The sequence below is a fragment of the Lolium perenne genome, chromosome 4, assembly GCF_019359855.2.
Source record: "Lolium perenne isolate Kyuss_39 chromosome 4, Kyuss_2.0, whole genome shotgun sequence".
Lineage (NCBI taxonomy): Eukaryota > Viridiplantae > Streptophyta > Magnoliopsida > Poales > Poaceae > Lolium > Lolium perenne.
The window spans coordinates 182,982,441-183,054,529 of NC_067247.2; the positions used below are offsets into that span (position 1 = coordinate 182,982,441).

The 72,089-nt window shown below is 43.4% G+C and overlaps 1 protein-coding gene and 1 pseudogene across 1 annotated transcript; one reads left to right on the top strand and one right to left on the bottom strand.

The window, feature by feature from the left end:
* Positions 1–8,317: 8,317 nt before the first annotated feature.
* Positions 8,318–48,283, bottom strand: LOC127347374 (uncharacterized; annotated as a pseudogene).
* Positions 48,284–52,130: 3,847 nt separating this feature from the next.
* On the top strand, positions 52,131–53,845 carry LOC127294513 (alkylated DNA repair protein ALKBH8 homolog). The gene is made up of 4 exons (XM_051324343.2): positions 52,131–52,443; positions 52,602–52,630; positions 52,829–53,032; positions 53,260–53,845. Exons 1-4 carry the CDS (start codon positions 52,152–52,154, stop codon positions 53,581–53,583), a joined length of 849 nt encoding a protein of 282 aa, XP_051180303.1. The 5' UTR covers positions 52,131–52,151; the 3' UTR covers positions 53,584–53,845.
* The last annotated feature ends 18,244 nt before the right edge of the window (positions 53,846–72,089 follow it).

Here is a 72,089-nt window from a genome sequence, read left to right on the forward strand (position 1 = left end):
TAAAGGTGACAGTGTGTGCACCGTGTGGGTCTCTTAGGCTATATTTCACAGAATACTTATTCACTGTTATGAATGGCATAGTGAAGTGCTTATTTATATCTCTTTATGATTGCAATGTGTTTTGTATCATAATTTATCTATGTGCTACTCTAGTGAAGTTATTAAAGTAGTTTATTCCTCCTGCACGGTGTAATGGTGATAGTGTGTGCATCCGTGTTAGTACTTGGCGTAGGCTATGATTGTGATCTCTTGTAGATTATGAAGTTAACTATTGCTATGATGGTATTGATGTGATCTATGCCTCCTTTCGTAGCGTGAAGGTGACAGTGTGCATGCTACGTTAGTACTTGGTTTAGTTGTGTTGATCTGTCATGCACTCTAAGGTTATTTAAATATGAACGTTGAATTGTGGAGCTTGTTAACTCCGGCATTGAGGGTTCGTGTAATCCTACGCAATGGTGTTCATCATCCAACAAGAGAGTGTAGAGTATGCATTTATCTATTCTGTTATGTGATCAAAGTTGAGAGTGTCCACTAGTGAAAGTATGATCCCTAGGCCTTGTTCCTAAATACTGCTATCGCTGCTTGTTTACTGTTTTACTGTGTTTCTACTGCCTGCAATATTACCACCATCAACTACACGCCAGCAAGCACTTTTCTGGCACCGTTGCTACTACTTATTTATACCACCTGTATTTCACTATCTCTTCGCCGAACTAGTGCACCTATTAGGTGTGTTGGGGACACAAGAGACTTCTTGCTTTGTGGTTGCAGGGTTGCATGAGAGGGATATCTTTGACCTCTTCCTCCCTGAGTTCGATAAACCTTGGGTGATCCACTTAAGGGAAAACTTGCTGCTGTTCTACAAACCTCTGCTTTTGGAGGCCCAACACTGTCTACAGGAAAAGGAGGGGGGCGTAGACATCAATCCCCTATACTTGTGGGTTATCAGTTACTCATGTAAATTGGCAGATTTTTCTGAGTTACCTACATAAAATACTACTCAAATTCGTGACAACAAGAAATCTGTTTCTGCGCAGTAATCCAAATCTAGTATCAACCCTACTATCAAAGACTTCACTTGGCACAACAATGCAATAAAGTAAGATAAGGAGAGGTTGCTACAGTAGTAACAACTTCCAAGACTCAAATATAAAACAAAAGTTGCTGTAGTAAAATAAAAACATGGGTTATCTCCCAAGAAGTGCTTTCTTTATAGCCATTAAGATGGGCTCAGTAATTTTAATGATGCACTCCCAAGAAATAAGGGTTGAAGCAAAAGAGAGCATCAAGAAGCAAATTCAAAACACATTTAAGTCTAACCCACTTCCTATGAAAAGGAATCTTGTAAACAAACAAATTCATGAAGAACGAAATGACAAGCATAGGAAGATAAAACACGAGTAACTTCAAGATTCTCAACATAAAGAGGGGAAACTTAATATTATTAAGATGCATATAACCATGTTTCCCTCTCTCATAATAACTTTCAGTAGCATCATTGATGAAATCCACAATATACCCATCACTTAAAACATTCTTATCATCGTTCATATGCATAAAAGTATCATTAATTTTGGCATAAGAAGAGTTCTTCTTATTAATAGTAATTGGAGCAAGATTATTATCAAGAATTTGAACATGGTAAACAAGTTGCATACTAAGGGAATTGTTTTTGGCAATCCAATCATAACTATGACAAGTTTCATAAGGATAGTTATAACCTATATCATAGCATTCTTTATAATAATCATCAAAGGTCGGAGGCATAGTGTCATCATACGAAATAGAATAGTTATCTTTCACAGTATGTTCATCTGTGACCATACCATCACTGTTACTAGAAGGAGATGTATCAAACATATAATGATCAGTAGCAAAAGGATTTTCAAACACCTCATCCCCAAGCTTAGAACTTTCTATATCATTATGGGAGGAAGCATGGATAGTACTGATACTATGGCAATTATTAACATCATCATTTTCAGAATTATTTTCCCAGAGATTTGCAATATCAAAAGTAGTGTGCTCTTTCAAATCATGATCACTAATGTAGGTAAAGGGCATAGGAAGATCATTGTACTCAGATTCATTATCATAATAATCATTAGGAGCAACATACTTACAGTTACCTAGCGTTATCTAATACACTCGGGGATATGCCGTTACCTCTTTCTCTTTATCCCCTTCTTCTTCTTCTTCGTTCCCTTTTTCTTCTTCTTCTTCTTCTTCTTCTCTTCCTTCTCCTCGTTCCCTTCTTTAGGAGGAAGAGGCTTGAAGGGAGGCTTCGCCACAAAACCTGATTTATTTCCAGAAACAATAGAAGAAACTTGGGAGGATTCCTCCTTTTCATTAATAAGTTCAAAACACACAGCGGTCCTATCATATTTTGGCAAAGTGTCATCTTCTAAAATATTTTGTATGTAAGTATTTGTATGGCAATTATTAATGCAATAAGAAAAACACCCATGCAGGACATCATCAATATCAAGATCACTCATATGTAACAAAGAGATTTTTCTTGATAACTCTTCGCACCACAAAAATAAAGTAAGTTCATCATGCTGATTAGGAGTAATTTCATCATCACAATACAAATTTGCAGCACTTATGGGGTTCGAATTATCATTGGAGGAGCATTGAAAATTAAAATGACCCACTCTATGACAAAGTTCACAAATAAAAGGATAGATGGCACAAACTTTTTTACCAAGATCATCTAGAGCCCTAGACCACTTTCTAGTTTTCTCATTAATATGATGGATATAATATTCATCTTCAATTTGATTAATTCCACAAGGTCTATGCATTCCACAAAAATTAACATGCTTATAGGAAATAGCATTCTTAGGAGTTTGAGCATGTTTATTGCAATCATTAACAACAATTTCATCCTTCATGCAAGCATCTTTAAAAGGTTCATGATACTTATAAAAATTCTTCTTAGGCAATTCAAAATGAGAGGCAAAAGCTTTATAAAGATTTGCAGCAACTTGAGAGTCAAGACCATAGGTAGCACTCATATTTCGAAATTTACCAGTATCCATAAAAGTTTCAATGCATTCATAATCATAATTTATACCTGACTCTTTACCTTTGTTGTTCTCCCATCCTTTAGCGTTCTCCTCAATCCGGTCAAGAAGATCCCACCTAGCTTCAACCTCCTTGCTTGTGAAAGATCCCTCCAAACAGGCATCTAGATAGTCCTTGTGGTGTCCTGAAAGCCTTGCATAAAAATTATTAATAATAACATTACGGGGGAGCTCATGAATGGGACATTTGAGCATTAGTGACTTCAATCTCCCCCATGCTTGAGAAATACTCTCTCCATCACGAGGATAAAAGTTATAAATGTAATTTCTATCAATATGCACTTCATGAGGAGGAAAAAATTTAGAATAAAAGAGAGATACAATTTCCTCCCAACCAAGAGAATGACTATTCTTCAGCAATTTATACCAATGCGCCGCTTTACCAGACAGCGAAATAGTGAATAGTTTCTTCCTCACTTCATCCATAGAGATACCTGTACACTTGAATAACCCGCATAATTCATGCAAAAACAGTAAATGATCTCCAGGATGGACAGTTCCATCCCCTTCATAGCGGTTATCCATAACACGTTCAATAATTTTCATGGGTATCTTGAAAGCAGTACTTGCAGTAGGTGGATTTAAAATATCACAAGCACTATTAGAGTTATCGCACATGGGAGATAAAGTATTATCAGAGCAAAATTTCTCCCCTAAAGATGGGAAGCTAAAAAGATCATAAAAACTAGCTTCCCCAAGCTTAGACTTCCCCATAGCATTAGCAGTGATTGCGTTCATACTAATAACATTGCTACTAGCATGCAAATAAGGTTCCATAGGTTTTTTAATTTTCGCATCACACAATTCATGTCTTAACTTAGGAAATAAATTAAAAAGCTCACAGTTGTTTTCCATTATGCCTTACTAGTGTAAAACAAGAAACAAAAAGATGCAATTGCATGATCTAAAGGAAATAGCTTCGAGCACTTACAACGGCACCAGAAAATAACTTAGTTACCTGGGATCAGACTGTGAGTGCCTTTTACCTTTCCTCCCCGGCAACGGCGCCAGAAAATAGCTTGATGTCTACTCACGCTTCTGTTCTTGTAGACAGTGTTGGGCCTCCAAGAGCAGAGGTTTGTAGAACAGCAGCAAGTTTCCCTTAAGTGAATCACCCAAGGTTTATCGAACTCAGGGAGGAAGAGGTCAAAGATATCCCTCTCAAGCAACCCTGCAATCATGATACAAGAAGTCTCTTGTGTCCCCAACACACCCAATACACTTGTCAGATGTATAGGTGCACTAGTTTGGCGAAGAGATAGTGAAATACAAGTAATATGGATGTATATGAGTGGTAATAGCAATCTGAATAAAATATGGCAGCGAGTAATCATGCAACAGAACAGTAAATAAACGGAGATTCGATGTATGGAAACAAGGCCTAGGGATCCTACTTTCACTAGTGGACTCTCTCAACAATGATCACATAATAAAACCACTCTACACTCTCTTGTTGGATGACAAACACCATTAATTGTGTAGGGCTACAAGAGCACCTCAATGCTGGAGTTAACAAGCTCCACAACATTCGATGTTCATATTTAAATAACCTTAGAGTGCATGATAGACCAACGCAATTATACCGAGTACTAACATAGCATGCACACCGTCACCGACAGGCTATGAAAGGGGGAATAGATCACATCAATACCATCATAGTAATAGTTAACTTCATAATCTACAAGAGATCACAATCATAGCTTATACCAAGTACTACATGATGCACACACTGTCAACATTACATCATGGAGGAGGAATAGACTACTTTAATAGCATCACTAGAGTAGCACATAGATGATATTCAACTAGATCACAAAGAGAGAGATGAACCACATAGCTACGGTAGAGCCCTCAGCCTCGGGGGAGAACTACTCCCTCCTCATCATGGAGACAGCGATGGCGGTGAAGATGGCGGTGGAGATGGCGGTGGAGATGCCTTCCGGGGGCAGTTCCCCGTCCCGGCAGGGTGCCGGAACAGAGACTTCTGTCCCCCGAATTGGAGTTTCGCGATGGTGGCGGCTCTGGAAGGTTTTCTGGAGTTTCGTCAATCCGTGTCGATGTTTTAGGTCAGGAGGCAACTTATAGGTGAAGAGATGGAGTTGGAGGGCTGACGAGGCGGCCAGACAACAGGGGCGCCCCCCTGGGCCGCGCCGCCACCATGTGTGGTGGGCCTGTGGCTCTCCTCTGGCCCCTCTCCGGTGTTCTGGAAGCTTCGTGGAATTATAAGATACTGGGCGTTGATTTCGTCCAATTCCGAGAATATTTCCTTACTAGGATTTCTGAAACCAAAAACAGCAGAAAACAGGAACTGGCTCTTCGGCATCTCGTCAATAGGTTAGTTCCGGAAAACGCGTAAAATCATCATAAAGTGTGAACAAAACATGTAGGTATTGTCATAAAACAAGCATGGAACATCAGAAATTATAGATACGTTGGAGACGTATCAAAGCTCCAACACCAAACATAGCATTGGAAATAATGGTCCCTCAGACCCATGCTCAACTCAAAAAATGATGTCCCTAAGGAGCACAACCATCCAGTGGTCGCATAGATCTTGGATCCTTGGGAGCTGCTTTGAGTGGATGAAGGAGCTCTTCACCTTGATGACATGTTCAAGAAGGGAGCCCTACCCAAGAGCGTTGTCACGGGCTCTAGCCACCATCAAGATACAATGCCTTTACCTAGTTCAGTATCACAAAACCTTTTGGCATGTGCATCAATCAGGCCACCAGCAAACCCCTGGATCGACAAATCGAGCCCACCACAATGATGTCACTGCATAATGCATTTGGGTCTAGACGCAATCCAGTTTCTTGTCGCGCAAAACCCCCCCACTCACACCGCACAATGATCACCACATAATCGATGATGATGATGATGCAGCCTGGTGACCATGAGCTCAAGGAGTGCAAAAGACACAAAGGGCACCATATTAGTGTCATGGGGGAGCATATAAAAAGATGAGGATTGGAGTAATTTTATTCGGATGGGAGGATTGTTAATCGGGGATATGAGAGGTCATAGGGAGCAGGGGAGGCCCTAAAACGATTCATGGGTATGCCTTGGATACCCAATATTTTTTTACAAATTATTATTGGTTTATATGTACATGCATGTGTATAGTAGCTTCTTTCTACACTTAGAACAAAGGTAAAATCGAAATGAGCAGCCTATCGTGCTCTCCCTATTATTTTTTACTACTCCACATACCTAATTTTAAAATTCTAGCTCCACCTGGCACATGAAGAAAGTGGGATTTGTCAGTAAAACCATGTGAAATGAGTGAAAATGTTCTTTGAATGAAAAAATTTATAAATAAGTTGTCTATTTTCTTTGTGAACATTGTTTGATTTTTTTAAAAACATAATTCAAAAAAATGGGTGCAACTACTAGGGACGGAGCCAGCTTCCCACCTTGAGGGGGGCAGAGTTAATGAGGGGGGCATAGTTAGCTAAATCAACTAGAAATTAGAGTTTTAGTGAGTAGTGTTCCTCATAAATCCAAACCATGGGGCGGCTCAGGTCGACTGGTGTGGCGGCGTGCGGTGGCGCTTCTGGCCACATGCGGCGCATGGGGGACGTGCGGTTGTGGCCGGGCGGGCCAGTTCGGGGCACGGGTGGTTGCGGCGGCACAACGGTTGGCCGGCGCGGGGCCCCTGGCCGTGGAGGTGCTGCAGGTTTGTTGCTGCTGCTGGGTGGTGGTGGTGTGTTGGGGCGGTGACCCCGGGCAGCGGCGGCGGCTGGGACAGGTGTGGCGGCCGTGGTGGTGATGGGGGTGAGGGATGGAGGTGGTCTGGCCGCGGCGAGGTGCTGCTAGCTGTTGCGGATGGGTTCTGGTAGGGTGTTGGGGCAGCGGCCCCGGGCAGTGGCGAAGTGTTGGTGGGCGAGGTGGTTGACGGCGATGGTATGCAGGCTGGCCTATAGCTGCCCTGCCGGTGTAGGAGGCCTCGATGGGAGGGGGCTTGCTTCGGGTGAAAGCTCATCCCGGCTTGGTCGGTGCTGGTGATGGCGATGCCTCGAGGTGTCGTTCCCCTTCTTGAAGGCATCGTCGTGGAGATCCTACCTCTCCTAGCTTCGAGGCTTCGTGCTCTCCGGGTGAAAACCCAAGATCTTGCCTCGGCCGGAGCGGGCGACGATGGCGATCTCGTCGCTTCCCTTCTTGGAGGCGTCGTCTTTGGAGGGCATGACCTTCTCTCGGCGAGGGTGGCTTATTTGTTGGGCTGCGTTGCCTTGCCGTCTGCTTTGGAGGATGCTGAGGCGACGACCTCGGGTAGGTGGCTGTGAGCTGGGGCGGCGGTCCCGGAAGGTGGTGCGGCGGCATCTCTATGGTGCGGGGATGCGGCTTGCCGCGGCTTGGGTGGGGACGGTCCGATGTTATGTGGGGGCGGCGGCCCCAGATTAGTTGGTGTGATGCCTGTGCTCTGCGGCCGGTTGGCCTGTGCAGCTTGGGTTGCGGGTGGACGGTTTGTGCGGTGTTGCAGCTCGAGAGCGAGCGGTGGTACGTCGGGAGCGGCCCTGGAAAGTGGTGCGACAGCATCTCTATGGTGCAAGGATGCGGCTTGCCGCAGCTTGCGTGGGGACGGTCGGACGTTATGTGGGGGTGGCGGCCCCAGATGAGTTGGTGTGATACCTGTGCTCTGCGGCCGTTTGGCCTGTGCAGCTTGGGTTGCGGATGGACGGTTCGTGCGGCGTTGCAGCTCGAGAGCGAGCGGTGGTACGTCGGGGAGCGGCCCCGGAAGGTGGTGGTCTTGGTGGACGCGCAGGGCGCAATGGAGCAGCGGTATGTCAGAGCGGCGGCTCCGAATGTTCGTCATCTTGATAGTGTTGAGGACATCGACATTGTGTCACGATGGCGACAATGTCGTTTTGGCGCAGTTCTCTGAGAGGTTCGTCTTCTTCAGCTATGTTGGAGTGTCCCGTGTCTGCTCCTCCCATAGTAGGCATGGCGTCTTCTCTCAGGCTTGGTTGGATGTCAAGCTGGTCTTGACGAGTGTGTTGTCTGCTTTGTATCAGCAGTGGGTTTGAGTGGACTTATTCTTGTGGCGTGGCGAGTGTGGGCTTAGGCGCCGTGGTGTCTTGGTGTATGGTTTTCTTCCAGTTTTTTTTCTAAAAACTGTGCACTTTTCGCTTAACTCTTTTAAAAAAAAAAAAAACTGAACTCTTTTGATACAGAGACCACCGCCTTCTCTCGGCCGAATAGCTTGCTGACAATGGCCAGGTTGGCAACTAGGAAAATGCCCCACGAATGCATCCACCCGTCTCTGCAATCACATAAAAAACCAACTCCTTGGCTACAGAGACCGTCTTCTCTCGGCCGAATAGCTTCTCGACAATGGCCGGGGCGAACTCTGTCGCGCTACCTGTGATGAGGTTAGAGCATGTCTAACGCCCGCCTACCCGTTAAATTCCGGCGGTATAGGGGGTGAGACCATTTTGGGCCGTCTAGCAGGCCCCGTATTCGGACCGGTCCGTGTCGGTAGAATACGGGCCTGTTAAACCCACCCCTCCGCCCCCTACAAATACAGGTTGTAGGTGCGAGTGGGGATCCAACTCCTCACTCGCAACCCTAGCTTCGCCATGCGCCGCTGCCTCCCCGCACACGCTCCGGCGAGCAATTCGCAGCCACGCAGCGCAGCATTTGCACCGCCGCCGGAGATGAGCGCACGATGGAGGAGTAGCGCCTCCCCCGCGTTCGGATCGAAGCGATCCCGCTCGCTGGACACGCTCGAGGAGGCGTGGCGGCGCCACTACAAGCTCTCCGCCGCCGGGAGTCGGCGCGCGGCGTGCAAGTACGCCGACGCCCTCTACGTGCTGCCGAAGCTCCGCGAGTTCGCGGCGGGCAGGTGCTACTACAAGGCCGATCCGCCGCTTAAGCCGATGAGCAGCGGCGACTTCGAGAAATGGTGGAGGGATTGGGAGCAGCAGCGCGCGTGGAAGGCGGCATGGCAGCAGAGCACCAGCGGCGGAGGAGAGCCACGAGCCGGCGAGGAGGAAGAGGAGGCGGAGGAGGAGGACCCCTGTACTTGCAGCGGTGGCTGCGTCCATGAAGGATGCCGCCGACAAGGCTCGGGCGGAGGAAGACGAGGCGGCGCAGGACATCGCCTCCGTGGAGGAGATGGAGGCGCGGGAGGCCGCCGGCAATGCGACAATCGTCATCCTCGGCGAGTAGGTCTCTTCGTAGAAGTCGCGACCCAGTAGGATCGCGCAATTTTGTAAAATCCTATGTATGATCTATCTATAAACGTGATGAACTATCGAAGAATTTTTCCGGGTTTGCAATTTTAAAAAATACGGGGTCCGTTAGACGGAATGGTTTTTGCGTGAGTATTTTTTTGATACAGGGCCCTCTACTCGCGTTTTACGGGGCATAAAAATAGGGGGTCTGTTAGACATGCTCTTACCGTCGATGACGACCCTGTATTCGCATGCGCCTTGGTCCGTAAGAGGAAGTCTAGCAGGCCCCTCAAAACGCTGGTACCCCGTATTATTCCGGCGGGATAGGGGGTGAGGGCGTTTTGGGCCGTCTAGCAGGCCCCGTATTGGCAGAATACGGGGCCCGTCAAACCCACCCCGCCGCCCCCTACAAATAGAGGGTGAAGGTGTGAGTGGGGGTCCAACCCCTCACTCGCAACCCTAGTCCCGTTGTGCGACGCCGCCAACCATAACCACTCCGTCGAGCAATTCTCACGCGCACGCCGCCGCATTTGCACCGCCGCCAGCCATGAGCGCACAGCGTAGGAGCATCCTCGACGACTAGGCTAGCATTGTAGAAGTCGCGATCCAGTAGGATCGCGCAATTTTGTAAATCTCTTATCTATGATCAATGTGAAGAACTATCTATGAATTCCCATGGGTTTTGCATTTCTAAAAATACGGGTGAAATAAAGGATCTGTTAGACAGAATGGTTCGTGCGTAGCAATTTTTTTAATACATAGCCCTGTATTCGCTCGATACGAGGCGAGCAAATACATGTTTCTTAGACATGCTCTAAGCAGGTACGCAATCGGTGGAAATGATGTTGCCTTCTTACCCTAAAACGACAGAAATTGACCACCTCCAAATTAGCTCAATCTTTAAAAAATGTAGACACAACTCACAAACATAGATGAGTAAGCAAACCGTGGGGCTCGAGGACTAACCAGGGGGAAGCGCATATTGCGCCGTAGTTTCTCCCAGCTTCTGCCTGTTTCTTCAGCAAAGCAACAAGTTCTGTACTGGTAAACTTCATAGATAGCGCCAGGAATACCACCCTGTACATATACAGCAAGCAGCATACTCATTGAAGTATGTACTCCCGAGAGCACCACAACGAAGAAAATAAAGCAACTGAAATTTCCATGTATTACCGGCATGATGATCAGATCGAACTCCATTTCAGCAGCTTGTTCCATCATCACATCAGCTATGAGATTGAACTTGTGGTGACGGGTCACGATCTGCAGCGTCCACCGATCCGATGGTAACATGCCTGCTCTGCGCAATACGTCGATAAGATTGGAGGCTTTTTATGGTACAAATTACTAATCCTATGGACAAGTAGTATTGAGCAAGTGTAATTTAGGCAGGTAATTTTTCGATACTCTCGTAAAGTCAACTTGGCCAGGATTAGAGGTAATGATCGATTTTTCCAAAACGCCCGTCCATCTGCTAACATGCACGTGCCTTTCCGTATGTGAAAACCATCGATGACTGCCTCAATCATAGTCAATCACCTGTATAAAATATATCTCGCGCAATGTATCCGTAAGAGCAACTTCAACGGAAACGTAAATGGACCGCACGCTAAAATAACTTCTAATTTGCAGAGCGGGCCGGCAGGCGCAGTAAAATTGCGCGCGCCAAAACTTTTACCGTGCGTCGGAAAAAACTGCGATGCACTTGCTTTCTTTCGTGCGCCGGTGCGCGCTGTATGACGCACCGCACGTGTCCTCCAACCGTCTGAAAGCGCGCGCTTTTTCCCTCCCCACAGATACCGTGCCACCGCAATGACGTCGTGACACCATTCGAGCTCTGGGTATTGCAGCGTCCGCGAGCACCCCAACGCCGCCTTCTACGTGGAGATCCGAGGATGACCCCCGTTGGGCTGACATGTTCTCGTCGACTTCGGTGTCGACCACGACACCGGACTTGTCCGATGTCAAGTTTTTAGATTAGGCTTATTTTTATATGCACTAGTTTGTAAAATACTACCTCCGTCCCAAGGAATAAGGCGCACGCGTATTCCAAGACGAACTTTGACCATAAAAATTGAGCAACAAAATCTTGGTTATATTATATGTAATTAGTATTGTTGGATTCGTATTGAAAAACACGTTCTAATGATGTTAATTTTATACAAACAATCTTTATATATTTCAAGTAATACTTAGTCAAACGAAAAGCTCGTAAAACGAGGGCGTCTTATTCCCTGAATCGGAGGTAGTATAAACTGACTCTAGTTTCTGTTATATATAAACTAGTTTTATGATTTTTTCTAGATCTTGTTTTATGCTATTTCTTTGCAAAATCATGTTTGTGGCACTGAATTTTAACACGCCTGATGTAGGGCGATCTTGGAAATTTTTGGTGCGCGGGTTTTTAGCATTTTCGGTGGAGAACAAACCGATGTCACACGCTAAATAAGGATGCAGCGCGGGCTTCTATGACGGTGTGACATTTCTAAATTTTTTGACATGAAAATAGATGGCAAGTCAAGAGAATCCGTTTGTCTTCAGAAATGGAATGGGGCCGGGGCTGCAACCAAACCGGGTCTGACCAGGTGGACAAATTTCTATATGCTGGAAGTACCCTTTAGTGGGCAGGAATTTTCCTATTTTTCTCTTTTGTGAAAAAATACTACTCTTTTCCATAACAAATATTGATCAATCTCAGCGCTTAGATCTAGGTAGTTGGATGTGGTGACCCGGCATACCACTGCATGGTGTAGTATGCAAGTCTGATATAACACCAATGAAACACCGTTCCACTAGTATTATATCGCTCAGAGTGGTACAACAGAAACATATGCGGGTCCAAGGCATGTCTATAGAATTACAACAGTGACTCTGTTACATAAGATCATCACAGCCTCCTACTTTACAATGAGGTAAAACTGTAAATAAACTCCAGAAGAACGACTCGTAGTCTAGTCTTATCACGAACTCTAGTTGTAGAGTATTTAACTAACTCTAGAGGCTGTGAATAGATTCTAGCTAAATAGGAGCTAGGTTTAGGAAACTAGTTCCTTTCTATTGCTAAGCTAGGTTTGATCCTTGTTGGAGGTAGTGTTTGACTCTTCTGTCAGGTTCCTGTCCCTTGAAGTATTTGTTGATCCCTCGGTCTTCGAGTTGCACTGTAGATCCTCCTTCGATGCCTCCATATCTAAGCAGGGGATTTAAGAGTGGGATGAGTACGAGCGTACTCAACAAGTTCATTATAGGAAAGAGGTGTTTAATGCACTAGCTACGGCATTAGACCAGAAAGTCTAATACCAATGCAAGTTTTCATAACCATTTCTTCAAAAGGTTGCTTTTATTCAGAAGAACTATGTCCGTCAGCCTTCACCGGTTTACTAGAACTTCATGGAGCTCCTTTCCGGCCGCGTTCGCAGTTCCATATCCCGGAACAGGGAGTGACAGGTCACGGTTCTTTACACTCTGCAGAGGTGTGTTGCTTTACCCATAAGAGATCTTAACCTTGGTGCCAACCGGGCGTACTCCCCGTCCACACTTCCTTTGGTGTGAGGCCCGGTATAAGGTCTAGCCAATCATGTTCCTCCGCTACCTCGAACACCCACCCTTTGTTGCATGCCCCGACCCTGGGTCCTCGCCGGTCCCATTATTCCCGTAATTTCAGGGTGGACCCCGGCCACGACGACAGTCTGGGATCGAACCAAACTCCTTCGCCGGTAGCTGCAACCCATCATAGACCGCATTACCGTGGGGAATTAGAAGGGGATCCCCACCCACCAATTGTTCCGCAAGCAGCAACCGTCTACGGTAAGCAACAGCTATACCGTGGGGAATTAGAAGGGGATCCCCACCCACCAATTGCTCCGCAAGATACAACCGTCTACGGTAAGCGCATCCGTTGATGAACGAGAGGTGGAAACACTTTTGACTACTCCGTCCCACTCCGGATCTTATGGTTAACACGGGTATTACGGCACAAGAATCACTGGCGACATTTGTTGTTTAATCCTAGATGGATATAAACCCTTGCAATGGAACCTCCACCATATCAACACAATCCATGGTTCCATTGCCCACCACATAGTCATATTCATAGTTATGAAAATAGTGGTTTTGTTTTTTTTTATGCAATAGTGATAAACATAGTACTTTGCAAGTAATTTGGTAAAAATACTCAAATGACATGAGCAAGCGATGAACTTGCCTTTCTTGACTGCAAGATTATGCAGGCAAGGTCTTCGATACGCAATAACTCCAAATTCTGAAATAGCATCATCGTCCGGTAAGGACGATGTTTAAAAGATTGGCAAGGATGCAGTAATGCATAAGAATGAGATGCAATCGCTCTAAGCGTGACCTAACCCCGATGATTTAGGATCAATGAGTTGTAATGGTTAGTTCAGGGTGTGTTGCACTTTTAGAGTGATTCACAAACAAGGTTCTTATTCAGGGTTGTGTTGTTTTAGAATTATGAGCAGGTGGCAAAATGAATAGTAACAATCATACACAACCAGGAATAGTAGCTGTATAATAAGTAAAGAGCAGTTGTCAGTTTTAAGTTCTATAATACATGGTTGATGATTACTTATTATATAATTCACAAGAATAACTTTTGAAGAACATGTTCTTTGATGAAGAACAAGTATGATAATTAGGTTTGTGGGGTTCTATGGTTTTCTATGGTTCTAATTGGTTTCTGGAGTAAGTAGTAGATAGATCCCAACAAAGTTGGATTCATCAACACCTAGGGCTTGTAAGGTTAAGATAAGCCTAGGCATCCTAAGCAATTTATTATACATGGTTGTTGTCAAGGTTGGTTTATCTTGCTAGTGATAACTTGATAGGGTTTATAGGTCATTATAAGCAGGGTTGATGATGATTCTTTCTTTACTTCAAAAGAATAACTTTTGAAGAACATACTTCTTAAATAATAAGAAGTATATCAATTAAGGTTGAGGTAGTCTAGGTTTTGTTATTGGATTCACTAAGTAATGAATAATTGACTCCTAAATAGGATGGTTGATATGTATCCAACACTAGTAGGGTTTAGTGGAGTATGGAATGTAATACCAAATAGTAGGTGTAGTTGCTATTAGGGTTCATCACAATGGTGTGATGCTAATTATGGATAACTAAGGATGGTGTTCTTTGGGATAGGAACTAGGGTTTAGACTTGGTTGATCCTATTTGATCATCTTGGTTTAATGGTATGCATACAAGGAATCCTGAATTGCTAGTGATAGGGTTCTACATTTTATGTGGCATGACAAGTATTTAATTTGCTAATTATGGTCCTATGATTTGAATTAAAGTACCATGATCACCTGTTCTAACCTTTGGTTTAGGTTAGAAGCAAATTAGGGTTCACATGTAATAATGGAACTAGGTTCTAAATGAATTTAGGGTTTAGGGTTTCACATGAAATGATATGGTTGTATTATCATTCCATGTGGAATTTAGGGTTTGCTATTTATCATTTAATTCTATGATTAATAACCTCATGTTAAAGTTGAAGTTATTAATAACTTGGAAAATAAAATAATATGGAATTTGGTATTTTATTATTTTTAACAATTTATAATTAAGGTAATTATTATTTAGGGTTTTAAATCCTCCTAATAAGGATTTAATAAGTTAATAGAAAAGGAAAATTAATTTTAATGTTTTCCTTATTTACTTATTGGTTTTTATTTATTTTATGAAGTTTTCCTAATTATTGACTTTTAACTGAATTTAGAATTAAATTTAAAGGCTTAAATATTAAGTATTAAATAATTAAATTTTTATTAAAATAAAAATTTCATTTTATATTTTTATTGGATAGATCTTTCTTTTATAAGAATTTTGATATCTCATTTGTATTTTTCGGAATAAATATGAATTTTATACATTTATGTAAAGTTTCAGCAATTACTAAAATTTGAAATATAAGCAAATAGCTAAAGCTACCCGGCCTTCTACCCACGCAGTATTAATCGACCTCGTGGGCCGGAGGTCCACGTGGACTGCCACGTGAGCGTGGACTGGTCAAAATCGAGACCAAGTCCATGAGCTTACGGTGGCCGGCGAAATCGGCAACGGCGGCGAGATTCCGGCGACCTACTGATGTGCGCTGGTGTCTGTGCGACTATACGCGACATGGGGAGTCGAATGATGGTGGCGCCGCCCCCTATAGGTCGCCGGCGCTTGCTCGACGGCAAGCCCGAGCGGCGGTGCTTGGCAGGTCTCCGGCGATGACATGGTATAGGATGCTAGGGAGAGAGTGGAATGGTCCACGAGGTGCAGGAGCTCACCAGGAACTCGTCGGAGTGCCCAGACGAGGCAGAGGTGACCGGACGGCGACGCCATCGCCGGCGGAGACGGTGGCCGGGAGCGGAGAAGATGGCTCGGTGAGGTCGATTTAGGACGCGTCGGCTCGACTCCTGGTGCGGGCCTAGCAAGTCGAGGACGGCGGTCATCATGGCGGTCACGGCGAGGCTTGGGAAGGCTCCGAACGGCGGCGAGGGAGATGACCGGGGCGAGCTAGGGTTTCGTCTGGGGAGAATTTTTGGAGCAGAAGAGGAAGAAAACGAGCCAGGGTTCGACAGCAAGCTTTTATATGGCGCCAAGACATGCCTCGTCACGACGCCGAACGAGGAGAGCTCGCCAGCGGCAAGGAGAATCGAAGCACGGCTTCGTGCTGGCCGGCATGCGAGAGGAAAGGGATGAGGACGACCTGGTTCGGAGATATTTCGACGAAGGAGTATCTGTGCTAAGTTGGGCTGGTGCTGTTGGGCCAATTGTTGGGCTGCTTGGTGGGCTACATGGCCAGGTAAGTCCAGGTAAAGTTTTTCCCCTCTTTTCTATTTTCTATTTTCTGTTTTATATTTTCTATTTGAATCTGATTTAAATTCAAATTTGAATTGCAGGGTTCTTGTTATGTTAATTGAATTGGGATGTAGTGCAAGGACTATTACTTCATTCTTTATTTGAAACAAATATTTTGTATTGGGTTATAATGCATAGTTGTGGATTGTTCATAATAGCAAATAGGCATGGGTTTCAATTCTTATTTTTAATTTTTTTTTCTTGTTAATTAATTCTGTTAGGATTTATGAGAGTTGATAATTGCAACTCAAAGTATTTCAGAGGTTATTATTAAGACTTGGTTTCCATTTGAGAAGTGGATGATTACATATGATTTTGTGTGAGCACCAACTTGCTAAGGTTTTATAACTCCTATGGTAACCCCCTTTTAAGGTTAACACTATCATTATATTTGAAAGCATCTAAGGTAGGTATTTTTCCATCATGGTTAATCTTGGTTACAAAGATAAATAGTTGATCACTACACATATGGGTTTAACCATATAATGTAGCACAAGGTTTTTCTTATGTTCAAGAATTGAAGCACAAGATTTATTTGATGTGCAAATCTAGGGTTCAAATGCTATTTACCTAATGTCACATGGGTTGGAACTCAAATGTGGATTGGGTTTATAGTTTTGTAATCTCCATAGTGATACAATAGTTAGGGTTGAGATATAATTTTAATTTGTAGATGTGAGATGACATCATGTTGCATTTGCTAGGGTTTATTCTCCCCTAACCAAAATAATATGGTTACTTGCTTAATATTTCATGTCCTCCTCTTGTTATGAAGTTATTGAGAATTATTTTTATCTTCTCCCAATTGGCTTCTATTATTAACCTCAATTTATCATGTAAGTAACTACATTGGTTGTAGTTCTTTTTATAGTTAACTTTGGTCATATGGATATATGGTTTCTCACCATATAAAGTATAGAGTTTTACTCTAAGGTTTTCTTATGTTTCTTAAATGAAGAATATGTGGAATGTAGATATGGTAGAATTCTACTTATGATCACCAATTGAATCACAAGTTAAGGTTGGGATATAAGTCTAGAGTTTCTTACTAGTGATCTCCCTATAATTTCAGGTAGAAATGGGATCTACTTATACCAGTAGGGTTTAACTTATCCTCACATCTCTCCAAAGCATGATCATGTATTTTATATGATCATTTTGTTCTTAATCTTAACCTCAGGTTCTCTAGGGTTTATGATCATTACACAATTTATAATGATCAAGGTTGGACTTCCTAAGGTATCTCTGATGAATTTGGTTTCTCACTCTCAAGATTAAGTGTTGTCTTGATCAACTAAATATAGACTTTCTTTTATAGTTTCTTGAATAGACATAATTATGGTTGTCTCAATAATTTATATCCCAGGAGATTGCCTGAGATAATTACTTAGGGTTCTACTTAATAAATGATGATTTAATTATCAGGACATATGGATATTTCTTTCCCTCAAATTAAAGTGTTGCCTCAACTAACTTGAGTATAGCACTATAGCTTGAGCTTCTCTTTCATAGGAATAGTTATTCTAGGGTTTATGGTGTACTCCTAATATTTATTTAGGTTGCTGAGCTAAAGATTCTATTGTCTAACTTAGTTGGATGAGTCCAACCCTTATTTCACTAATTCATGGATATAGTCTTATTCCACTTGATTTTTGGTTATCTCACCACTCCAAGATGAAATGGTTTACAACTCAATTCTTTAGTTCAAAGATTGTCCTCTATTCATTAATAGGTAAAACTAGAATTGATATGAATGGGCTCTCTCACTTGGGAAGGACTTGAATAATATCCTAGGGTTTCTCTTTAAGATGATGATTTGAATACTTGGATGCATATCCAAGGTTTAGCTCAAGGTTTGTTGCTTCTCTAATAATTATTGTAGAACTCTCATCTCTCTTGGTTTGATGTATACTAATATGGAATAGAGAAGGTTATATATATTTCTAGAGTTGATCTCCTTGTCTTGTTTCCAAGTTTGAAATGTAATGGATACCATGAGGTTCATGGTAGGTTCAAGGCTTAGTTTAAGACATGGAAAAGATAAGTTAGGAATAGTTACTCCAATTATTGTTACTTGATTTCCAATTAAATGGATGTTCATATGTTGTAGTAAGGATTACCATATTATAATCTTTTATAAAATCAAGCAATTGATCATTGAGTAAAGTGTTGTTGTGTGGATTATTAGTTCCATTTGATCTAACCCCTTAGATCAAATCATCTCTACCCAAAACAAGGTTTTATCAAAGTCACATTGAGGTTTATAGCGCTTGACTTGATGAGCTACTTCAATTCCACCAAGGTCAAGTGAAACTTCGATTCATCGTGACTGTTTTACTTTAAAGCGCGAAAATTCCCCAGATTTTCTATGCATGAATGCAATGCACACATCTGTTTCCTCTATTTTTGTAACCCCATTACCTGGGATATTACAGTCTCTACCCCTTAAACTAAACTTCGTCCTCGAAGTTTGATCTCTCTCACGTATCCGGAGTGTGGTTCTGACTTGTGCAAACTACAACTTTTCTCGAACTCCGTGGTGATCTCACTGGATATAATTGAATATATCCCTTGTCCAGATTCTTCCTGGAATCCATTACTGTTTGACATCAAACAACTATTACTTCCTTTACTTCCATGATTTCCTCCAATATTATAAGCTTGTTTCCTTTCTCATTGAATATTCAATGATTGAGACTTCTTCTTGTCTTGACAGTCTTAATTGAGGACTAATTGAATAATATTCTCCTAATTGGTAAATAGGTCTTTGTTTTCCCTTACTACCAAAACTGCAATAATGGTACTAAGTAAGGTACTTAACATGGAAATGATCATGATGGTTTATTCCTCTAAGAATGGATTAGACTCATTTAGTCCATCCCATCATGGTTTATAGTTGATACTTACAACTATTTTTGGTTATTTAGGTTCCATGAAAGGAATCATTCTATTATTCTTTGGTATTGGTATATTCTATCTTCTTCGGTCTTTGGCCTTTTTGGGCTGTATTTGGTCTATAGTATTTTCTTCGTCCAACTTCTTTATGCTTGACTTACTTGAGCTTTCGTACTTTTGAGTAAATACTACTCACCTTCTCAAGTTATAGTCCACTTCTTGCTTCCTTGAGGTATAAATCTCGGCTTCTGATCTGACATCCTTCTGAAAGTAGTATTCAACGATCCTATGAAAATAAGATCGAACTTCCTCTCAGTTCAGACCTTCTTCATCTATCTTTCTCAAAATATTGAGTCATTGTGCATCCAACTCAATCTTTACTCTACCCCTTAGAGTTTTCTTATGGTCTTCACTCCTTTTCTTCCCAACCATTGGGCTTATGGTTAGAATATTGGTCTAGGTTCAAGTTTATGGTTTGTACTCTTATAAGGTCTTGCGGAGAATATTTATGATGTATCCACTCAATTGTGGACATCCAATGTGAATCCTTCGACTAAATGATCATAGGTCATTGTTATTTGGCTAACAAAATTTTATTTGTTCACAACTTCTTGATACAAATAATCCAATGGTGGACTACTTGATATCAATTGTGGCTATTTGTTATCTAAAAATGGATCTTATTATAGGTTCTGATCAACTGGACGAGATATCTTCTACTCTATCTTCCAGTATTGATCCTATATCAATTGTGGTATTCTGATATCAACTATAGTCTTCTTATATTTGCTATGATTTCCTAGATCATCTTCCTTTCTTCGAGGGTTTATTGTTGCAAGAAAACCACTAGCTGACACTATGATTATAGTATTTGAAGTGATTTCCCATGCATTCCCTCTTCTATGTTGACTATGGATCTGCTTGAGCTTCACCATAATCACCAGATTTCTCATCTTCATGCTTCTTATGTACTAAAGTACTCCTCTGTGGAGGTAAAGCATGAATGTTGATTGGTACTACCTTCTGAATATTGTGGTTGCTTCCCACAACTTTGTTTCCTTTCTTCTAATGAACCTTCATCTTGTCTTCCGAATCTTCCAGAATTCGTCGCTTCCTCACACGAATACTATTACCCTCTAGATCTATAGCATCAAGTAAGGACTTGATATTGCAACATGCACTTGCATATCAAAGTCAAACTTCATGTATGGATCTAGTCAATCAATGAAAATCCAATAAAAATCCAAGAAGATTCAGCTTTGTGCTTCTAATACACATCATCATAGGCCTGAATATAATAGTTGAGTAAGACATCTCTAAACATCAGGCTCTGATGTGTAGTATATAACACCACATAATATAGGTTTATATCATGATACTTAGCACGAATATATGGCATTCTACTATTTGTCTCAACATTTACCTTAATTGCACATTTGCAATGAGATAAACTTGAAACAAAGTGGTTTGGGATAGTTACGGTTAATCTAATTTTCTTTGGAAGTACTACTTAACTTTCATTTTATTGAGGACTATTTCACATGATATGTCTAGGTTCTAACATTGCTATTCTAAACACATAACTATGGAAATATAGCTCTTATACTTCCAAGTGTTTATACTATCATAAGACTATGGACATGATGTGCTTAGCACACTTCCCATGGTTTTGAAACACAATTCTTGCTCTATGGTTGAAGACCTGACTTCTTATTGTACTCCTCTTAATTATTTATGTTGTTCTAGTCCATCACATAACGATTCTCAGGTGAATCATATATGATTAATAACTCTACCATGTAATTAAACATATTTTATTCCTATCTCTCATCCTTACCTCCCATGATTGACTCATCACGGTCTATACTACCTCACATAACTCAGAGTTATCACTTACTATCAATTGTTTCACACGTCTAGATAATTTTACTTACTTATTACTTATCTGGGTCTACATCTTCTATTAGGATATCTTAATCATCTTCATCACTTGATATAATTTCTAGTACAGGTCTGAGTAATTCTTATTTAATTATATCATGTGTTGGTACACATCTTCCAATAGGATATCTTCCTTATGGTTGTATCCTCTCTTTGGACTACCATGTATTGTATACCAACTGTGATCTACCCATCTATTGTTTAAGGACTTCATGGTATACTATATGTTTGGGATTAGTTAACTAACTTTACTTAGTAAAGATAGTTAAGAAAGGTTGACTTAAGTGTGTCAGGATTATTCTCAAGTGAATATCCATCTCAAGTCATAAGAAGTATTTGGTTTAACTAAGACAACTTCCTATAGACACTACCAATCCTATAGGTCTCCTTTAAAGGGTTTTAATCCTAAGGTCAAAGCATTTGCTCTGATACCAACTGTGGTGACCCGGCATACCACTGCATGGTGTAGTATGCAAGTCTGATATAACACCAATGAAACACCGTTCCACTAGTATTATATCGCTCAGAGTGGTACAACAGAAACATATGCGGGTCCAAGGCATGTCTATAGAATTACAACAGTGACTCTGTTACATAAGATCATCACAGCCTCCTACTTTACAATGAGGTAAAACTGCAAATAAACTCCAGAAGAACGACTCGTAGTCTAGTCTTATCACGAACTCTAGTTGTAGAGTATTTAACTAACTCTAGAGGCTGTGAATAGATTCTAGCTAAATAGGAGCTAGGTTTAGGAAACTAGTTCCTTTCTATTGCTAAGCTAGGTTTGATCCTTGTTGGAGGTAGTGTTTGACTCTTCTGTCAGGTTCCTGTCCCTTGAAGTATTTGTTGATCCCTCGGTCTTCGAGTTGCACTGTAGATCCTCCTTCGATGCCTCCATATCTAAGCAGGGGATTTAAGAGTGGGATGAGTACGAGCGTACTCAACAAGTTCATTATAGGAAAGAGGTGTTTAATGCACTAGCTACGGCATTAGACCAGAAAGTCTAATACCAATGCAAGTTTTCATAACCATTTCTTCAAAAGGTTGCTTTTATTCAGAAGAACTATGTCCGTCAGCCTTCACCGGTTTACTAGAACTTCATGAAGCTCCTTTCCGGCCGCGTTCGCAGTTCCATATCCCGGAACAGGGAGTGACAGGTCACGGTTCTTTACACTCTGCAGAGGTGTGTTGCTTTACCCATAAGAGATCTTAACCTTGGTGCCAACCGGGCGTACTCCCCGTCCACACTTCCTTTGGTGTGAGGCCCGGTATAAGGTCTAGCCAATCATGTTCCTCCGCTACCTCGAACACCCACCCTTTGTTGCATGCCCCGACCCTGGGTCCTCGCCGGTCCCATTATTCCCGTAATTTCAGGGTGGACCCCGGCCACGACGACAGTCTGGGATCGAACCAAACTCCTTCGCCGGTAGCTGCAACCCATCATAGACCGCATTACCGTGGGGAATTAGAAGGGGATCCCCACCCACCAATTGTTCCGCAAGCAGCAACCGTCTACGGTAAGCAACAACTATACCGTGGGGAATTAGAAGGGGATCCCCACCCACCAATTGCTCCGCAAGATACAACCGTCTACGGTAAGCGCATCCGTTGATGAACGAGAGGTGGAAACACTTTTGACTACTCCGTCCCACTCCGGATCTTATGGTTAACACGGGTATTACGGCACAAGAATCACTGGCGACATTTGTTGTTTAATCCTAGATGGATATAAACCCTTGCAATGGAACCTCCACCATATCAACACAATCCATGGTTCCATTGCCCACCACATAGTCATATTCATAGTTATGAAAATAGTGGTTTTTTTTTTTTTTTTATGCAATAGTGATAAACATAGTACTTTGCAAGTAATTTGGTAAAAATACTCAAATGACATGAGCAAGCGATGAACTTGCCTTTCTTGACTGCAAGATTATGCAGGCAAGGTCTTCGATACGCAATAACTCCAAATTCTGAAATAGCATCATCGTCCGGTAAGGACGATGTTTAAAAGATTGGCAAGGATGCAGTAATGCATAAGAATGAGATGCAATCGCTCTAAGCGTGACCTAACCCCGATGATTTAGGATCAATGAGTTGTAATGGTTAGTTCAGGGTGTGTTGCACTTTTAGAGTGATTCACAAACAAGGTTCTTATTCAGGGTTGTGTTGTTTTAGAATTATGAGCAGGTGGCAAAATGAATAGTAACAATCATACACAACCAGGAATAGTAGCTGTATAATAAGTAAAGAGCAGTTGTCAATTTTAAGTTCTATAATACATGGTTGATGATTACTTATTATATAATTCACAAGAATAACTTTTGAAGAACATGTTCTTTGATGAAGAACAAGTATGATAATTAGGTTTGTGGGGTTCTATGGTTTTCTATGGTTCTAATTGGTTTCTGGAGTAAGTAGTAGATAGATCCCAACAAAGTTGGATTCATCAACACCTAGGGCTTGTAAGGTTAAGATAAGCCTAGGCATCCTAAGCAATTTATTATACATGGTTGCTGTCAAGGTTGGTTTATCTTGCTAGTGATAACTTGATAGGGTTTATAGGTCATTATAAGCAGGGTTGATGATGATTCTTTCTTTACTTCAAAAGAATAACTTTTGAAGAACATACTTCTTAAATAATAAGAAGTATATCAATTAAGGTTGAGGTAGTCTAGGTTTTGTTATTGGATTCACTAAGTAATGAATAATTGACTCCTAAATAGGATGGTTGATATGTATCCAACACTAGTAGGGTTTAGTGGAGTATGGAATGTAATACCAAATAGTAGGTGTAGTTGCTATTAGGGTTCATCACAATGGTGTGATGCTAATTATGGATAACTAAGGATGGTGTTCTTTGGGATAGGAACTAGGGTTTAGACTTGGTTGATCCTATTTGATCATCTTGGTTTAATGGTATGCATACAAGGAATCCTGAATTGCTAGTGATAGGGTTCTACATTTTATGTGGCATGACAAGTATTTAATTTGCTAATTATGGTCCTATGATTTGAATTAAAGTACCATGATCACCTGTTCTAACCTTGGGTTTAGGTTAGAAGCAAATTAGGGTTCACATGTAATAATGGAACTAGGTTCTAAATGAATTTAGGGTTTAGGGTTTCACATGAAATGATATGGTTGTATTATCATTCCATGTGGAATTTAGGGTTTGCTATTTATCATTTAATTCTATGATTAATAACCTCATGTTAAAGTTGAAGTTATTAATAACTTGGAAAATAAAATAATATGGAATTTGGTATTTTATTATTTTTAACAATTTATAATTAAGGTAATTATTATTTAGGGTTTTAAATCCTCCTAATAAGGATTTAATAAGTTAGTAGAAAAGGAAAATTAATTTTAATGTTTTCCTTATTTACTTATTGGTTTTTATTTATTTTATGAAGTTTTCCTAATTATTGACTTTTAACTGAATTTAGAATTAAATTTAAAGGCTTAAATATTAAGTATTAAATAATTAAATTTTTATTAAAATAAAAATTTCATTTTATATTTTATTGGATAGATCTTTCTTTTATAAGAATTTTGATATCTCATTTGTATTTTTCGGAATAAATATGAATTTTATACATTTATGTAAAGTTTCAGCAATTACTAAAATTTGAAATATAAGCAAATAGCTAAAGCTACCCGGCCTTCTACCCACGCAGACACTGACCTGTGGGCCGGAGGTCCACGTGGACTGCCACGTGAGCGTGGACTGGTCAAAATCGAGACCAAGTCCATGAGCTTACGGTGGCCGGCGAAATCGGCAACGGCGGCGAGATTCCGGCGACCTACTGATGTGCGCTGGTGTCTGTGCGACTATACGCGACATGGGGAGTCGAATGATGGTGGCGCTGAAGGAGATGTGCCCTAGAGGCAATAATAAAGTGGTTATTATTTATATCTTTATGTTTATGATAAATGTTTATATATCATGCTAGAATTGTATTAACCGAAACATTAGTACATGTGTGATATGTAGACAAACAAGAAGTCCCTAGTATGCCTCTTAAACTAGCTTGTTGATTAATGGATGATTAGTTTCATAATCATGAACATTGGATGTTATTAATAACAAGGTTATGTCATTGTGTGAATGATATAATGGACACACCCAATTAAGCGTAGCATAAGATCTCGTCATTAAGTTATTTGCTATAAGCTTTCGATACATAGTTACCTAGTCCTTATGACCATGAGATCATGTAAATCACTTATACCGGAAAGGTACTTTGATTACACCAAACACCACTGCGTAAATGGGTGGCTATAAAGGTGGGATTAAGTATCCGGAAAGTATGAGTTGAGGCATATGGATCAACAGTGGGATTTGTCCATCCCGATGACGGATAGATATACTCTGGGCCCTCTCGGTGGAATGTCGTCTAATGTCTTGCAAGCATATGAAAGAGTTCATAAGAGACCACATACCACGGTACGAGTAAAGAGTACTTGTCAGGAGACGAGGTTGAACAAGGTATAGAGTGATACCGAAGATCAAACCTCGGACAAGTAAAATATCGTGAGACAAAGGGAATTGGTAATGTATGTGAATGGTTCATTCGATCACTAAAGTCATCGTTGAATATGTGGGAGCCATTATGGATCTCCAGATCCCGCTATTGGTTATTGGTCGGAGTGAGTACTCAACCATGTCCGCATAGTTCTCGAACCGTAGGGTGACACACTTAAAGTTGGATGTTGAAATGGTAGTTCTTGAATTATGGAATGGAGTTCGAATATTTGTTCGGAGTCCCGGATGAGATCCCGGACATCACGAGGAGTTCCGGAATGGTCCGGAGAATAAGATTCATATATAGGATGTCATTTTATGTGAAATAAAATGTCGCGGAAGGTTCTATGGAAGGTTCTAGAAGGTTCTAGAAAAGTCCGGAAGAAACCACCAAGGAAGGTGGAGTCCACAAGGGACTCCACCTCCATGGCCGGCCAGCCCTAGTGGGGGTGGAGTCCCAAGTGGACTCCACCATAGGGGGCCGGCCACCCCCCACATGGGAGGTGGGAATCCCACCTTTGGGTGGGAGTCCTAGTTGGGCTAGGTTTGCCCCCTCCTATGGAAGGTTTTGGTTTCGGGTCTTATTCGAAGACTTGGACACCAACACTTGGGATCCACCTATATAATGAGGGGCCAAGGGAGGGGGCCGGCCACCCCAAGACCATAGCTTGGCCGCCCCCCTTGAGTGGCCGGCCACCCCCTCCCAAACCCTAGCTTTGCTCCTCCACTTCATATTTCCCGCGTAGCTTAGCGAAGCTCCGCCGGACTTCTACACCGCCACCGACACCACGCCGTCGTGCTGTCGGATTCAAGAGGAGCTACTACTTCCGCTGCCCGCTGGAACGGGGAGGTGGACGTCGTCTTCATCAACAACCGAACGTGTGACCGAGCACGGAGGTGCTGCCCTGCTCGTGGCGCCGGAACCGATCGTGATCAAGATCTTCTACGCGCTTTTGCAAGCGGCAAGTGATCGTCTACCGCAGCAACAAGAGCCTCATCTTGTAGGCTTTGGAATTTCTTCAAAGGTGAGACTCGATACCCCCTCGTTGCTACCGTCTTCTAGATTGCATCTTGGCTTGGATTGCGTGTTCGCGGTAGGAAATTTTTTTGTTTTCTATGCAACGTTATCCTACAGTGGTATCAGAGCCGTGTCTATGCATAGATGGTTGCACGAGTAGAACACAATGGTTTGTGGGCGTTGATGCTCTTGTTATCTTTAGTTTGAGTACTTTGCATCTTTATGGCATAGTGGGATGAAGCGGCTCGGACTAACTTTACATGACCGCGTTCATGAGACTTGTTCCTCGTTCGACATGCAACTTGTATTGCATAAGAGGCTTTGCGGGTGTCTGTCTCTCCTACTATAGTGAAGATTCAATTTACTCTTCTATTGACAACATTAGTATCACCGTTGTGGTTCATGTTCGTAGGTAGATTAGATCTCTCTCGAAAACCCTAAACCACGTAAAATATGCAAACCAAATTAGAGACGTCTAACTTGTTTTTGCAGGGTTTGGTGATGTGATATGGCCATAATGTGATGATGAATATGTATGAGATGATCATTATTGTATTGTGGCAACCGGCAGGAGCCTTATGGTTGTCTTTAATTTTCATGTTGAGTAGTATTTCAAAGTAGTTGTAATAGTTGCTACATGAGGTGAACAACCATGAAGACGGCGTCATGAACCTTGACGCTACGCCGACGATGATGGAGATCATGCCCGTTGATGATGGAGATCATGTCCGTGCTTTGATGATGAAGATCGAAGGCGCAAAGACTAAAGGGCCATATCATATCACATATGAATTGCATGTGATGTTAATCCTTTATGCATCTTATTTTGCTTAGATCGCGACGGTAGCATTATAAGATGATCCCTCACATTAATATCAAGATAATAAAGTGTTCTTCCCTCGTATGCACCGTTGCATTGTTCGACGTTTTGAAGCATCTCGTGATGATCGGGTGTGATAAACTCGACATACAACGGGTGTAAGCCATGTTGCACACGCGGAATACTTGGGTTTGCTTGACGAGCCTAGCATGTACAGACATGGCCTCGGGACAACGGAAACCGAAAGGTTGAACACGAGTCATATGGATGATATGATCAACATGTTGATGTTCACCATTGAAGCTACATCATCTCTCGTGATGATCGGTTTTGGTGTAGTGGATGTGGATCGTGTACCACTTAACAACTATGAGGGATGTTGTATTAAGTGGGAGTTCATTAGTAATTAGATTAAAACATGAACTAATTATCATAAACATAGTCTGAGTAGTATTTTGAATTAATTTTGTAGTATTGGCATCCGTTTTCTACTATGCGCTAGTCTTGTTATTGAGATAGAAATACTGTTAAAATCTGATAAGAAACTTTACGGATTGGTACCGTATTGTTAATGAATCAAGAAATGATTAAGTCCTATTGCAAACTTTTAGTAAACCTCACATTGTTGATTCAAATAGCTATGGTTCCAATTAGTACCTAAAGTTATCTTGTCTCCGTGAAACTTGAAGTTCAAATCTGTTTGAAAAGTAAGGAGCTGAAAATTTAGTTTTCAGAAATAATCAAGGTACGAGATATATGTGATATCTAAGACCTTATTGCAAGATGATAGAATATAAAATTGGTGAGACTACATAAACTCATAAGTTTTATGGGAATGTACGAAGGTTGAAGACGCAAGGCGTCCCAATCCTCCAACTATTGGGGCACTAACGATATTCGCATATCCATGAAGTGATTGTCCTTAGTATGCACCGTTGCTAAGACTCGTCGTTTCAAGCATCACGTGATGATCGGGTGTTATAGATTCTACGTGTGCTTCCAACGGGTGCAAACCAGATTTGCATATACGAATACTAAGGTTTAAACTTTATGAGCCTAGCATGTACAGACATGGTCTCAGAAAGTTATCATGAATTGATGGATAAAATTATGAGTGAAATTGTTCATCGTATTACAAAGTTACTAATAGTGAAATCTGAAACACTTGTCATATGATGATCAACTTCAAAGTAAGAACCTCAAGGTTATTGGTATTTGACCAACAAACCTAGAAGTTATTGATGTTGAAATGTTTTTCTGAATAATGAGGAAAGCTAAAAGAGAAACTGCAAAAGATATTTTGGCAAAAGAAAAGAAAAAAAAGGACTAGAAAGTCTAGCTCAGGTGTATATAAATGATATACATGTTATGGTTGTATTCCTAGTTAAGTCACACAATGAATTTCTTGGGTATTAGTACCATATTGGTTGGTATGAAGTGTCATACAAAACAACGCAATACAAGAATACAATGGCCTAAGTGATCGACAAGGAATATGATAGGAATGCACGTCTGGAACAAAAATAAAGTGTTATTGTGTTCATCGTTGGCATTCTATCTAGCCCTTAGAATTTATAATAAAGAACTTAATAATTGTTATTTTGCTCTGGTCAAATGAAAACAATGAGTTGTTTAAATTATGACATTACTCCATGTACGATGGATAAGTTATTATAAATCTTAATGGTGAAACACACATACATAACACTGACGCTAAAATGCCATAAGGCAAATGATTTGAATTCCACTTATTTGTGGAACCGCAATTTAGGTCATGTTAGAAAGGATCGCATGAAGGAACTCCATGCAAATGGATTTTTGGAGTCATTCAATTTGTTGAATCGTTTGGCACTTGCAAAATCTTTTCTAAAAAGTAATGACTGAAATACCGTTCATAGGCCGAAGAGTTGAACGGGCAACTAACTTAGTGAAAACATACATAATGATATATGTGGTTCACTGGGCATAGTTGTGTGCGGAAGATTCTTCTACTTCATGAAAACTTTCAAACAATGAATTGAGTATATATCTGGATATATTCAATAAGGAAAAGTTTGAAATATTTGAATAGGATTCAAATAAATTTCAGCATGAAGTGGAAATCATCGTAATAGAAATCAAATATCTATGATTGGATCATGGTGGAAATATTTGAATTACGAGTTTTAGCGAACATCTAAGAGAGTTATGAAATTGTTCTACAACTTACGTTTCTTGGAGTATCATAGTGATGATGAAGTATCCAAGAGATATATCCAAACTTTGTTGGATCAATGATGAGATAAAATATTGATGCCATTATATTTTTGTGGATTATGCTTTAGTGACTACCGCTTTTACACCGAATAGAGCATCATCATGATCCGTTGAAATGACACCATACAAGTTATGGCATGGGTATAAACCCTAATAGTCAACCAAAATCGGATGAATGTCTTTGTTGGTTATCCCGTAGATTTAATTGGGAATTCTTCCCACGAGACAAAGACAAAAGTGTTTGTCAATGTTTCTTATTTCCGAGAAATTGTTTCGAGTGAAGTATTTGAGTGGGAGGACAATATAATTTGATAAGGTTTATGAACCTGAGCATAATGATCGAGTAGCACAAAGCATCGGAATTGGTTTTGGAAGCGGCCACGACGATCATGGCTCTCATGACTACAAAGTGTTTTAGCCATGGAGATCGAAGTACATATTGAACCTTGTAGGTATGGTTTACTTTGCGATCAAATAAATGATTTGTGGACAAAGGATTGATTTTGAACAATGATAAACCAACTACAAAACAAAGAAGTTATGATGGGCCCCGACTCCATTAAAATGGCCATGCGCCATGAAATCCAAGATAGATGAATACTTTATGAAAGTAAATGGATCTATGAAATTGATAGACTTGGATGAAATATCCTTGAAGAAAGCTTGACTTGTCGAAAAATTGTTTACAACAAAGTTCAAAGAGTTGAATACGATAAGATTAGATCTTCCGTAGCAATGCTTATAGTCTATGTGGATTATTCTAGTAATCACTACATATTTCTTTTATGAGATATGCTAGTAGGATGGCAAAATACACTACTTAACAGAAGTATGTATACAAGATACAACCAAGAGTTTTGCTGGTCCGTGGAATACTAGATAGGTATACAAGCTTCAATTGGATGAAGTAAGTATCACGGAGTTGGAATCTTCACCAGATGAAATAGTCAAAGAGTTTTTTATTTCATCAGAGACAATGAAGAGGCTTGCATTTGCAAGAAATTAAGTGGGAGCGCTAAGACACATTTATAATACTTTATGTAGGTGACATATAGTTGGTTATAAATGATGTAATTATATACTTGATTAAAAGGTTTCATTGAGAATTAACTTCAATGAAAGGATATGGATCGAAACAAATTTAGTGTCAAGATCTATGAAGATAGATTGAAACACATAAATAAGTTTAAGTCAAAGTACATATGATGGATATTGAAGTAGTTCAATATAGAAATATTAAGAAAATGTTCTTGTCATGTGAAGGTTTAACAAGACTTGAGTGTATCTGACACTCAATGAGTAAAAACACATGAGTGATTATAGATCACGAATAATATGTACACAATCAGATATCATGTGCTATAAAGTGTTATGAGCATATACCAGAATGATTCATATGATGATCATTGGACGACAGTAAGAATATCCTTGAGTACTTTAGAAGAACTAAGGATATATATATTTTTGTATGAAGAAATGACAAACAAATCGCTGTAAGGTGTTACACCGATATTGGTTTTGTCACATATAAAATATAATTTCAATCTCAAATTAGACGAAGTGTTGTTTAAAAGGTAGCACAATGAGCTGGAAGTTGTCTATGCTAGATTTAGAAGAGTTCTAAATATTGTGACGGATTCTACAAAAGAAGGCAGAGTATGTCATTGTTTTGACAATGACAAAGGATGTTAAGTCAAGAGGTTCTTTGAGAACTTGGTGTAGTTTCGACAGAGTCAGAACTTTGAAGCTATATTGTGTGTGACAATATAAGTGACATATTTCAGACAAATGGAATTAAGGTTCCACCAGAAGATCAAACATATATAATGCCAACTCATTTGGAAATGAGTGATGCGTTGAGACGCAAATGAATTACAAAATACATACGTTTCTGAGCGTGTCAGATCCGACGACTAAAAACCTCTCCCGTGAGCAATACATGATAAAACACCAGAAGACCAAGGTGTTATATCTTTACAAATGTAAACTAGATTATTGACTCTAGTGCAAGTGGGAGACTGAAGGAGATATGCCCTAGAGGCAATAATAAAGTGGTTATTATTTATATCTTTATGTTTATGATAAATGTTTATATATCATGCTAGAATTGTATTAACCGAAACATTAGTACATGTGTGATATGTAGACAAACAAGAAGTCCCTAGTATGCCTCTTAAACTAGCTTGTTGATTAATGGATGATTAGTTTCATAATCATGAACATTGGATGTTATTAATAACAAGGTTATGTCATTGTGTGAATGATATAATGGACACACCCAATTAAGCGTAGCATAAGATCTCGTCATTAAGTTATTTGCTATAAGCTTTCGATACATAGTTACCTAGTCCTTATGACCATGAGATCATGTAAATCACTTATACCGGAAAGGTACTTTGATTACACCAAACACCACTGCGTAAATGGGTGGCTATAAAGGTGGGATTAAGTATCCGGAAAGTATGAGTTGAGGCATATGGATCAACAGTGGGATTTGTCCATCCCGATGACGGATAGATATACTCTGGGCCCTCTCGGTGGAATGTCGTCTAATGTCTTGCAAGCATATGAAAGAGTTCATAAGAGACCACATACCACGGCACGAGTAAAGAGTACTTGTCGAGACGAGGTTGAACAAGGTATAGAGTGATACCGAAGATCAAACCTCGGACAAGTAAAATATCGTGAGACAAAGGGAATTGGTAATGTATGTGAATGGTTCATTCGATCACTAAAGTCATCGTTGAATATGTGGGAGCCATTATGGATCTCCGCATCCCGCTATTGGTTATTGGTCGGAGTGAGTACTCAACCATGTCCGCATAGTTCTCGAACCGTAGGGTGACACACTTAAAGTTGGATGTTGAAATGGTAGTTCTTGAATTATGGAATGGAGTTCGAATATTTGTTCGGAGTCCCGGATGAGATCCCGGACATCACGAGGAGTTCCGGAATGGTCCGGAGAATAAGATTCATATATAGGATGTCATTTTATGTGAAATAAAATGTCGCGGAAGGTTCTATGGAAGGTTCTAGAAGGTTCTAGAAAAGTCCGGAAGAAACCACCAAGGAAGGTGGAGTCCACAAGGGACTCCACCTCCATGGCCGGCCAGCCCTAGTGGGGGTGGAGTCCCAAGTGGACTCCACCATAGGGGGCCGGCCACCCCCCACATGGGAGGTGGGAATCCCACCTTTGGGTGGGAGTCCTAGTTGGGCTAGGTTTGCCCCCTCCTATGGAAGGTTTTGGTTTCGGGTCTTATTCGAAGACTTGGACACCAACACTTGGGATCCACCTATATAATGAGGGGCCAAGGGAGGGGGCCGGCCACCCCAAGACCATAGCTTGGCCGCCCCCCTTGAGTGGCCGGCCACCCCCTCCCAAACCCTAGCTTTGCTCCTCCACTTCATATTTCCCGCGTAGCTTAGCGAAGCTCCGCCGGACTTCTACACCGCCACCGACACCACGCCGTCGTGCTGTCGGATTCAAGAGGAGCTACTACTTCCGCTGCCCGCTGGAACGGGGAGGTGGACGTCGTCTTCATCAACAACCGAACGTGTGACCGAGTACGGAGGTGCTGCCCGTTCGTGGCGCCGGAACCGATCGTGATCAAGATCTTCTACGCGCTTTTGCAAGCGGCAAGTGATCGTCTACCGCAGCAACAAGAGCCTCATCTTGTAGGCTTTGGAATTTCTTCAAAGGTGAGACTCGATACCCCCTCGTTGCTACCGTCTTCTAGATTGCATCTTGGCTTGGATTGCGTGTTCGCGGTAGGAAATTTTTTTGTTTTCTATGCAACGTTATCCTACAGGCGCCGCCCCCTATAGGTCGCCGGCGCTTGCTCGACGGCAAGCCCGAGCGGCGGTGCTTGGCAGGTCTCCGGCGATGACATGGTATAGGATGCTAGGGAGAGAGTGGAATGGTCCACGAGGTGCAGGAGCTCACCAGGAACTCGTCGGAGTGCCCAGACGAGGCAGAGGTGACCGGACGGCGACGCCATCGCCGGCGGAGACGGTGGCCGGGAGCGGAGAAGATGGCTCGGTGAGGTCGATTTAGGACGCGTCGGCTCGATTCCTGGTGTGGGCCTAGCAAGTCGAGGACGGCGGTCATCATGGCGGTCACGGCGAGGCTTGGGAAGGCTCCGAACGGCGGCGAGGGAGATGACCGGGGTGAGCTAGGGTTTCGTCTGGGGAGAATTTTTGGAGCAGAAGAGGAAGAAAACGAGCCAGGGTTCGACAGCAAGCTTTTATATGGCGCCAAGACATGCCTCGTCACGACGCCGAACGAGGAGAGCTCGCTAGCGGCAAGGAGAATCGAAGCACGGCTTCGTGCTGGCCGGCATGCGAGAGGAAAGGGATGAGGACGACCTGGTTCGGAGATATTTCGACGAAGGAGTATCTGGGCTAAGTTGGGCTGGTGCTGTTGGGCCAATTGTTGGGCTGCTTGGTGGGCTACACGGCCAGGTAAGTCCAGGTAAAGTTTTTCCCCTCTTTTCTATTTTCTATTTTCTGTTTTATATTTTCTATTTGAATCTGATTTAAATTCAAATTTGAATTGCAGGGTTCTTGTTATGTTAATTGAATTGGGATGTAGTGCAAGTACTATTACTTCATTCTTTATTTGAAACAAATATTTTGTATTGGGTTATAATGCATAGTTGTGGATTGTTCATAATAGCAAATAGGCATGGGTTTCAATTCTTATTTTTAATTTCTTTTTCTTGTTAATTAATTCTGTTAGGATTTATGAGAGTTGATAATTGCAACTCAAAGTATTTCAGAGGTTATTATTAAGACTTGGTTTCCATTTGAGAAGTGGATGATTACATATGATTTTGTGTGAGCACCAACTTGCTAAGGTTTTATAACTCCTATGGTAACCCCCTTTTAAGGTTAATGATGGCGTGTATTTCACACGTTCGTTGGGCAACCCCAAGAGGAAGGTATGATGCGCACAGCAGCAAGTTTTCCCTCAGAAAGAAACCAAGGTTTATCGAACCAGGAGGAGCCAAGAAGCACGTTGAAGGTTGATGGCGGCGGGATGTAGTGCGGCGCAACACCAGGGATTCCGGCGCCAACGTGGAACCTGCACAACACAAGCAAAGTACTTTGCCCCAACGAAACAGTGAGGTTGTCAATCTCACCGGCTTGCTGTAACAAAGAGTTAACCGTATTGTGTGGAAGATGATTGTTTGCAGAAAACAGTAGAACAAGTATTGCAGTAGATTGTATTTCAGTAAAGAGAATTGGACCGGGGTCCACAGTTCACTAGAGGTGTCTCTCCCATAAGACGAACAGCATGTTGGGTGAACAAATTACAGTTGGGCAATTGACAAATAAAGAGAGCATGACAATGCACATACATATCATGATGAGTATAGTGAGATTTAATTGGGCATTACGACAAAGTACATAGACCGCCATCCAACTGCATCTATGCCTAAAAAGTCCACCTTCAGGTTATCATCCGAACCCCTTCCAGTATTAAGTTGCTAACAACAGACAATTGCATTAAGTATGGTGCGTAATGTAACTAGTGACTACATCCTTAGACATAGCATCAATGTTTTATCCCTAGTGGCAACAGCACAACACAACCTTAGAACTTTCATCCTTTGTCCCAGTGTCAATGCTGGCATGAACCCACTATCGAGCTTAAGTACTCCCTCTTGGAGTTACAAGCATCTACTTGGCCAGAGCATCTACTAGTAACGGAGAGCATGCAAGATCATAAACAACACATAGCATAACTTTGATAATCAACATAACAAGTATTCTCTATTCATCGGATCCCAACAAACGCAACATATAGAATTACAGATAGATGATCTTGATCATGTTAGGCAGCTCACAAGATCCGACAATGATAGCACAATGGGGAGAAGACAACCATCTAGCTACTGCTATGGACCCATAGTCCAGGGGTAGACTACTCACACATCACACCGGAGGCGACCATGGCGGCGTAGAGTCCTCCGGGAGATGATTCCCCTCTCCGGCAGGGTGCCGGAGGCGATCTCCTGGATCCCCCGAGATGGGATCGGCGGCGGCGGCGTCTCCGGAAGGTTTTCCGTATCGTGGTTCTCGGTGCGGGGTTTTCGTCACGGAGACTTTTTATAGGCGGAAGGGCAGGTCAAGAGGCGGCACGGGGGCCCCACACCACAGGCCGGCGCGGCCAAGGGGGCCGCGCCGCCTATGGTGTGGCCCCTCCGTGGCCCCTCTTCGTCTCTCCTTCGGACTTCACGGAAGCTTCGTGAGAAAATAGGCCCCCGGGCTTTGATTTCGTCCAATTCGAGAATATTTCCTTACTAGGATTTCTGAAACCAAAAACAGCAGAAAACGACAATCGGCACTTCGGCATCTTGTTAATAGGTTAGTTCCAGAAAATGCACGAATATGACATAAAGTGTGCATAAAACATGTAGATAACATCAATAATGTGGCATGGAACATAAGAAATTATCGATACGTCGGAGACGTATCAGCATCCCCAAGCTTAGTTCTGCTCGTCCCGAGCAGGTAAAACGATAACACGGATAATTTCTGGAGTGACATGCCATCATAATCTTGATCATACTATTTGTAAAGCATATGTAGTGAATGCAGCGATCGAAACAATGTATATGACATGAGTAAACAAGTGAATCATATAGCAAAGACTTTTCATGAATAGCACTTCAAGACAAGCATCAATAAGTCTTGCATAAGAGTTAACTCATAAAGCAATAATTCAAAGTAAAGGCATTGAAGCAACACAAAAGAAGATTAAGTTTCAGCGGTTGCTTTCAACTTGTAACATGTATATCTCATGGATATTGTCAACATAGAGTAATATAATAAGTGCAATAAGCAAGTATGTAGGAATCAATGCACAGTTCACACAAGTGTTTGCTTCTTGAGGTGGAGAGAAATAGGTGAACTGACTCAACATTGAAAGTAAAAGAATGGTCCTCCATAGAGGAAAAGCATCGATTGCTATATTTGTGCTAGAGCTTTGATTTTGAAAACATGAAACAATTTTGTCAACGGTAGTAATAAAGTATATGCATCATGTAAATTATATCTTATAAGTTGCAAGCCTCATGCATAGTGTACCAATAGTGCCCGCACCTTGTCCTAATTAGCTTGGACTACCTGGATTATCACCGCAATACATATGCTTTAACCAAGTATCACAAAGGGGTACCTCTATGCCGCTGTACAAAGGTCTAAGGAGAAAGCTCGCATTTGGATTTCTCGCTTTTGATTATTCTCAACTTAGACATCCATACCGGGACAACATAGACAACAGATAATGGACTCCTCTTTTAATGCTTTAAGCATTCAACAACAATTAATTCTTTTCTCATTAGAGATTTGAGGATGTTTGTCCAAAACTGAAACTTCCACCATGGATCATGGCTTTAGTTAGCGACCCAATGTTCTTCTCTCACAATATGCATGCTCAAACCATTCAACTCAGTGTAGATCGCCCTTACTTCAGACAAGACGAACATGCATAGCAACTCACATGAAATTCAACCAATGAATAGTTGATGGCGTCCCCAGTAAACATGGTTATCGCACAACAAGCAACTTAATAAGAGATAAAGTGCATAATGACATATTCAATACCACAATAGTTTTTAAGATATTTGTCCCATGAGCTATATATTGCATAGGTGAATGATGGAATTTTAAAGGTAGCACTCAAGCAATTTACTTTGGAATGGCGGAAAATACCATGTAGTATAGGTAGGTATGGTGGACACAAATGGCATAGTGGTTGGCTCAAGTATTTTGGATGCATGAGAAGTATTCCCTCTCGATACAAGGTTTAGGCTAGCAAGGCTCATTTGAAACAAACACAAGGATGAACCGGTGCAGCAAAACTCACATAAAAGACATATTGAAAACATTATAAGACTCTACACCGTCTTCCTTGTTGTTCAAACTCAATACTAGAAATTATCTAGACCTTAGAGAAACCAAATATGCAAACCAAATTTTAGCATGCTCTATGTATTTCTTCATTAATGGGTGCAAAGCATATGATGCAAGAGCTTAAACATGAGCACAACAATTGCCAAGTATCACATTACCCAAAACATTTATAGCAATTACTACATGTATCATTTTCCAATTCCAACCATATAACAATTTAACGAAGAAGAAACTTCGCCATGAATACTATGAGTAGAAACCAAGGACATACTTGTCCATATGCTACAGCGGAGCGTGTCTCTCTCCCATAAAGTGAATGCTAGGATCCATTTTATTCAAACAAAACAAAAACAAAAACAAACCGACGCTCCAAGAAAAAGCACATAAGATGTGATGGAATAAAAATATAGTTTCAGGGGAGGAACCTGATAATGTTGTCGATGAAGAAGGGGATGCCTTGGGCATCCCCAAGCTTAGACGCTTGAGTCTTCTTGATATATGCAGGGGTGAACCACCGGGTGCATCCCCAAGCTTAGAGCTTTCACTCTCCTTGATCATGTTGCATCATACTCCTCTCTTGATCCTTGAAAACTTCCTCCACACCAAACTCGAAACAACTCATTAGAGGGTTAGTGCACAATATAAATTGACATATTCAGAGGTGACACAATCATTCTTAACACTTCTGGACATTGCATAATGCTACTGGACATTAGTGGATCAAAGAAATTCATCCAACATAGCGAAAGAGGCAATGCGAAATAAAAGGCAGAATCTGTCAAAACAGAACAGTTCGTATTGACGAATTTTAAAATGGCACCAGACTTGCTCAAATGAAAATGCTCAAATTGAATGAAAGTTGCGTACATATCTGAGGATCATGCACGTAAATTGGCTTAATTTTCTGAGTTACCTACAGGGAGGTGGACCCAGATTCGTGACAGCAAAGAAATCTGGAACTGCGCAGTAATCCAAATCTAGTACTTACTTTTCTATCAACGGCTTTACTTGGCACAACAAAACACAAAACTAAGATAAGGAGAGGTTGCTACAGTAGTAAACAACTTCCAAGACACAAAATAAAAACAAAGTACTGTAGCAAAATGACACATGGGTTATCTCCCAAGAAGTTCTTTCTTTATAGCCATTAAGATGGGCTCAGCAGTTTTAATGATGCACTCGCAAGAAATAGTATTTGAAGCAAAAGAGAGCATCAAGAAGCAAATACAAAACACATTTAAGTCTAACATGCTTCCTATGAAAAGGAACCTTGTACACAAATAAATTCATGAAGAGCAAAATGACAAGATCAGGAAGATAAAACAAGTGTAGCTTCAAAAATTTCAGCACATAGAGAGGCATTTTAGTAACATGAAAATTTCTACAACCATATTTTCCTCTCTCATAATAATTTTCAGAGGCATCATGAACAAACTCAACAATATAAGTATCACATAAAGCATTCTTATTCACATGCATAAAAGTATCATTACTCTCCACATAAGCATAATCAATTTTATTAGTTGTAGTGGGAGCAAATTCAACAAAGTAGCTATCATTATTATTCTCATTATCAAATATAGGAGGCATATTGTAATCATAATCAAATTTATCCTCCATAACAGGCGGTACTAAAAGACCAATATCATTATCATAAATAGGAGGCAAAGTATCATCAAAGTAAATTTTCTCCTCAATGCTTGGGGGAATAAAAAGATCATGAAAACCAGCTTCCCCAAGCTTAGAACTTTCTATATTATTATCAACAATGGTGTTCAAAGCGTTCATACTAATATTACTACCAGCACGCAAATAAGATTCCATAGGTTTTTTAATTTTCGCATCAAACAATCCATGTTTTAAATCAGGAAATAGAATAAGAAGATCATTCTTGTCCATTATGCCAAACTAGTGTAATAAAAACATGCATGATATTATAAAGTAAAACAAGTAACTAATTTTTTTTTGTGTTTTTGATACAGAGTGCAAGACAGTAAATAAAGTAAAACTAGCAACTAATTTTTTTTGTATTTTGATTTAGTGCAGCAAACAAAGTAGTAAATAAAACTAAGCAAGACAAAAACAAAGTAAAGAGATTGAGAAGTGGAGACTCCCCTTGCAGCGTGTCTTGATCTCCCCGGCAACGGCGCCAGAAAAAGAGCTTGATGGCGTGTATTTCACACGTTCGTTGGGGCAACCCCAAGAGAAGGGTATGATGCGCACAGCAGCAAGTTTTCCCTCAGAAAGAAACCAAGGTTTATCGAACCAGGAGGAGCCAAGAAGCACGTTGAAGGTTGATGGCGGCGGGATGTAGTGCGGCGCAACACCAGGGATTCCGGCGCCAACGTGGAACCTGCACAACACAAGCAAAGTACTTTGCCCCAACGAAACAGTGAGGTTGTCAATCTCACCGGCTTGCTGTAACAAAGAGTTAACCGTATTGTGTGGAAGATGATTGTTTGCAGAAAACAGTAGAACAAGTATTGCAGTAGATTGTATTTCAGTAAAGAGAATTGGACCGGGGTCCACAGTTCACTAGAGGTGTCTCTCCCATAAGACGAACAGCATGTTGGGTGAACAAATTACAGTTGGGCAATTGACAAATAAAGAGAGCATGACAATGCACATACATATCATGATGAGTATAGTGAGATTTAATTGGGCATTACGACAAAGTACATAGACCGCCATCCAACTGCATCTATGCCTAAAAAGTCCACCTTCAGGTTATCATCCGAACCCCTTCCAGTATTAAGTTGCTAACAACAGACAATTGCATTAAGTATGGTGCGTAATGTAACTAGTGACTACATCCTTAGACATAGCATCAATGTTTTATCCCTAGTGGCAACAGCACAACACAACCTTAGAACTTTCTCATCCTTGTCCTGTGTCAATGCAGGCATGAACCCACTATCGAGCATAAGTACTCCCTCTTGGAGTTACAAGCATCTACTTGGCCAGAGCATCTACTAGTAACGGAGAGCATGCAAGATCATAAACAACACATAGCATAACTTTGATAATCAACATAACAAGTATTCTCTATTCATCGGATCCCAACAAACGCAACATATAGAATTACAGATAGATGATCTTGATCATGTTAGGCAGCTCACAAGATCCGACAATGATAGCACAATGGGGAGAAGACAACCATCTAGCTACTGCTATGGACCCATAGTCCAGGGGTAGACTACTCACACATCACACCGGAGGCGACCATGGCGGCGTAGAGTCCTCCGGGAGATGATTCCCCTCTCCGGCAGGGTGCCGGAGGCGATCTCCTGGATCCCCCGAGATGGGATCGGCGGCGGCGGCGTCTCTGGAAGGTTTTTCGTATCGTGGTTCTCGGTACTGGGGTTTTCGTCACGGAGACTTTTTATAGGCGGAAGGGCAGGTCAAGAGGCGGCACGGGGGCCCCACACCACAGGCCGGCGCGGCCAAGGGGGGGGCCGCGCCGCCCTATGGTGTGGCCCCTCCGTGGCCCCTCTTCGTCTCTCCTTCGGACTTCTGGAAGCTTCGTGAGAAAATAGGCCCCTGGGCTTTGATTTCGTCCAATTCCGAGAATATTTCCTTACTAGGATTTCTGAAACCAAAAACAGCAGAAAACAGCAACTGGCACTTCGGGATCTTGTTAATAGGTTAGTTCCAGAAAATGCACGAATATGACATAAAGTGTGCATAAAACATGTAGATAACATCAATAATGTGGCATGGAACATAAGAAATTATCGATACGTCGGAGACGTATCAGTTAACACTATCATTATATTTGAAAGCATCTAAGGTAGGTATTTTTCCATCATGGTTAATCTTGTTTACAAAGATAAATAGTTGATCACTACACATATGGGTTTAACCATATAATGTAGCACAAGGTTTTTCTTATGTTCAAGAATTGAAGCACAAGATTTATTTGATGTGCAAATCTAGGGTTCAAATGCTATTTACCTAATGTCACATGGGTTGGAACTCAAATGTGGATTGGGTTTATAGTTTTGTAATCTCCATAGTGATACAATAGTTAGGGTTGAGATATAATTTTAATTTGTAGATGTGAGATGACATCATGTTGCATTTGCTAGGGTTTATTCTCCCCTAACCAAAATAATATGGTTACTTGCTTAATATTTCATGTCCTCCTCTTGTTATGAAGTTATTGAGAATTATTTTTATCTTCTCCCAATTGGCTTCTATTATTAACCTCAATTTATCATGTAAGTAACTACATTGGTTGTAGTTCTTTTTATAGTTAACTTTGGTCATATGGATATATGGTTTCTCACCATATAAAGTATAGAGTTTTACTCTAAGGTTTTCTTATGTTTCTTAAATGAAGAATATGTGGAATGTAGATATGGTAGAATTCTACTTATGATCACCAATTGAATCACAAGTTAAGGTTGGGATATAAGTCTAGAGTTTCTTACTAGTGATCTCCCTATAATTTCAGGTAGAAATGGGATCTACTTATACCAGTAGGGTTTAACTTATCCTCACATCTCTCCAAAGCATGATCATGTATTTTATATGATCATTTTGTTCTTAATCTTAACCTCAGGTTCTCTAGGGTTTATGATAATTACACAATTTATAATGATCAAGGTTGGACTTCCTAAGGTATCTCTGATGAATTTGGTTTCTCACTCTCAAGATTAAGTGTTGTCTTGATCAACTAAATATAGACTTTCTTTTATAGTTTCTTGAATAGACATAATTATGGTTGTCTCAATAATTTATATCCCAGGAGATTGCCTGAGATAATTACTTAGGGTTCTACTTAATAAATGATGATTTAATTATCAGGACATATGGATATTTCTTTCCCTCAAATTAAAGTGTTGCCTCAACTAACTTGAGTATAGCACTATAGCTTGAGCTTCTCTTTCATAGGAATAGTTATTCTAGGGTTTATGGTGTACTCCTAATATTTATTTAGGTTGCTGAGCTAAAGATTCTATTGTCTAACTTAGTTGGATGAGTCCAACCCTTATTTCACTAATTCATGGATATAGTCTTATTCCACTTGATTTTTGGTTATCTCACCACTCCAAGATGAAATGGTTTACAACTCAATTCTTTAGTTCAAAGATTGTCCTCTATTCATTAATAGGTAAAACTAGAATTGATATGAATGGGCTCTCTCACTTGGGAAGGACTTGAATAATATCCTAGGGTTTCTCTTTAAGATGATGATTTGAATACTTGGATGCATATCCAAGGTTTAGCTCAAGGTTTGTTGCTTCTCTAATAATTATTGTAGAACTCTCATCTCTCTTGGTTTGATGTATACTAATATGGAATAGAGAAGGTTATATATATTTCTAGAGTTGATCTCCTTGTCTTGTTTCCAAGTTTGAAATGTAATGGATACCATGAGGTTCATGGTAGGTTCAAGGCTTAGTTTAAGACATGGAAAAGATAAGTTAGGAATAGTTACTCCAATTATTGTTACTTGATTTCCAATTAAATGGATGTTCATATGTTGTAGTAAGGATTACCATATTATAATCTTTTATAAAATCAAGCAATTGATCATTGAGTAAAGTGTTGTTGTGTGGATTATTAGTTCCATTTGATCTAACCCCTTAGATCAAATCATCTCTACCCAAAACAAGGTTTTATCAAAGTCACATTGAGGTTTATAGCGCTTGACTTGATGAGCTACTTCAATTCCACCAAGGTCAAGTGAAACTTCAGTTACTGTGACTGTTTTACTTTAAAGCGCGAAAATTCCCCAGATTTTCTATGCATGAATGCAATGCACACATCTGTTTCCTCTATTTTTATAACCCCATTACCTGGGATTTTACATTGGACGGTTGACGCGTCTCTCTCCCTACCGTAAATGACCCCTAAGATTGAGAGCCTCCATCTCCTCCGAGCCATTGGCAACTGGTACGAGAACCTGCGTCACAGCACGTACAAAGTCCCTTATAAGGACGAAGAAAAGCAAAGTGTGATCCATTCAATTCAATTTCATCTCATGTATATCTTAGGTGTGCCGGCGCATTTTCATTGGATTTTTTTTTTTTGGAACGGCGGCAAAAGTTTTGCCTCATTCATTAATTAAGAAAGAAAGTGTCTAGTTTTTAGGAGAAAATCGAACGAAAACCAACAATGATAGGGCAAGCCCACACAAAGAACACACCCACACGCCCACAAACAAGACACTCCAACACCGCAACACTAACAAATACTCACAAAAGACACTCCAACACCGAGCCATCAAGGATAGCTACAACATTGGGGGCACCCGTCAGCCAACCGCAGATCCAGGATAGGCAATAGCCAAGGTGGCGAGAAAATCATAACTCTGGGGACGGCAAACGACCGTCCAAACTTGTACTCTTGGATGGTATAGTCAATTCCTTGCTGGGGGCGCACATACTAATTGGACAAGGGGAAAATGACACAAATTATTACAGAGCCAGGGAACGTTAGGTTTATGCCGTTTGAACTAGATCGTCGGCGAATTTGTACCCAACTAATTAAGAAAATTGAACCGAAGAACTGCCAATGAAATGTGTCCAATGAAACACCTAGCTATACCGTACCAACGGTCCAGCAACCTCCTCCATCTTGTCTTCTCCGTAGAGCTGCTCCACCAAGGCGAGTGCGAACTCGATCGCCGTCCCGAGACCCTGGCTGGTCACCAGGTTCCTGTCCGTCACCACCCTCGAGTCCATGGCGATCACTTCATTGCCGAACCGGCCCAACAATGCCGGATAGCAAGTCGCCTGAACGAAACAACAGAGCACGCCGCCAATGATCTTCTTCAACAAAATTACTAACATTGTACAGGCGTCCATTTAATTCTCTGTGTGTGCACCTTGAAGCCTTTGAGCATGCTCCAATGGGCCAGCGCCACCGCCGGAGCGGCGCCGATGGGCGATGGCACCGTAGAGGCGCCCCTTCTGTCCATGCTTCTTGACCATCTTCTCGAGCTCCTTGCAGTCTCTGAGATTAACTAATCTTACCATAATACCATTCCTTCCTACATGATATATAGGATGATGATGCAACGGTGTAGAAGTGATGAGAACGCGCACTGGTAGGACGATGAGGTCCAATTCCTCGCCTTCCAGGTCGGCGACCCTGCCGTCCGCGACGAACCTGACCCCGTGAGCGGCCTCCACGACGATGTCGCCGACGGTGGCCACCGTGACCCTTGCGCCGGCGCGCTCAAGAATGTCGGCAGGGGCAGCCGCCTCCAGCGGCTCCGTGCCGGCGGCCACCGCCACGAGCACACGCTTCGGCTCGCTGCCGACGACGGCGCGGGAGAGGAGCTGCCTGCCCCAGGACACTGCCCGCCTCGCCAGAGAGGAAGCACAGCAGCAACAACCCCTCTGCTGCTGGTGATTGGTGAGTATACAGCAAGATGCTGAAGTTACACATAGTAGGAGCGACCCGACCGGCCAATGCCGTCGCACGGTCACAGTAAGGTCGACACAGAGTAGTATGGCATGTATAATTATTCATTATTTTTTTGAGAAATCAACGGGGGCCGATTGCCCACCTGAACTCATATTTCATCAAAAACGGTAACAGTACAAAGAGCGACACCAGGGTAGCGCTGCATCCAGTGCCCTGGGTCTGGGGCGGCATACCGCCCAGGATTGGGAGGGAGGGTGCTTACAAGGAGGGGGCTCGTGTCCACACTAGCAGGGGCACGGACGACCCATAGACGGAGGTGGTCAACGGCCATAGCTATCACCCGGGCAGTAGACATGGGGTCTGCATCAAAGACCATCCTCTTTCGGGATTTTCAAATGGACCATAGTAGAGCAAGGATGGCAGTATTCCGCGCCTTCTTGTGCATCTGCGACAGGTCCTCGGAGAGGCTATCGAGGAGAGCTGGTAAATCGGCACCACCGTGGGGACGCCTCGAGGGAGAGACGATACTCCATAACGGTCGGAGGTGGGGGGCAGCAAACGAACAAGTGCGCGACGCTTTCTGCATGCCCCGGGCAAAATGGGCAGTCGGGGGAGGGTACACAGTCAAGGCGATGCAGCAGCGCACGCGTTCTGGTTTTTTGGAGGCGTAGAATCCAGAAGAACACCCATACTTTGAGCGGTGTGAAGCAGTCCTAGTTGATTTCTTGGCCGGGGACGACACACCCGGAGGAGTGCAGGGCTCGATAAATGTTTCCGGTGGAGAAGCTGTCGGAGGGACCAAGAGAGATGGTACGGATGTCCGGCGACATGGCGAGGGAGATCTGCGAGAGGCAAGAATGCACAAACTCTAACTCCCCAGCGGTGGCAGCAGTCACTCTATGGGTGAGAGGGATCACCATGTCTTCGGCTTCGAGGGAGTCGGCAACAGTGGCGAGGGGCCGGAGTAGGGCTGCAGATAGGGGGCCTAGGGGGGTCCAGGAATCATGCCAGAGGGAGGTTGAGCGCCCGTCGTGGGGTTCCACCTTAGTAATGGAGCGGTATAGGGGGATAAGCAACTGGAAGCACCTCCAGGCGGGAGTGGCCGCGTGGGGGGAGTTCACAGAGGTAGTTGCGCTTCACCCATCTGGTCCATGGAGAGTCGCGCCCCGAGAAAAGACCTTGCAACACCTTTAGCAAGAGGCACTTGTTCTGGAGGCCAAGATCAATAATGCCGAGTCCACCTTCAGACCGTAGCCGGCAAACGTAATCCCAGGCGACCTGGCAATCACCTTCTGAGCATTTCTCTTTCGCTTCCCAGAACATTGCACGCCGGGGTCTGTCCATCTTTGCAAGAGTTCCCTTGGGGATTGGTAGGACGGACATTGCAAACGACGGGAGAGCGAACAAAACCGCGTCAGTGAGCATGAGACGCCCGCCAATGGGGAGCAGGGACATGCGCCAGTCGGGATGCGCTTGGAGATCTTGACGAACAAAAATTCCAGTGCAGACGCATGTAACTTATGATCCGATAGGGGCAGCCCCAAGTAGGTTTGGGGGAAGGATGAGACGGGGCATCCAAGAATGCCGGCAAGCTCTGAGGCAAGGTCCCCAGGAACCCCGCCGATGGGGACGAAGGTGCTCTTGTGGAAGTTGATGTGCAGAACAGTGGCTTGTGAGAAGAGATCAAGGACCACTTTGAGGCGTCGGACCTGTGAGTGCTCGGCACGCAAAATCAACAAAGTGTCGTCAACGTATTGGATTACAGGGCATGGGAGGTGGTCCACAAGGGGGTGCAAGAGGCGCTCCTTGGCACCTTCCATGGCAATGAGGCAAAGGAGCAAGTCGGAGACGGCAAGGTACATATATATGGGGATAGCGGGTCTCCTTGGCGCAACCCATTTTTTGCAAGAAATCCATCGCCCGGGGACCCCGTTGAGCAGAATCGCAGTCCGCCCAGTGTTAAGAATAGAGGAAATCCAAGATCGGAAGAGAGGGCCAATGCCGCGCGCTTCCAGGATGGCGTCCAACGCCTCCCAGTGGACTGAGTCGAAGGCCTTCTTGAAATCCAGCTTGAGCACCACCGCAGGAGTTTTGCGGGCTCGACAGCTCTGGACCACGTCAGCAACATACAGGAAATTGTCAACAATGTTCCTCCCTTTGACAAACCCCGATTATTCAAAGGAGATGAGCCGCTCAATGAAGTGCTGGAGTCTCGGCGTGAGGATCCTGGTGACAGTCTTCATAACGCAGTTCTGTAGTGAGATAGGGCGGAAGCCGTCTGCAGTGAGCACAACGTCCTTCTTTGGAATCAGCGAAATAAACGCTCGGTTAAGTCCGTCGAGGGGGGCAACCCCATCATAGAAATCTTAGAGGAAGGCCATGAGGTCCGGACTGACAACGTCCCAGAAAGTGCGAAAGAAGGCAGGTCCGAATCCGTCGGGGCCAGGGTTACTGTCCATACGCATAGACCAGACAACTTCTTTAGCTTCTTGGATGGTGAAAGGTTTTTCTAGTTCCCGTTAGCCCGCAACGCTGTGCATGGAAGCGTTCAGGTCAAAGCCCCAAACCGGCGGGGTGGAGGTGCCTAGAAGGCCGACATAGAAATCCCGCAGCAATTTTGCCTTGTCTGCGTGGTTGTACAAGACCCGATCCCCATCATGTAAGACCTTGATCTGATTTTTTTCTGAGGCGTGTGGAGGCGCAGGCGTGGAAGAATTTAGTGTTGTCTTCTCCAAAACGGCACAGGAGAAACGTGAAGCGTTGTTTCCAGTAGGCATTGATGATTTTGTATTCCTGTGAGAGGCGCAGACGGACACGGTCCCTTAACAAATTTTCGGGGGCCAGAAGCGGTCAAAGTTCCTCAACCAAATCAAGAAGTTCAAGAACGCTTCTGCAGTTGGAGACTATCTCAGTGGGCCGACGACGCTGTTTCTCCCATCGCTTGGATTCGGCCCGAACCCATTTTAGAGCGTTGCATAGTCTCAGAGGGGCCTGGGGTGGCAATCTGTTCTGAGGCCGTGCCCAGAGTGAGGCCATAAGGGCCCTGTATTCGGGACCGAATTCCCAAGCTTTCTCGTACCTGAAGATCTGTGATTTCGGTGGTGGCCTCCCCAGCCGAGGTTAATGAAAGCGCGATCCAATCGCACTAGGGTGGATTCGTCCTTGGACGTTTGTCCAAGTATATCTGCGATCCAAAAGCGGTAGTTCCTGCAGTTCATCAATAAGTTTATTTAGACTGTTGCGCGCACATATAATTATTCATTTATTCAGCGTACGCACCGGTAGGGTGATAGGCTCGGTGGCCTCGTCGCGTTCCACGCCGGCCGGGACGAGCTTGACCTTGTAGGTTTCCTCCACGGCGAGGTCCTCTGGCGCTGGGGCGACGGCGGCCATCGGAGTTATGGCACCGTCTTCTCTTCCGGGAATCCTCCCATGCAGATCTCGATGGCCTTTTTTTTTTCGCGTGCTTCCCACGACCATGCGAGGGTTTACTATAGCACGAGTCAGCTCAACGGGAAGTCTTTTCTAACGTAAACCGCGCCCCAGCGGTGTTTGATCGGCGGTTCATATTAGCCCTGATTCATGCCACACCCTCAAGCACATATCGCTTGTTTTCATTCCTATCGATATGACATGTCTTTTGATATTTATTTGAAACTGTAACGAAATCTTGTACTCCATGTAGTAGATTTCTTTTATAAATCAAATTTACAGTAGTTTGGTTGAAAAACAGTTGAAACAATCTAAAAATGTGTTGATGTATAAATAATGTTTTTGAAATAACATGATTTCATTAAATTGAATACATTTCAAACAAATGATTGAATAGATTTCAAAAAATACCACATCGATACGAAACACGAAAAATATGCCATTGGAGTGAAACACAAACCACAAGGTCATGAACAACAGATCAGTGACCGCTAGGGCCTGATTCCACCAGAAAAATCGTATTTGTCTGCTCAACCCCACATGAGTAATGTGAGTACGTGCCGCTGCGGCCCTGCCCACCGCCAAGCGCTAGGGCGTCTTTGGTTGCGTGCTAGCTTTTTGTATTTGTGCACAGCAATCCACTAGAGCTATTATAGGTTGGGCTAAGTCTAAATTTATGCTCTTCATTTTGTTTGCACATAGTAAGACCCAAAAACCAAAAAAAAAAAGCAAGAATGTTTGGTTAGGAGGCATTGGAGTATGTTGTGTTTAACAAACCAGCTTTGTCTTCATTTCTTCTAATGTACCCAACACAATGTGAGATAAATTCTACATAAAAAAGATGCACCTTGATGTTATGATTCCATCGTGTGACTGGTTCCTAGTTTAATTGAGTGATAAGAGTTTCATTTTGTGTTCATGTTTGAAGCTTTTTCGATCAAATTTTATCAAACTTGTCGCACATGGTGTGTTGTTTAAAGTTTCTATCAATGGGTAGCTTCATCTTATCGTTTCACATAACTTTCATGTTATAAGTTTGACAAAATGTAGATCTACTCGTCTAGAAATATCAAAACGATTGGTCATAAAAAAAAACAGAAAACTTACAACATAAAAGTTGTGTGAAACAAGAAGATGAAGCTTCTCTTGGAAGGAAATTCCAAACGGTCAACCTGTGTGAAAATTTTAATAAAATTCGTCTAAAAAGCTACAAACATGAGCACTTAATAGAACTTTTAGCACTCAAGGAAAGTAACAAATGGTCGCAGAAAAAGAACCACAACGTTGTGATGCATATTTGTCATGTAGAATTTATCTCGAATCAAAGCATCATTACGTAGATTAGAGTGGATTGGATTGGATAGAGATTTAGTGCACATAAGCACCAGTGATCTCGTTTTTCAAATAAATAAAAAATTATATTTTTGAGTTTCAATTTTTTTGAAAAACGTATCCCACAAACGTGCACAATACCAATTTCAAATACTTTATATTTGAAGCTACACAAAAATGACAAAAATGCATATCTGATAGTCATTTTCAAATCTTCAAAAACATATTTTGTTATTTTTATCTAGTATAAAATAAAAAAGAATTTGCGGTTAAGATTTTGAATGATTGTGAGATGTATCACAGACAATCTCCAGAATTATTTTCAGATTTTTTGATAACTTATAAATTCTTTTTTTTTAAATAGCGAGAGCACTGGAGTTTGGGAGTCAAAAGCAATTTTCGGGATTGAATAAAATAGATTATATACTAAATAGGCAAAGGTTAGGTAACAATCACAACATGCATGCACTCGCCTGGAGCCACAACAGACCAAATTTTCCCTTATAAAAGTCTGTCTCCGTGAAAGGATGATTCACGAGTTCTTCATTAGCTAAATCCTAAGCTGTTTTAAGGTGATGTAAAAATTTATTTTCGGTGGGCAACCACATGAGCCGGGAAGAGACTTCGTGGTCAACCAAATATGCCCCTGATAGGAACATCCGACTCCGGAGTCTGGACATGCCAGAAAAAAAAAACAGAAAATTGGGTGTCGACCTTTTAATTTCTCTTCTGTTACTCATATTTCTTGGGTAGAGGGTACACTCCAGTTTTGAACATGGATGTTGCCTACACAATAGCTTTAACAACCAATTTCCATTCGTTTACTATATGATCCATTTGATTGGCATGATTCCAATAATCAAGAAAAAAGGAAAATAAACACCAAGAACTTCCGCTAGAAGGTATGCCATAAGATAGGTGTTAGATTTTATATAGAATTTAGCATAAATGATTCCTTAGAGAAAGTTCCAACGTGCTTGAATTCTACAAATGAAATAATCACCATAGAGAAAGTCCTAGAAATTTGAACCCTCCAAAAGTTGTTGGCAATTTATGTCAATGTTCAAATATATTCAAGTGAAGCAAACATATGGAAAATTGTTAGATATTCGAGCGAACGGTGGATGGGAACTACGATTTCATCCATCGCCATATGAAAAGTTGTGATTGAGTCGTACCCTAAATCCTCATGCCGACATGGGCGTACATTTCGATTGTTAGCATTCCCTTAGCCTTTTTTTAATAAAGGAATAGGAATATGTGGCACCTTTAGATCTGGGGTTGCTCTTACAACATCGTAAAGGTTTAAAGTAGCCACAACAAGTTTACAACACACCAATAATTTATTTTTCACCTATAGATAAACCATCATCCATATTGGGATATAAATCGCTCATAACATCTTGTGGCTTATTGTTATCCTCCACGATGTTTTCATGATGCCCATGCCACTATACAAGTTATCAAGATCCCGCAAATATGAGTAATCTTCGGAAAAAGACACGCTATACTATTTTTGTTGTTGGAACTTTAGTTTTTCCAAAACCAAAATATATTAATACCACAATATTTGTATCTAAACAAGGTCGGATCAATTAAAGGGTAGAGATAGAGATAGACGATAGATATGAGAGACGATCTGGAGGCCGCAGCCAAAGTAAAACCAATCTAGTTTTTTCTCACCCTTGCCGGTGGCTCCGCCAGTTCGCTTCGCCCTCAGCGGTCTTGGGGGCTTGGAGGTGTGGCAGACCACAACCTCTCACTGGCGGAGGGATCTTATCCTTTTTAGTATTTTTTCAATCCTTTTCGGGATGGTGAGATGCCGACTACATCATGAAGTCAGAATAATGTCGTCCTTGTCCTATCTCCGCTTTAGTGGTGCGTATAGTGCTCGCGGAGGCCCTGTACAGTCGTGTGCCCTACGGATCAGCTGGGATCCGGTCCGTTCGTTGGTATGGTTTTAGGTCAGTTTCTTTTTACTACAACAAGGTCTACTACGACAAGTTTTGTCCGGCTCCGCTAATGGAGGGACGAGGACGTCAGTGCACCTTTGGCTTGCACAAGTGCCTGTAGTCGTCGCTAGGTAGTCCAAAGACTTATTTGTAATTATTATATATAGTGCTTTGGATGATTATATTAATAGGTTGACGGAATTTTCGAAAAAGTAACCCACCTTATTTGAGCGCTAGCAAACCAATACTTTACTTTTCCTCCTTCCTCGGTTTTTTAGAAAAGTTGAGCAGTTTTTTAGGAATATTTTTGTACTTACGAGAATTTTAATCGTGCGTTGCACGTGCACACTTACTAGTATTTTTATAAAAAATCATAGTATTTCAAGAAAAAATTAAATATACTTTGCTACCTAACACACCATAAATATAGCAACACAAATATAGTAAAAAAAAATCAAATGAAGACGAGTTAAAATCTAAATTTCCCCGCTACTATTTTTATGAAGGCGGCCACTATCTTTACGTAAACGCAAAACCAAAGACGGATGCAAGATACCACAGTACGCTGCGACGCAGTCACCATGGCTGCCGCCGAGCCCGCCGCCGCCAGCTACGACGACGAGCTTCGTAGACGTGAGGCGCTACGGGAGGCCTTCGGAGACTCATCAGAAAGCGACTCCGATGCGCCTCGCGAGGCGGCTAGCTCTCCGCTGGTTGGCGGGGCGGGCCGTGAACGGTGGAGATGGGAGGCCGTACCGGGGGTGAGGGGCCTGTGGCTCTGCGCTGACTTCCTTCCCTCCGATGATCAGTTGCGCCTACTTGCTGCGATCCAACGAGGTGAGCTGCGGCCTGTCGCCTCCCATCTCTTTACCTGCTTATTTTACCAGAGCCATCAAATCACAGACGAAATTTCGGTCTAGCTTTTGCTTTAATGAATTCTAAGTATCGATGAGATGATTCAAAATTGTCGATGTCCCCATTTGTGTTATTTGCAGAAGGATGGTTCAGTGATGCAAGCAACCAAGTAAGTTATTTTCCCCTCGATTGTTTCAGTATCTAACAAATGTGCTAGCTTGTACACTAGAGTTCCTACTAGTGTTCACTTTTGTCTTGTACAAGTTCTTTGAAAGTAGTGGAGATCTGCTGTCTGTCATCAAATTACAGGAACTTACATGCTCATAAGCTGAATATCGAGTTTTGTTTTCAAATTTTTCCTGTTTAGGCAATGAGATTCGGTGATCTCCCTCCATGGGCTGTTGAACTTTCTGCGCTTGTTCGCGAATGTATTTGCATTGGTGATGTTGATGTTGGCATCAGCCCAGGGTGGACGAAGGAGGATGAAGATGCATGTCCTCTGCCATCAGATTTGCTGTGGAGGGAACCGCTTTTTGATCAACTGATTGCAAACAGATACAAGCCAGGTGAGGTGCGAACTGTTATTCTTCTCAACAAATTTGGAGCCCTATGTTCAACATAAAGCATACAAAACAGTGCTATTATTCAAACCTTGCTTCAGTTGATACCCACAAGACCACAACACAACTATACAAGTAAAATAGCTTTTCCCCTACGGTAAAGGTTTCAAAAAAAATTAGCTGGATGCACCTTTTTAATTCCTATGATCTGTTATGACAAATTGATTTTGCAATCTAGGGTATCTGCGCTCATGTTGATCTGATGCGCTTCGACGACGGGATTGCAATAGTCTCTCTCGAGTCCGCCTGCGTGATGAGTTTTAGTCCAGAATGTGCTGCCCACGATACACAGAATACACAGAAGCACGGGGAGGGTGAATCGACCAATGTCCCCGTCTACCTGAACCCAGGTTCACTTGTAGTACTGTCAGGTGATGCACGGTATCACTGGAAGCACGAGATAAACCGCAAGCCAGGTGCTCAGCTCTGGAATGGGAGAGAGCTTGAACAGCATAGAAGAACTTCAGTTACTCTGCGGAAACTTAAGGCTTCTCCCAACTAAAGTTGACAGGTTTAACATTTGTTGTATAATGTTAGTGTTTTGGCAATGTAACACTGATTATTTTGCTAAAGACAATCAGCTAGATGTTCTTGGCATGTGAATGCAATGTTGTGGGATTTGAAAATACTGTAGGCTATTCCGAAACTATGAATGTAAGAGTTTATTTTCTTCGTGGATGCACTTCATCTTTGTTGTCTACAGAAAAGGAAGAGGTGTACCGAGGACCAGATTGCAATACACGCATACACAAATTCTCCTGGTATTGACATCAGTTGTTGATGTTTATTTTCCATTAATCAGCTAACCATGGTATCTGTATCTACACTAGCTGGATGTTGGTTTTCAAACACAAACTGGATAGAAAGGGCATCAGTTCCGTATAATTGTTGGATGGTGAAGTGGTGATGGCACCGTAACTAAATCAGACAAAAGGCAGCCCTGCTCGCTGGGACTACAAAAAAAAACATGGTTCTTGCGTCCTTCTGCATCCATTTCTACCAACTGCAAATAAGTAGTGGAGATGCACATGGTTCTCTCTTTACCACTGATAGTTTTGCCTCGAGGAAGAAGAAGACACACGCGAGAGTCTTTTTTGCACCGCACACACTTGTGCCTTTTCCTCTTAATTGACCAAACTGATTACAACTCCTTATAAAGGGAAATCACACACACAGTCAAGCCACACACCGGCTCAATCCGTATTTCACTCTGCACTATCTGCTAACACGCACGCACTATTCGCACACGTTCACCACTAGCACAACTAACTTACATGCACACACCGACTGGATCAGCTCAACCTCACGTATTTGCCTCAACTAACTCAGCTCAGGGAGAACTAGTCTCTTGGCTCACAACGTGCAGATCCTCTCTAGCACTCAGCTGCGCATGTAGATGACACCTGACTGAAACTAGTCTAGAACTTGACAGATACATGCATGTACTCACAACTCCTGGCTTCACTTGACCGTCGAGTCGCTCATCTCTGTCGACAGTCCCACTACACCATGATGCCATGCATAAACTGTCCTAGCATAGACTACTACTACATGCAGACTTTAGAAAATAACAACGAAATAAACCTGATGAGCTACAAACAACAAGGTTAACTCCAACAATCACCCTCTTAACCTTGTTGTCTTTTATTGGAAACTCCATGACGAACCCCTTCACAGCAGCGCTGGCTCGTCGTCGGAGGTCGCGGCTGCGAGATGTGCCTGCTCCCTTCTTGGCTCGGTGCAGTCCCTTGCGTAATGCCCGTACTCTTGGCAGTTGTAGCAATGAACCTTGCGTATGTCGAAGTTGTTCTTCTTCTTGCCAGCGCCGCTGCGGTCACGAGCACGCCACTCCTGCTCCGTGAGGAGGAGACGAGTCCCACCGTGCTGGCCACCCTCCTCTTCCTCCATGTCGAGCTCCTCCTCGACAGCCAAGAACCGGCCAGCTAGCTCCTCAACCGTCATGGTCTTGAGGTCGAGCAGCTGCTGAATGGAGTAGGCGAGCTGCTTGAACCGCTTCGGCACGACGCGCAGGAATTTCTGCACGGCCTTGAGCTCGGCGACGCCATCTCCGAGGACCTCCAGGTCATGCATGATGCCGGTGAGGCGCTGTTAGACTATGTATAGCTTCTGTATATTGTACCTATGTACCCTTGTATGACACACCCATATATATATATGTGATAGGCCACCCCTTGGAGGGTTGAGCCGGTTCCCCCACAATTACGTTGTATCACATGGTATCAGACTTGGTACGTTCCACGCTTCCGCCCAAACCCTAGCCGCCGCCCGCGCCGCCCACGTAGCCGCCGTCCCCGCGGAGCCGCCGTCGCCGCCATGTCGAGCGCCGCCCTCTCCGGGTCTTCCACCGCCGGCCACCTCCCCGCGTCGCTTGCGGCTCTCCTCTCTCGCCCGATCGACCATGCGGCCATCGCCCCCCCGATCGGCACGATGAGCATCGGCTCCTTCTTCTCCAACCAACCCTCGGCCTCTTCGTCGCCGGGGCTCGCGCTGACGACCTCCACGTTGCCCGCGCCCTCCAACCAACCCTCGGCCTCTTCGTCGCCGGGGCTTGCGCTGACGACCTCCACATCGCCTGCGCCCTCGCCCGCCGCCTCTCCTGCTGCCCCGCCTCAGCCACTCACGACCGAGGAGATGGCGGCAGCCTGGCTGGCGGGCCTCTCCGCGTTGGCCCTCGCGCCGTACGCCCCGACGGTGGCCACCGCGCCCTCCTCCGGGACTACTCCCGTGATGGCGACGGTCTCTCCATCGGCATCGGCTGTCCCCATGGCGTATACGCCTCTGGCAGTTTTTCACACGGGGTCGCTGCCTGCGCCGTTTCACTTTGGCAGCCACATCACCGTGAAGCTCACCCCGGATAACTACATCTTCTGGCGTGCGCAAGTTCTGCCGCTTCTCGGCAGCCATTACCTCCTTGGCTATGTCGACGGCTCTCTTCCGTGCCCTCCGGCGCTTGTGGACAGCGTCAATGGGCCGGTCTATAACCCGGCGCATCGCGTATGGATGGGCCAAGACCAAGCGATCCTCTCCTCCATCCAGGGGTCGCTCTCGCCGTCCGTCACCGGCCTCATCGTCTTTGCCAAGACGGCCAAGGAGGCTTGGACAATCCTCGAGCGCTCGTTTGCCTCTCAGTCCCAGGCTCGCGCCAGCTCCCTTCGCCGTGAGCTGGGCGAGTGCGAGAAGCTCGACTCTACGGCTACGGAGTTCTACAACAAGGTCAAGGGACTTGCCGACACACTGGCATCCATCGGCCTCCCGCTTACCGACTCCGAGTTCAACTCCTTCATCGTCAATGGTCTTGATGAGGAGTATGATGGCCTGGTTAAGATCATCAACGAGCGGGCGCAGACTTCTCCACTTATGGCGCATGAGGTCTACTCCCGCCTTCTTCTCACCGAACAGCGCGTTGAGGCGCGCCGTGCCAACCGCAGCCGTGGTTCCTCCGCCTCTGCCCACGCTGCCTACAAGGGCCCTTCGTCGCCCGCGCCAGCCAAGGGCGGTGCCACGCCCCCGTCGCCGCAGCCCTCGTCCATCCCGACGACCCTGCCTGGGAGTGGGGGCCGCCGCGTGTGCCAGTTGTGTGGCCTTGACGGTCACTGGGCCTCCAAATGCCATCGTCGCTTTCAGAAGAGTTTTCTTGGCCTTGGTAATGATGGCAAGGACACACGCAATGCTGCGCGACAAGTCGCCATGGCCGACAAGCCTGCCCCGCCGCCCAAGTCCCAGGGCGCCACTCAGTCCTACTCTGTTGATCCATACTGGTATATGGACTCTGGCGCTACGGAGCACCTAACTAGCGAGATGGGGAAGCTTCAATCTCGTGAGCACTATCAAGGTTCCGACAAGGTCCACACCACCAATGGAGCAGGTATGCACATCTCCCATATTGGTCAAGCATCTCTTCTCACTAGTCATGCCAATAGGAGTCTCCAACTTCGCAACATTCTTCGAGTACCATCTGTGACGCGTAATCTTCTTTCAGTTCCTAAACTCACTTATGATAATAATGTGTTCTGTGAATTTCACCCTTTTGATCTTTTCATTAAGGATCGGGACACGCGGGACATTCTACTTAGTGGGCGCCTATGCCAGGGCCTCTACCGTTTGGAGCATCCTGGAGTATCTCGGGTTTTCAGTGGAGTTCGCGTCTCGTCGTCACAGTGGCATGCTCGCCTTGGTCATCCTGCCACTCCTATAGTTCGTCATGTGTTGCGTCGTCATGAGCTTCCTAGCATTCCTAGTAATAAAGATGTAGTAGTGTGTGATGCTTGTCAGCAAGGGAAGAGCCATCAACTTCCTTTTTCAGAGTCTAGTCGTGCGGTGACACATCCTCTAGAACTTGTTTTTTCAGATGTATGGGGCCCTGCCCAAACCTCCATCAGTGGTCATAATTATTATGTCAGTTTCGTTGATGCTTACAGTCATTTCACTTGGCTTTATCTTATTAAGCGTAAATCTGATGTTTTTGATATATTTGTTCAGTTCCAGAAACATGTTGAATGCCTTCTCAAGCACCAGATTGTTCATGTCCAGTCGGATTGGGGTGGCGAGTATCGCAACCTTAACTCCTTCTTTCAGTCGCTTGGGATCGCACATCGTTTAGCATGTCCACATACACATCAGCAAAATGGTTCTGTTGAACGTAAGCATCGTCACATAGTCGAAACTGGTCTTACTCTTTTGGCTCATGCATCGGTTCCCTTTCGGTTTTGGAGTGATGCCTTCACCACTGCATGTTTTCTCATCAATCGTACTCCCACTCGTGTTCTTAATATGAAGACTCCTCTAGAACTTTTGCTTAATGAACAGCCTGACTATACATTCTTCAAAGTGTTTGGGTGTGCCTGCTGGCCTCATTTGCGCCCTTACAACAAACGCAAGCTGGAATTTAGGTCTAAAAAGTGTGTCTTCCTTGGCTATAGTTCCCTTCACAAAGGGTACAAATGCCTTCATGTTCCCACTAACCGTGTTTACATATCCCGGGATGTCGTCTTTGATGAGCATGTCTTTCCGTTTTCCACACTCCCTGTGTCCACCACCGACCCACCATCACTGCATTCATCCTCTATTGCCTCTGACCAATTTGATGATGTTGCATACTCTCCTGTATTGTTGCCTAACCATGGTGCAGGAACCGGATGTGGGGCTCGCTTGGAAATTTTGGAGGCGACGGAACCTCCCTTGGACACGCCCCCTGCCTCCCACGTCGATCGGCCCGTGCATGGCATGGGGTTGCGTGCCCATGCACACCGGGACTCAGCTCCCTCTCCACCGCCAGCTGCCCACGTCAACCCGCCCATGCATGGCGTGGGATCGCGTGCCCATGCAGATGACGCGCCCTCCATGCCGCGCGCGTCCTCGCCTGGTGCCGGGCCTTCGCCCCAGCCCCTCACGCCAGCTGCGTCGCCTCGGCCACTATCGCCGCGTGCGCCATCCCCGGGCACTGGCTCGTCCTCGCCACCTGTGGTCTCCCCGCGGTCTCCGACGCCAGCCGCGTCTCCTGGGCTGTCCTCTTCGCCGGACAGCTCCCCTGGTGCTTCACCGACACCATCCCCTGATGCATCGCCCAGCCCCTTGCCTGCTGGGTCCTCTTCGGATGCACCATCGACATCGACGGCTCCTGTCCTCCGTCCTCACACACGCAGTCGCAGTGGCATTTACTGTCCTCTCGAGCGCACTGATGGCACAGTTGCGTGGTATGCTGCGTGCATGGCTGCTGCCGTTGCTGATCCGTCTTCTGAACCTCGGACATATCAGGCTGCTATGGGTATTCCACACTGGCGACAGGCTATGGAACAAGAATATAATGCTCTTCTTCGCAACGAGACGTGGACTCTTGTTCCTCCACCGCCGCGGGTCAACATTATTGACTCCAAATGGGTTTTCAAAGTGAAGAAACATTCTGATGGATCGATTGAGCGCTACAAAGCGCGCCTTGTTGCCAGGGGTTTTCGTCAGCGTTATGGTCTTGACTATGAAGATACCTTCAGTCCAGTGGTCAAGCCTACCACCATCAGGTTGCTTCTGTCTATTGCTGTGACTCGTGGTTGGTCTCTGTTAGAGTATATCACGTCTAGGCTATATTAGGCAGTTTAAGATTGTACTCCAATTCTATCTCTACTAGGCTTCTTGCCCTCCAAGTCTCTAGTACTATATAAACAGCCCAAGAGGCTCAATGTAATTATCAATTACCGCATATCAATACAATCAATATTTCGCAGTCTATCATGGTATCAGAGCGGTTCTTTCTGCGACCTAGGGTTTAGCCACCCACCGCTTCCGCCGCCCCCGGGGAGATCGATCTCCATGATCTCCGCCGGGGGCATCCGATCTCGTTGCTAGGTTTTTCTTTAGATTAGTTTCGTAGTTTAGCAAATTTTGTTTCAGATCTATTTCTTTCTCTCTTTTTCTTTAGCCACCAAATAGTCTGCTCGCCATGTTGTCATCACGCGCCTCTACTCCAACCTCGGCGTTGACTCATCTCTGAAAAATCCCCGGCAATGACCGTGCCAAGGAGGCTCCACGCGGCGCCCTAAGGGACGCCTTCATGCGCCGTTGCCGACTTCTCCGACCGCACGCCGCCACCATGTCGGATCATCTTCGCCAACGCCAACCGGGACACCCGTCCCAAGTATGCGCCTCGCCATCAACAAAGGGCCGCAACATCGTCGCTGGTCATCATCGCCAACCACCATCTCCACCAACAACTCTGCCGCACGTACTGCATCGTCGCCGTCATCACCAATCAAGGTCTTCGTCAACGCCAACGGGTTCTGCATCGCCACGCTCCTGCATGTAGATGAATAAAACGGGTTCGATCCCCGACATCTACTACCGCTACAGTTCAATCGCCATCGACAACCACCTCGTCATCTTCGTCCACAATGACCATACCGCCAGAGTTGCAGCCTAATTTTTTGTTTGCACCGCATGTGCTCAATTTTCTTCTTGCAACCACTTCGTCTACTCCGGCGCATACGGCGCGCAACCGACCGTACACGGAGGCCTTCTCTGCTACTCCATCCAACTCTGGCGTGCATGGTTCATGGTGGTCCCTGTCTTCGCACGCCCGGTACCGGCAACACCGGCGCGTGCCTTCGTCCCCGACGCGCTCCCGAGCCCGGCAAGTTCGGCGCGGCGTGTCGCCTACCTCAACTACCACAAATCCAGCTACGTCTACCTCGAGTTGACTACCGCTGCAACCGCCTTTTCTTTTATCACTATGGCGACTTCCCCCGGGCTCAAGACGACACCGACCACAACAACATCAACATCAAGAACTTCATCAACGGTAATTAAATCACACGGCACCATTGACCACGACAACAACGGCTTCATCGACATCGGCATCAAGGGGCTGCACCACATCTTCGGCTTATGCTTCAGTCGGACCGTCCGCGACGCTCTTGCTGTATTCGCGTCACTACCGATCCGACTGCGGGGGGGTGTTAGAGTATATCACGTCTAGGCTATATTAGGCAGTTTAAGATTGTACTCCAATTCTATCTCTACTAGGCTTCTTGCCCTCCAAGTCTCTAGTACTATATAAACAGCCCAAGAGGCTCAATGTAATTATCAATTAGCGCATATCAATACAATCAATATTTCGCAGTCTATCAGTCTCTTCGTCAGTTGGATGTGCAGAATGCCTTTCTTCATGGAGTTCTGGAGGAAGAGGTTTATATGCGCCAGCCGCCTGGTTTTGCTGACCCTGATCATCCTGATTATATTTGTCGTCTCACCAAAGCACTATATGGTTTGAAGCAAGCTCCTCGTGCCTGGCATGCTCGTCTTGCGACCGCCCTTCGTGCTCATGGTTTTGCGCCGTCTACAGCTGACTCCTCTTTATTTCTCCTTCAGAAGCCAGAGGTCACTATGTACCTATTGGTCTATGTGGATGATATTATTCTAGTCAGTTCGTCTCCTGTTGCTGCTGATGCCCTTGTTCGTTCTCTTGGTGCTGATTTTGCTGTCAAAGATCTTGGTAAACTTCATTACTTTCTTGGTGTTGAGGTTTCTCCTAGTGCTCATGGCCTACTTATGACACAAAAGAAGTACTCTTTGGAATTGCTCCAGCGGGCTGGGATGCTTAAGTGCAAAACGGCGACTACACCCATGTCTACTACTGACAAAATTACGGCTGTTGATGGTGAGCTTTTATCCTCTGTGGATGCTACGGACTATAGGAGCATTGTTGGTGGTCTCCAGTACTTGACGATTACGAGACCAGATATTTCTTTTGCTGTCAACCGAGTTTGTCAGTATTTACAGGCGCCTCGTGACACCCATTGGTCTGCTGTTAAGCGAATTTTGCGCTACATCCAACTCACGGTGTCTTATGGCCTTCACATACGGCCTCATCCCTCTGGGGTTCTTTCGGCCTTCTCTGATGCGGACTGGGCTGGCAGTCCGGATGACAGGCGATCCACGGGGGGCTATGCGGTATTCTATGGCTCTACTTTGATCGCCGGGAGTGCTCGCAAGCAGGCGACTGTTTCTCGCAGCAGTACTGAAGCTGAGTATAAGGCGGTTGGTGACGCTACTGCAGAAGTTATATGGGTGCAGTCTTTGCTTCAGGAATTGGGTATACCCCAATCACAGCCTGCTATACTTTGGTGTGATAACATTGGTGCTACATACCTTTCTGCTAATCCGGTATTCCATGCACGAATGAAACACATTGAAGTTGATTATCACTTTGTACGGGAACGTGTGTCACAGAAGCAACTTCAGATCAGGTTTATCTCTTCGAAAGATCAACTTGCTGACATCTTCACTAAATCGTTGCCTTTGCCACAGTTTGAGGCATGTAGGCGCAATCTTACCCTTCTCGATTCTCTAGGAAGTGGCTAAGATTGAGGGAGGGTGTTAGACTATGTATAGCTTCTGTATATTGTACCTATGTACCCTTGTATGACACACCCATATATATATGTGATAGGCCACCCCTTGGAGGGTTGAGCCGGTTCCCCCACAATTACGTTGTATCACAGGCGCATGGCGAACTGCTCCACCTTCTCGCCGTCCTTGAAGCGGATGTTCTCGAACTCGGTGCGGCGAGTCTGCGCCCTTGCTTCACGGACGCGCTCGCACCCCAACCTCATGGTTTTGAGGGTATCCCACGCCTCCTTCGCGGTGCTCTTCACCGCCAGCGTGCGCAGCATCTCCGGCGGCACCCGGAGGATGACGCCTAGAGCCTCACGGTCGGTGTAGTAGTCGCAGCCGCCCGGCTCGATCGCCGTCCACCATCCGTTGGACTGCAGCTGCACCTACATCACAAGCGCCCAATCGGAGTAGTTCGTGCGGGTCAGCACGAGAGGCGGCGCCACCACGGAGCTGTGCCAGACGACGCGCTCGACGACGCGGACCTCGCCTCCGCTGCTGCTGCCGCTGCCGTCGGTGAGCTGCGCCCTTGGTGGAGTGCGCAGGTCCTTCTCCTCCGCCATCTTCTTCTCGAGCTCGGTCGCCTTGGCCTTATCAGCTTCGTCCGCCATCACCACAGGAACCACGGGCGGAAATGGCTCTGATACCAAATGATAGTTTTGCCTCGAGGAAGAAGAAGACACACGCGAGAGTCTTTTTTGCACCGCACACACTTGTGCCTTTTCCTCTTAATTGACCAAACTGATTACAACTCCTTATAAAGGGAAAACACACACAGTCAAGCCACACACCGGCTCATCCGTATTTCACTCTGCACTATCTGCTAACACGTACGCACTATTCGCACACGTTCACCACTAGCACAACTAACTTACATGCACACACCGACTGGATCAGCTCAACCTCACGTATTTGCCTCAACTAACTCAGCTCAGGGAGAACTAGTCTCTTGGCTCACAACGTGCAGATCCTCTCTAACACTCAGCTGCGCATGTAGATGACACCTGACTGAAACTAGTCTAGAACTTGACAGATACATGCATGTACTCACAACTCCTGGCTTCACTTGACCGTCGAGTCGCTCATCTCTGTCGACAGTCCACTTCACCATGATGCCATGCATAAACTGTCCTAGCATAGATTCAGCGATACGGGTAACAGGCACAGGCAATAGCGAAGTGGTTGTTGAAAGTTTGGGGCTGCACTTAGTGGCCCATACTAGATTTCAGATTTTTCTATAAATCTCAAAGCCCACAGAGTGGCAGTTTGAGGCCAAGTTGGTGGCAGCTCACTAGGGAGTGGAAAGAGGTGGAAAGTTTAGTCTCACATGGAAAGTTGGGAGGAAGTTAGACCACCTTATAAGGTGAGTTGTTCCACCACTAGTAAGTGAGTAAGAATAGGAGTGGTTCACGCGCTCCTCCTCCTCCTCCTCGCTCGTCTCGACACGACACACGTTCGTGGTGAATGGATTGAGCCTCGAGCCGAGACTTTCCTTACTTTTCGGGTCGCTTGGGCGTGCCCCACGTTGCCTAGGGTTTCCTGAGCCTATATAATCTCTTGCCCGGCTATCGCAGAAACACATCTAATACACGAGTTAGGGTTTTGCCACCTCTCTCTGCTTGCGCCGCCATGTAGCCTACTCCATCCCGCGCGTCGACGTGCATCGGCGAACGGGAGAGCAGGTCTCCAGAACCGCTCGTCCTTGCGATCCTGTACGGGAGAGGGCAATTAGGTTTTTGGGAAGCGCTCTGCGCGACTGCTCAAGTTCTTCATCACGGGTCGCCTTCCGTCCAAGTCGGGCGGTGCTGCCTACCGTCGTCTTTAACGCCGTCTACTTCGACCCATCGTCCCCATCGTCAACAACGTTAATGCTGCGACATCGTCTGCTACAGCTTCACCGCCACCTCCACCAGATCGGTACGTGGGACATATCTCGATCTGTTTAGTGATGGATGTTGTACTGTTTGCTCTGCTACTGTTCATGTTGATCACTGCATCTAGTATGTTCGAGTTTCACATGTTAGTAGTTACTGTCGTCATGCTTAATATTCTAAAATTAATCATGGAAATTGTGCCTAATTATTCAACAAACCAAAAACCTAATTGTAGGAAATTTCCTGAGTTAACAATGGCTGGTTTTGCTCATGCACTGAGGCCGGATAAGTTTACCGGTGTGCACTTTAAGAGGTGGCAGGTTAAGGCCACGCTCTGGCTTACTCATTGATACGTCTCAAACGTATCTATAATTTCTTATGTTCCGTGCTAGTTTTATGACAATACTCACATGTTTTATATACACTTTACATCATTTATATGCATTTTCCGGCACTAACCTATTGACAAGATGCCGAAGCGCCAGTTCCTGTTTTGTGATGTTTTTGGTTTCAGAAATCCTACACAGAAAATATTCTCGGAATTGGACGAAACGAACGCCCAGGGTCTTATTTTTCCACGGAGCTTCCAGAAGACCGAAGAGGATACGAAGTGGGGCCACGAGGCGCCCAGACCATAGGGCGGCGCAGCCAAGGAGGGGCCCGCGCCGGCCTATGGTGTGGGGCCCCTGTGCCTCTCCCGAGTCTGCCCTTCCGCCTACTTAAACTCTCCGTCGCGAGAACCCTATTACCGAGAGCCACGATACGGAAAAAGTTCCAGAGACGCCACCGCCAATCCCATCTCGGGGGATTCAGAAGATCGCTCCGGCACCCTGCCGGAGAGGGGAATCATCACCCGGAGGACTCTACATCACCATGATCGCCTCCGGACTGATGTGTGAGTAGTTCATCCTTGGACTATGGGTCCATAGCAGTAGCTAGATGGTTGTCTTCTCCTCATTGTGCTATCATGTTAGATCTTGTGAGCTGCCTATCATGATCAAGATCATCTATTTGTAATGCTACATGTTGTGTTTGTTGGGATCCGATGAATATGGAATACTATGTCAAGTTGATTATTGATCTATCATATATGTGTTGTTTATGATCTTGCATGCTCTCCGTTGCTAGTAGAGGCTCTGGCCAAGTTGATACTTGTGACTCCAAGAGGGAGTATTTATGCTCGATAGTGGGTTCATGCCTCCATTGAATCTGGGACAGTGACAAAAAGTTCTAAGATTGTGGATGTGCTGTTGCCACTAGGGATAAAACATCAATGCTTTGTCTAAGGATATTTGTGTTGATTATATTACGCACCATACTTAATGCAATTGTCTTTTGTTTGCAACTTAATACTGGAAGGGGTGCGGATGCTAACCCGAAGGTGGACTTTTTAGGCATAGATGCATGCTGGATAGCGGTCTATGCAATTTGTCGTAATGCCCTAAGTAAATCTCAGTTTAGTCATCATGATATGTATGTGCATTGTTATGCCCTCTCTATTTGTCAATTTCCCAACTGTAATTTGTTCACCCAACATGCTATTTCTTATTGGAGAGACACCACTAATGAACTGTGGACCCCGGTCCATTCTTTTACATCTGAATACAATCTACTGTAATCATTGTTCTCTACTGTTCTTCGCAAACAAATATTATTTTCCACACCATACATTTAATCCTTTGTTTACAGCAAGCCGGTGAGATTGACAACCTCACTGTTACATTGGGGCAAAGTATTTTGATTGTGTTGTGCAGGTTCCACGTTGGCGCCGGAATCCCTGGTGTTGCGTCGCACTACACTCCTCCGCCAACAACCTTCACGTGGCCTTCATCTCCTACTCGTTCGATAAACCTTTGTTTCTTACTGAGGGAAATTTGCTGCTGTACGCATCACACCTTCCACTTGGGGTTCCCAACGGTCGTGTGCTTTACGCGTCATCAAGCTAAATTTCTGGTGCCGTTGCCGGGGAGATCAAGACACGCTGCAAGGGGAGTCTCTCACATCCAATCTCTTTACTTTGTTTTTGTCTTGCTTTACTTTATTTACTGCTTTGTTTGCTTTCTCTATATCAAAAATACAAAAAAATTAGTTACTTGCATTACTTTATTTACTGTCTTGTTTACGTTCTCTATATTAAAAATACAAAAAAAATTAATTACTTGCATTTACTGTATTTACCTTTTGTTTATTTCATCATGCTTCCTCCTAAGTTCACTCTGAAAGATATACCAGTAGGGCAAGGGTCTATCATTGGAAGAGATAATATAGAAGAATTTTTCACTCATGTTAGTACGGTTGAAGATTTTGAACATAGACATTTGGTAGAACTTGCTCCTACTTATGAAAGTGCTACTACCTCTTTAGTACACATGTTGGAAACTAGATTTGTTAATCTCAATCCTATAATGCAACATATTTTTCTTACACTCTCTGATATGGAAATGGGAGAAAATAGAGATTTTGTTTTAGAGGTCCTTCTTAGAGAATTTGGTGATATAGCTAAAGAAGCTAGAAAAGTTTTTATTAAGCATATGAGGCTTGGATTTTGTACCGATTTTGCAAAAACACTTGAAAAGATGGACATGGATAGATTAAAGTACACTAATAACGTCAATGGTGAGGGGGAGATTAAAGTACCGATACCTAGTAAGCTCCTAGGAATGCATGAAGCTCTAGAAAATAACTATGCTTGGCTTGTTCCTGAAAATTTGTTTGATGAGGATAGTAAGCCTAAGAGCAATGAAAGAGGAGTTCCTAACATAGACAATATACAATGCATAGTTGAGAAAACTCCAAACCCCTCTGTTGATGCTTCACCTTTTGATAATACTTGATTTACACTTTTTGCGCCTAGCCGAAAGGCGTTAAAGAAAAGCGCCTATGAGAGACAACCCATTATTTTACTTCTGCACTTTTGTTTTATATTTGAGTCTTGGAAGTTGTTACTACTGTAGCAAACTCTCCTTATCTTTATTTTATTGCATTGTTGTTCCAAGTAAAGTCTTTGATAGTAAGGTTGATACTAGATTTGGATTACTGCGCAGAAACATATTTCTTGCTGTCACGAATTTGAGTAGGCCTCTCTGTAGGTAACTCAGAAAAATCTGCCAATTTTCGTGTGTGATCCTCGGATATGTACGCAACTTTCATTCAATTTGATCTTTTTCATCTGAGCAAATTAAGTGCCTCTAAAAAATTCGTCTTTACCGACTGTTCTGTTTTGACAGATTCTGCCTTTTATTTCACATTGCCTGTTTTGCTATGTTGGATGGATTTCTTTGTTCCATTAACTTTCAGTAGCTTTGTGCAATGTCCAGAAGTGTTAAGAATGATTATGTCACCTCTGAATATGTGAATTTTTGATTTTGCACTAACCCTCTAATGAGTTTGTTTTAAGTTTGGTGTGGAGGAAGTTTTCAAGGATCAAGAGAGGAGATGATACAATATGATCAAGAAGAGTGAAAAGTCTAAGCTTGGGGATGCCCCCGTGGTTCATCCCTGCATATTTCAAGAAGACTCAAGCATCTAAGCTTGGGGATACCCAATGCATCCCCTTCTTCATCGACAACTTATTAGGTCACCTCTAGTGAAACTATATTTTTATTCCGTCACATCTTATGTGCTTTACTTGGAGCGTCTGTATGTTTTTATTTTTATTTTTGTTTGAATAAAATTGGATCCTAGCATTCTTTGTGTGGGAGAGAGACACGCTCCGCTGTTTCATATGAACACTGGTGTTCTTAGCTTTACTTTTAATGTTCATGGCGAAGGTTGAAACTACTTCGTTCATTGTTATTTGGTTGGAAACAGAAAATGCTTCATATGGTAATTGGTATATGGTCTTGAATAATTTGATACTTGGCAATTGTTTTGCTCAATAGATCATGTTTAAGCTCTTGCATCATGTACTTTGCGCCTATTAATGAAGAACTACCATAGAGCTTGTTGAAATTTGGTTTGCATGATTGGTCTCTCTAAAGTCTAGATATTTTCTGGTGAGGTGTTTGAACAACAAGGAAGACAGTATAGAGTCTTATAATGCTTGCAATATGTTCTTATGTAAGTTTTGATGTACCGGTTCATACTTGTGTTTGCTTCAAACAACCTTGCTAGCCAAAGCCTTGTACTGAGAGGGAATTCTTCTCGTGCATCCAAAATCTTTGAGCCAAAACCTATGCCATTTGTGTCCACCATACCTACCTACTATGTGGTATTTCTCTGCCATTTCAAAGTAAATTGCTTGAGGGCTACCTTTAAAATTTCATTCTTTGTCTTTGCAATATATAGCTCATGGGAAAATAGCTTAAAAACTATTGTGGTAAAGAATATGTAGCTTATGTATCTTATTTCTTATAAGTTGCTTGTTGAGCGGTAACCATGTTTCTGGGGATGCCATCAACTATTACACCTTTGTTGAATATCATGTGAGTTGCTATGCATGTTCGTCTTGTCTGAAGTAAGGGTGATTTATCATGATCAAATGGTTTGAGTATGCATATTGTTAGAGAAGAACATTGGGCCGCTAACTAAAGCCATGAATCATGGTGGAAGTTTCAGTTTGGACATTAATCCTCAATCTCTTATGAGAATATTATCTGTTGTTGAATGCTTATGCATTAAAGAGGAGTCCATATGTTTTCTATGTTGTCCCGGTATGGATGTCCTTAGTTGAGATCTATCAAAAACGAGAAATCAAATGTGATCTATCTCCTTGGACCTTTGTACAGGCGGCATAGAGGTACCCCTTTGTGACACTTGGTTGAAACATATGTTATGCAATGATAATCCATGGAAATCCAAGCTAATTAGGACAAGGTGCGAGCACTATTGGTATTCTATGCATGAGGCTTGCAACTTATAGGATGTCTTATGCATAACACATATGAATTATTACTACCGTTGACAAAATTGTTTCTATGTTTTCAAAATAAAAGCTCTAGCACAAAAATAGTAATCCATGCTTCCCTCTGCGAAGGGCCTTTCTTTTACTTTATGTTGAGTCAGTTTACCTACTTCTTTCAATCTTAGAAGCAAACACTTGTGTCAACTGTGTGCATTGATTCCTACATACTTGCTTATTTGCATTCATCATATTACTTTGTGTTGACAATTATCCATGAGATATACATGTTGAAGTTGAAAGCAACTGCTGAAACTTATATCTTCCTTTGTGTTGCTTCAAAACTTTCTACTAAGAATCTATTGCTTTATGAGTTAACTCCTATGCAAGACTTATTGATGCTTGTCTTGAAAGTACTATTCATGAAAAGTCTTTGCTATATGATTCAGTTGTTTAATCATTGTCTTTACCATTGCTTCGAATCACTTCATTCATCTCATATGCTTTACAATAGTATTGATCAAGATTATGATAGCATGTCACTTCAGAAATTATCCTTGTTATCGTTTACCTACTCGAGGGCGAGTAGGAACTAAGCTTGGGGATGCTTGATACGTATCAAACGTATCTATAATTTCTTATGTTCCATGCTAGTTTTATGACAATACTCACATGTTTTATATACACTTTACATCATTTATATGCATTTTCCGGCACTAACCTATTGACAAGATGCCAAAGCGCCAGTTCCTATTTTGTGCTGTTTTTGGTTTCAGAAATCCTACACAAGAAATATTCTCGGAATTGGACGAAATGAACGCCCAGGGTCTTATTTTTCCATGGAGCTTCCAGAAGACCGAAGAGGATACGAAGTGGGGCCACGAGGCGCCCAGACCATAGGGCGGCGCGGCCAAGGAGGGGCCCGCGCCGGCCTATGGTGTGGGGCCCCTGTGCCTCTCCTGACTCTGCCCTTCCGCCTACTTAAACTCTCCGTCGCGAAAACCCTATTACCGAGAGCCACGATACGGAAAAAGTTCCAGAGACGCCGCCGCCGCCAATCCCATCTCGGGGGATTCAGGAGATCGCTCCGGCACCCTGCCGGAGAGGGGAATCATCACCCGGAGGACTCTACATCACCATGATCACCTCCGGACTGATGTGTGAGTAGTTCATCCTTGGACTATGGGTCCATAGCAGTAGCTAGATGGTTATCTTCTCCTCATTGTGCTATCATGTTAGATCTTGTGAGCTGCCTATCATGATCAAGATAATCTATTTGTAATGCTACATGTTGTGTTTGTTGGGATCCGATGAATATGGAATACTATGTCAAGTTGATTATTGATGTATCATATATGTGTTGTTTATGATCTTGCATGCTCTCCGTTGCTAGTAGAGGCTCTGGCCAAGTTGATACTTGTGATTCCAAGAGGGAGTATTTATGCTCGATAGTGGGTTCATGCCTCCATTGAATCTGGGACAGTGACAGAAAGTTCTAAGGTTGTGGATGTGCTGTTGCCACTAGGGATAAAACATCAATGCTTGGTCTAAGGATATTTGTGTTGATTACATTATGCACCATACTTAATGCAATTGTCTTTTGTTTGCAACTTAATACTGGAAGGGGTGCGGATGCTAACCCGAAGGTGGACTTTTTAGGCATAGATGCATGCTGGATAGCGGTCTATGTAATTTGTTGTAATGCCCTAAGTAAATCTCAGTTTAGTCATCATGATATGTATGTGCATTGTTATGCCCTCTCTATTTGTCAATTTCCCAACTGTAATTTGTTCACCCAACATGCTATTTCTTATTGGAGAGACACCACTAGTGAACTGTGGACCCTGGTCCATTCATTTACATCTGAATACAATCTACTGCAATCATTATTCTCTACTGTTCTTCGCAAACAAACATCATTTTCCACACCATACATTTAATCCTTTGTTTACAACAAGCCGGTGAGATCGACAACCTCACTGTTACGTTGGGGCAAAGTATTTTGATTGTGTTGTGCAGGTTCCAAGTTGGCGCCGGAATCCCTGGTGTTGTGCCGCACTACACTCCTCCGCCAACAACCTTCACGTGGCCTTCATCTCCTACTGGTTCGATAAACCTTGGTTTCTTACTGAGGGAAACTTTCTGCCGTACGCATCACACCTTCCACTTGGGGTTCCCAACGGGCGTGTGCTTTACGCGTCATCAAGCTAAATTTTTGGCGCCGTTGCCGGGGAGATCAAGACACGCTGCAAGGGGAGTCTCTCACATCCAATCTCTTTACTTTGTTTTTGTCTTGCTTTACTTTATTTTATTTACTGCTTTGTTTGCTTTCTCTATATCAAAAATACAAAAAAATTAGTTACTTGCATTACTTTATTTACTGTCTTGTTTGCGTTCTCTATGTTAAAAACACAAAAACATTATTTACTTGCATTTACTGTACTTACCTTTTGTTTATTTCATCATGCTTCCTCCTAAGTTCACTCTGAAAGATATACCAGTAGGGCAAGGGTCTATCATTGGAAGAGATAATATAGAAGAATTTTTCACTCATGTTAGTACGGTTGAAGATTTTGAAGATAGACACTTGGTAGAACTTGCTCGTACTTATGAAAGTGCTACTGCCTCTTTAGTACACATGTTGGAAACTAGATTTGTTAATCTCAATCCTATAATGCAACATATGTTTCTTACACTCTCTGATATGGAAATGGGAGAAAAGAGAGATTTTGTTTTAGAGGTCCTTCTTAGAGAATTTGGTGATATAGCTAAAGAAGCTAGAAAAGTTTTTATTAAGCATAAGAGGCTTGACTTTTGTACCGATTTTGCAAAAACACTTGAAAATATGGACATGGATAGATTAAAGTACACTAATAACGTCAATGGTGAGGGGGAGATTAAAGTACCGATACCTAGTAAGCTCCTAGGAATGCATGAAGCTCTAGAAAATAACTATGCTTGGCTTGTTCCTGAAAATTTGTTTGATGAGGATAGCAAACCTAAGAGCAATGAAAGAGGAGTTCCTTACATAGACAATATACAATGCATAGTTGAGAAAACTCCAAACCCCTCTGTTGATGCTTCATCTTTTGATAATACTTGATTTACACTTTCTGCGCCTAGCTGAAAGGCGTTAAAGAAAAGCGCTTATGTGAGACAACCCATTATTTTACTTCTGCACTTTTGTTTTATATTTGAATCCTGGAAGTTGTTACTACTGTAGTAACCTCTCCTTATCTTTATTTTATTGCATTGTTGTGCCAAGTAAAGTCTTTGATAGTAAGGTTGATACTAGATTTGGATTACTGCGCAGAAACAGATTTCTTGCTGTCACGAATTTGAGTAGGCCTCTCTGTAGGTAACTCAGAAAAATCTGCCAATTTTCGTGTGTGA

Bases quoted from the DNA above. Each gene is read 5' to 3' on its own strand.
- LOC127294513 (XM_051324343.2), top strand. From the start codon at position 52,152: ATGCAAGATACCACAGTACGCTGCGACGCAGTCACCATGGCTGCCGCC. The intron at 52,444-52,601 runs GTGAGCTGCGGC...TGTTATTTGCAG, and splicing joins ACTTGCTGCGATCCAACGAG to AAGGATGGTTCAGTGATGCA. The intron at 53,033-53,259 runs GTGCGAACTGTT...TTTGCAATCTAG, and splicing joins ACAGATACAAGCCAGGTGAG to GGTATCTGCGCTCATGTTGA.